The 72,089-nt window shown below is 38.4% G+C and overlaps 2 long non-coding RNA genes across 4 annotated transcripts; both read right to left on the bottom strand.

The window, feature by feature from the left end:
• Positions 1-50,970: 50,970 nt before the first annotated feature.
• LOC122995980 lies at positions 50,971-58,073 on the bottom strand. 3 transcript variants are annotated; one of them, XR_006406908.1, is made up of 3 exons: positions 57,846-58,073; positions 52,511-52,687; positions 50,971-51,188 (listed from the first exon to the last, which is right to left on the bottom strand). It is a non-coding gene; the product is annotated as an uncharacterized LOC122995980 (long non-coding RNA). The 3 variants fall into 3 exon arrangements; XR_006406906.1 differs by lacking the exon at positions 57,846-58,073 and adding an exon at positions 54,036-54,366; XR_006406907.1 differs by lacking the exon at positions 57,846-58,073 and adding an exon at positions 53,810-53,893.
• A 6,680-nt stretch (positions 58,074-64,753) lies between these two features.
• On the bottom strand, positions 64,754-65,945 carry LOC122996068. The gene is made up of 3 exons (XR_006406926.1): positions 65,710-65,945; positions 65,053-65,216; positions 64,754-64,953 (listed from the first exon to the last, which is right to left on the bottom strand). It is a non-coding gene; the product is annotated as an uncharacterized LOC122996068 (long non-coding RNA).
• Positions 65,946-72,089: the final 6,144 nt, after the last annotated feature.

Raw genomic sequence — 72,089 nt, 5'->3', positions numbered from 1 at the left:
TCCATCTACCAATCACGCATAGTCCCTAATGAGGCCCCTGGGAAGCTGTCCAGAGCTTGTGGTTCTCCAAAACTGCTCCTGTTCCAACTCTATTTCAAAGCTGATGCCTTCAAGGCTGCACCGCCTTTGAACTGCCATGGTTGGTTACCAGCAGTCCAGCTTTGTCATTGTCCTCACTGACATTAACACCATCAGATTTGGCCTATATACCCTGATGATGTTTGAAATGTTGCACACTGATTTGTTCACAGACACACATTTGCACAAACTGAGAAACTGCCCAGATAGGCATGCTAATACTCACACACAGACAGCTTTGAGCCACATGCATGATGTAGATTTTGTGTGTACAAGCTGTTCCTTTTTCATTTTTCCCTCATTTTGTTCCCATTTGTCTGTATTCTCCTCATGAGTGGCACTAGAGGAGAATCAGCAGTGGCTTAAAACAGAGAGACCACACAGAGAGAAAAATAATGTCTCCAGTTTTAACAAAATGCCTGCAAATGGGCAACACAATGGATGACTAGCGGGGAAGCGGGAAGAGAAAGCAGCAAAGTAAATGAAAAAATGAAGGAGAGAGAGGCTGCCAAATAGAGAGATAGAAAAAGAGAGAACACCAACATGTAGAGATTTACAGTAGGTTATGTTAAAGAATGTCACTTCCCCTCAGGGAATCTCTTGTTCCTTTTGGTTCACCAACCATGCTTTTTCTTGCACATCCTGTCCTGTGTTGTTTTCTGAAAATCCTCCCTGCTGGGAATACTTCAGGTGAAATGGGTCAACTGCGATGAGCCATTTACAGATGATGTTCCAGACTGAGGCACTTAACATGGAGTAGATGCTTGAAGTGGAGTGTAAAGAGATAAAATCAGTTCTCAAGTTTACGTAGTGTTTTGTTTTCGCAGAGTTCATGGAGATGAGATGTTCAACGATCATAAGCATGCACTCTGAGAGCCACCTGCATGGAGAGAACGCTTAAAAGAGAGAGATTCATAATACTAAAAGACAGTGTAGTAGGAAAACCCTGCTTAAATGGCTAAATTGAAAATTATCCTTGCTGGCCTCAGACCAAATCTCCCCAAGAGCCCATCACATCTGTTTCCTCTCACAGCTTCTCCTCTCAATAAAGAAAAACATTTCTGAACCATTTAGTCACCCGCTTAAAAAGAATAAAACAGATCAAGTGAAAAAAAGAGCATAATGGAATCAGAGATAAAGAGGCCAAGTACGGAGAGTCCTGCCAGGACGTGAGAGGATTTAACACTATGATAAGGTTGTATTGATCAGACGCCTTTCAGTCTGTATACCTTTCAGAGCCAACAACAGCCTTTCTTAATCTTTTGATTCCTCCAGTTTTCATTCAATCCTTTCATCTCTCCAACCATCCATCCTGGACATCCGCACAGATTCAGTCAGAATATCAGAATCGCTCATGTTTGTCTTAAACTCTCCTTTCTTCTGTCAGTGCAACTATCTTTGCAGTATGTTTATTGATTATTTTCTGTATCTGTTATATTTGATAGATGTCAGCTTAGATTGTTCCTGACAGTCCACCACTCCTCACAGTTGCCTCAGTCATGCACAAAATGGACAACACATTCGCTGCCCAAACACTTCAGATGTCTGGCTGCAGACTCCTCAGGTGAAATCAGTGCCAGTCCCATGACTTGTTAAATTCAAGTGGTCACATGAGGCTGTGGTTGACTATTCATGAACTCTTGTAGAGTCATACCTGCCAAAATGAAACATAGCAGTAAACATGTGTCATATTTGTACATAATGCCCTTTGCCTGACTGCAACATAAAGAAATAAAGAGAAAAGTTTTTGAGACTTCAGACAAACTCACCAGATAGACTGTTAGACCCGTTAGATTGCCTGGATAAAACAAAGCATTAAAAACACCACCTTTATAATTATCTATTATCCCTACAACACTTTTCAGCTAACTGATATAATTATAAGTAACTGATCATGTTGAGTCATAAGTTTCTACATGAATTAATACACCAAGTGACCACTTAATTACGTCCCCTTGTAGTTATAAACAGCTCAGTCATGATGCAGTCACTCATGCAGACACTGTTGAGAGTATCGCTTACAGTACATCACAACAGACAAGATATGTGACTTAATTAACTGAACATGGTATTATAATTTCTGCTCTGAAAAGTGCCAGTCTCCCTGGATTTTCCAGGCACCAAAGTGTCTTTAGCCTCCCGAGGATGACAATAAACAAAAACAACAGCAGTCAGTGGTAGTCTTGTGGATGAAAATGTCTGAAGAATGACAGAAAAGGATGAGGTACATCTGTCAGATAGCTGCGATTCCTGTTGAACGTTTCCTGCTACGCTTTTGATTCCAAGCCTCAAAAAATTCAGGATGGCCTGCAGGCTAAAGAGGGTCCTATCTGCAGACCAAGGGTGACACTCATTATTATGGACACCCAAAAAGACTGTCATAACCCTTACTGCCACGTAGCAGCACAGCAGAAATGCTATTTAAGCACCATCATCAGTTTCCATCGAGAGAGGAAAGAGTAAAAGATGTTGAGAAAAAGACTGAGACTCAAGAAAGAAATAAAGAAGTCAGAGAGAGAAAAGTCTGTAAAAGCAGTCCATTATGTTAGAAGAAAGGGGTAAAAGGGGTCAGATGACAGATTGGAGAGACAAAGAGAGGAGATTGATTGAGAACGGATGAAACAAGTGGATAGAAACTAAGTGAAAATGAGACTGATAGTGACCAGAGGGAAAAGGAAAAGAGGAGAAAATGAGAGACGGTTACTAATCATGAAAAAAAGATGAATTAATAATGTCATTGTTAAATGATGAAAAACAGCTGACCATTCTTGTAACTGATGATAATAGCGGAGTTATGTAAAGTAAAATGTAGGATCTTTTAACCTCAGATTCCAGTTTGCAAGCATAGTCATCTAGATATAGTACAACTGAAATCATCACTGAGTCAGCATAGTGTCAGGATTTCTACAATCATTCTGAGACATTCAGTAATCTGTGAGCAATTACATTTAGAAAGTAACCTTCTCAACCTTGTGTGTGTGTATGTGTAACAGATGGATCATGAGTGAACATGTGTGACAGAGAAGGGACAGAGATAGTGGTTGGTGAGTGCTCTGCTGGGCAGTGATAATGGTTGTGCAATTGTTTGCCGATTACAGCCTTGTTTGTTTGTGCTGACATCATCTGCAGATAATTCATCACCGGACGCTCTGCCAGGGCATTTCTGTTTGTCAGTAGCAATATCCAGTGTGCACTTTTATTACCACAAACGTGTCAATATACATAACACTTTGGACAAATGTTCCCTCTGTGTAAGCTCATGAGCCTCATTGTTTTGTCTTTTCATTTTAAACACAAAATCCAACCAAAGAAATCAACTTTTTTTTTTCCAGAGGACATTGATCAGATTTTAGTATCATTCTGATCCTTTTTTCACTTTCTTTCTTGTATGTTGTCTGTCATGGAAAATATATCAAAAAAATCTAAATGGAAAAGATAAATTCATTCTGATCTTTCTTGGGGTCAGTTTAAACAAACTATGAAACACATTTGCTCTATCTGAAATCCTTTCAACACTTCTTCTTGACTGTTGAGTTTAGTTGTTTTATTGATTGATATCACAGTGTTCTGCTGTATGTGTGGTCTGTATTTTCCTTTACTGCTGGCTGAATGGTGCCAACACTTCCTGCTGCTTCGGGCTGCTCGCTGGTTGCTTTCTGATCAAAAGCCACTCTATTTTTTTTCACTGTAAAGAATCACCTGGTCATAGGCCCCCATTAATCACCCATGTTAGCCTGCAGGGGACAGGAGTCACATCCACATGTGAATATTTGAAATTAGCATAAGGAATTGGCAATACCAAGCTGTATAATTGAAATTTCCATCTGCATGTAAACTGCTGCTGCTATTACTCCTAGTTTTGATTTTTTTTCAATCCCCCATTTTTAATTCTACCAGTATATTTGCCCTCTGCATCAATGCTGTGTTGATATTTACTATCTTTTACACATGTTTTATGTATTATTGATGTGTGTCTCAAACATATACAGGTACAAATGTATTGTACTGTACATATATAGATGGATAGAGTAGAAAGAAGAGATGGATCAATAGATGAATAATCAATGCATGGGGCAAAGCTAAAGTAGTAATGGAGAAATAGTAGCTGCAGGATTGATTGACAGGTCTGTGGAATGGATTGTTTACATATATGCAAAAGATACAAGTTGATATACACAGAAACAACAACAAACAAATTTGATAGAGAGGTGCAAAAACCTTCAAAGGGGCTTAATTAGGGCACTCTCTACCTTACTCAATTAAAAATAAGTAAAAAACATTAAAAAGGTGGGAAAGAAAGAGAAAACAAAATATAACATTGCACACAATAGCAGACATTATACAAGAACACAGTTATTAAAGTAAAATAAATAAAATTACTTGTTACTAGTGGGCTGTTTACGAAGATAATCCATGGGGATAACATTGTGGTAAGAGAAATAAACCTTTCACGGCTTTCTTAAATTGTTGCAGTTTAAAATGAGATAGCAGAGCATTCCATATGATTGAAGCTCTTTAAATTAAACCAAACTGTAATTGGGATGTTCGACAGACAGAAGGCCTGAGTTTACAAGTATTATGAATAGACCAATGAATGGTTGTGAATAGACTTGGATACAAGCTAACTGAAACAATTATAGCCAAAAAAGTAATGCAGAAGTAATACTCAATACAATAACTGTGTATCATGCCTTAATAACATGTATGTCAAACTCTTGTGATATTTTAGAAATGCTACAATCTCTACTTTGAATTTTTCTCCTCTAACACGTATTAATATGCAGGCTAATTAAAGGAAAGTGGTGAATATAAACAGTAACAGTGTGAGCACTGATGGCCTGGCATTCAGTGTGAGCCGAGCGAGACAGACCAGAGTTGGCGGTTTCTCAGAAAAAGGCCATTAATTTGCATCACGATGAATGTTAATGAGAGCAGTCTGGATACGGTGGTTTGCAAGCGATGATTTGCACAAGTATTATTAATGAATGTTAACAGAGGCTGGTGAAGAAAAAACTCTAAAATGGAAACTTTTTGAACATTTGGAGAGCAGGCTTGATTAATAATCAGTAGGATTGGCCTTCAAAAGGAAAGTTTCACTGAGCCTGCATCAGCATAGTTACTCTGAAGTGTTTCAAACTTCACAAGTCCCCATTGTTACAATTAGTTTTAGTGCATGTGAGGACAGGACACTGCTGGTCTATGTCAGACATTAAAGGATTAGAGTGTGTCTATGGTGGCCGCAAACTCACGAAAATGCGAAAGGCCCTCTCTAGAGCCAATGTTTGGTTTGTCTGTTCTGGGCTACTGTACAAACATGGCAGTGCAACATGGTGGGCTCCGTGGAAGAGGACCCAATCCATCTGTAGATATAAAGGGCTCATTCAAAGCTAATGAAAACACAACAATTCTTAGTTTCAGGTGATTATACACTAATGAAAACTTACTTATATTATATTCCATTTCAGCCAAGTCTGTTCTGCTTGATGCCACTAAATTCTACACACTGCACCTTTAAGTGGTCATTTTCCTTCATGTTAAAACCATCTAGAGCATCTCACCATATAAAAACATTACCAACTCTCCTTCTATATGTATTTTTCATTCTTCTTCATGCTTTTTATTTACTCTGTTCTCCACCTCCTCTACCACTAGTAGTAGAGTCTTACACATTCAAAATTAAATGAGAATAAAAGCCAGTACCACACATGTCCTCAGATATTGTGGCAATCAGCCAAAGTACCTCTTGTATACTTGTCTACTGTGTCAGCTTACTGTGCCTTTAGAATAGACATTTAGATTTACAGTACAGGCCCTAAACTATAGGGGGAGGAAGAGTGAAGGAAATCAATAAACAGAAAGAACGAGGGATAGTAGGAGCAAGATCGGGAGAGAAATGTGCTGCTAGAAATGGAAACTGCTGTCACTGCGTAGTGTCACTCTCTGAAGGGAAATGTAACACCTGCTTGTAGGGTAGAGAGGCATTTTCACTCAGCATCGACACAAAACAAAACAACCTTGAGTGCAGAAACACTCACTGAGACATACGGTCCTTAAATACAGGGGTGAGGAAATGCTGGCATAAAAGAAGTGGCTGGTTTAAGAAGCTAAACAGTCAAACACATCATTTCATGCTGTCTTTTGAGGAACTAATCATGCTGCATCAAGAGAAAGATGGTGAAGAATAGAGAGAGAAGGGATGGAGGGGAGAAGAAATGCTTCATTCTTATTTATTATGCCAACCTTGCCAATATAGCTTGAACCAACAATCTGCTTAGGAATACACACCTCTTGCATTCTGAATATGCTGAATTTTTATTGGACAGCTGACGTCTTTGTCCAGAACTCATTCCCAGTGCCAAGGACAGTTTAATCAATATCTGACCAACCAAGCTTCTTCTCACAGCGACAAACCAGACAGCTGAGATGTAAAGCAGGCTCCTGCAGGTTCAGACTCCTGACTTGACCAGCATCTGTCACACTGAAGTGTCCTTGGGCAAGACGCTGAATCACTGCCAACTTTAATTGCTGTTCTTCTGACCTCTTCACGGACGAGGGCATGTGAAAAAAAAAAGAAGAATCTTCTTGTAGGGATAAACACATTATCACATTGTTATTACATTTAACCTGAGATGACATCAGGTTGTGCTCCAGCACTGGGAGCTGTACTGTTAACGATGAAAAGAAGACTGACTTTGTGGACCCAAAGAGCATTTGTCTGAGTTTTTGAACTAAAATAAAATCCATTTTAAAGCAGCAATATCAGCTCTGAACCAGAAAATAGACTCATATGCCCAGAAAATCACTGATTCTCTATGGTGCTACACATCGGTCTGATGCTCAAGGCAGGAACAAACTCTTTCTTTCTCTCTCTCACTTTGTTTTTGCCATGGCAGACTGAACACTCAGTCATATAATCTGAACTTTCCTTGGGATTGTAGTGATAGCATATGAGGGGTTGAGATCCATTTGTAATTCATTTTTGAATTGTGAAAGTACAGCAGTTAAGTATGCGATCAAAGCAACCAGTGCTCTGATTGTAAAACACAGTGCACAATTTGAGGCTTAAGCAGTGCAGACATTGTGGCTTACACAGAAAGGCTTGTGGCTTACATTTTATCCTTGTGGCATTATGTTGTTATTGCACCCTTTTACAAAGACCTTATGTACTATAGTGTAATCCAGGGTTTCTCATCCAGTGGACAGGGATGTGAAGAGGGGAAAAAAACAATGGCATACAGTATTATTGATATGAAGCATCCGAAAGCCAGGCCCAGCCAATGTCAGAACTGCAGGATTCCTTGCAGGTTGGGTTAACATGGGTTTTTAAAGGGGACATAACTTTGCTTTTTGTGATTTTCTGTCATTTACTTTCTGTTCTGATGTCGAATTATATTTTATTTTAAACATGGTTTGCACTGTTACTTATCAGATTGTTCACACATGCCCACAAATGGCCTTTGTTGCCTTGTTCCCGAGTTAAAGATGTTTAGAAAAGGAAATAAATTATACACTTATTTTAAAAAATCTTTTACAAAAGGTAACATTTGGTGCTCAGCCACATCTGAACTGTGTTTTTATTTAAGTATTTAATGTCCACTGGAGGACAGTGTGATACGCTGATGTTAAATCTGTAATTCATTTTATTTTTGCCAATAGGTGTTATGTGAAATCTCCAAAAAGTACATAAAGAAAGAAACACAAGTAACTGCTTAAAAAAAAAAAAAAACCTGCAGCTGAAACACTCATTGCCTGCAGGTGGGGCAAGTGTTAAAACAGCAGCTTTTACTTTCTTTGCCTATAGGTGGCAACATTTGTAGGTGTAACCTGCTGTTACCTCCCTATTGATAAGTGGTGCCTTTGGCATGTATAGAAATAAGCTGACAACGACTGAACAGCTCCCTCATGTGGAGACTCTGCAGCCTGATAAGAATTAATGAATGAAACTTACTGAGTTACAGCCTGGTACTGTGAGCTGCTTCACATTCAAAAATGAATCTAAAATGCAGTTATGAAAGAGTTATACTGTATATTCAAGTGCTGCTCTAGATTGTTGTTTAGTATACTTTATCCTGTACATAAGGTTAATGTTGAGTGACACAACATTGTATTGAGCAATTTTACAGATTCAGTGGATATTGATGTTTCAATAATTGGTAGCAAAATTTAAAATGGTCTCAAACACCTATGAGTTACTCCAAGTTTCACAAGGCCCCTGTCTGTCTTTGATCCTTCCTCCATTTGCATTCAAAAGGCATTGAGTCTTACTTTTTTTCAAGTGAAATTAACTTTCATCCGAGTTCTGACACAGTATCTCCATGTAGCTGGAGGTTTTATGCAAAATGCTGAGAGAAATTGGTGATTGGATAGAAGTAGATGAGATGAGGCAGGTTGATGGAAGGTGGACACATGTAAAAGGTTTATTGCAGCACTTCACCAGCCTTGATATTAAAGGGCATAACAGTGCACATATTTCCTTCAGTATTTCAGTATTGTGGATCCCCTCCACACAGGTATCAAGACATACAAAAATACTCTGCTTAGAACGACAACGTGTGTCTGATATGGTGTTTCCAAAAAAAAAGTGTATTTACCATGTTAACATCCTTAAAATGACATCTAATTCTTTTCTCTCATTAAAAATGTCAGAATCTATAAATATGCAAATATTTATCTCATTTCAGAAGTTTTCCTTCTGGACACAAGATGTCTCTTAGTTCACTGAAAAGTCCATACTCAGTGTTTGTGCATTGGAGGCTTCAAGTTTCCACATCACATTTGTGGAAAATGAATATCTGCAAACAGCCTTCTAGTGTCAAACTCTACACACACATCATTCTGCACAGTGAAACCCAAACATCCAAGTGAGGGAACAAAAAGAAATTAAAGCTGCAAGCAGCGATGATCGGGCCCTCGCACACTTGCGTGCATCGCCGCATGGCGCAGTCGAAGGGCTTCTGTCACTCACATGTAGATGTGTTCTGACCCGGGCTGTTTTCCGACAGTGCAAGAAGGAAATAAACATCACTTCCTTTGTCCACTATTTTGCCTGCTACTTGGGCTGCTTCCCTGAAATTTCATAGGGGGCGCTATGGAGCCAGTTTGCATTACTGATTGAATATTGTCATGTAGACATGTTCAGGCTGGGACTCTTATCAAAAATGGAAAGTTTGGGGCAGATTGGAGCATTTACACTAAAGTTATAGCAATTTCCTCTGGAATGGCGAAACATCAAAACTCAACGCCACGCCACAGCCACACGCTTCAACGATAACTAAATCTTTTAATAACTTTTGATCATAAATTAGTCTAGATGACACACACTGATTTTGAAGTCATTATGATGAATTCTGTAGGAGGAGTTCATTACAATATAAAACATGTGAAATTGCCAAAATTGACCACTAAATTCAAAATGGCCGACTTCCTGTTGGGTTTCAGCTATGGGTCCAAGAGACTTGTTTGTGCGCCCTGGCATGATACGTGTGTACCGATTTTCATACATGTAGGTTTAACATGGCGTGGGGGCTGCTTTGTTGAAATATTGTAGGGAGCGCTGTAGAGCCATTCTGCCACACTTATGCCAGCCACCAATACGATATTATAGACTATAAGACCTGCCATGTGTGTGCAAAGTTTTGTGAGTTTTCAAGCATGTCTTGGCCCTTAAAAACAGCTTTGTATTTTGTGGCGAACAATGTGTTGTCATGGCAATGGCTTTTGATGAAAACTCAAAGGCTTCAGGAGTTATCATCATCAAGGTCTTACACCTTGGCTTACCAAATTTTATGTGTTTTTATGTGTTTTTATGACTAACCTGCTAGGAGTAGTTTGCAAAAAGTGGCACTTAAAACTTCCTGTTGCCAGTAGGTGGTGCTATGACTGTCACTAAATATGGGCCTTTACATGTGTTCAGGCCGGGACTCTTAACAAGCATATGAAATTTGGAAAAGATCAGACCATGTGGAGTCAAGTTATAAGGCTTTGAAATTTCATGGCGAGACATCGAAATTCACTGCATTGTCATGGCAACACCTTTCAACAAAAAGTCACCAACTTCAGACAATACAAACTCCAAGGTCTTGAGGCTATTCTGAGTATATTTGAGGTGGATCCAATCACCGGGCTACCCACAGGGCGTCAAAGCGTAAAACATGTTACTTCCTGTTGCCAGTAGGTGGCGCTATGACTCAGATCCAATATTGACACATAGATGTGTTCAGCGCTACTCTTTACAAGCACAAAAGGTTTGGGTCTCTTAGAATCATGTATGCCGGAGTTATGGCCGTATCAATTTTCATGGCGAAGGATTGAAATTCACCGCCCGACCACACCCCCTTGGCAATGTCAAAAACTCACCATTTTGATAACTTTTCATCTCCAAGGTCTGTAGATGATACTGACTGAATTTGAAGTCACTGAGGTCAAATCTCTAGGAGGAGTTCATTAAAGTATGCAACCTGGAAATGGCAAAATCAGCGTCAAAATTGCAGATTTGATCCAAAATGGCCGACTTCCTGTTGGACTTAGGGTATGTGTCCAAGAGACTTTTTGGTGCGTCTGGTCATAATACATAAGTATACCGAATTTTGTTCTTTTATGACAATCCGTATCGAGGGGCTCCATTTTCTTAATTTTGTAGGGGGCACTGTCAAGCCATTTTTCCCCGCCTTTTTGCAAGACCCATAAAATGTCAAATTTTTCGCCACTTCTGATGTATGTGCAAAGTTTAACAACTTTTCGTGCACGTTTATGCCTTCAAAAATGAGTTTGTTTCGGAAGAATAATAATAACAGAGAAAAATAATTCCTTCAGATCCAGTGCTCTGGCCCTGAAAAATATTTTTGAGTTGAGGGGGATTACAGATAATAATCTCAGTCAAAACAGATGTTGAAATTAGAGCTCATGTTAGAACTCTTTCCATTCGGTGAGCTTTTCTTCACTTTTTCTTTTTCATTTAGAGCTGTTCTTTGTGTTCTCTGACCATAGTGTACAATCCCCAAACTAATTTGCATTATATCAAGAATTAATGAATGATTTGATCTGTTGTCTAATTCAACTATAACACTGAAACAAACTGCTGCATTAAAAAGATTGTGGAGCCATGCAGGAATAAGACACACAAAACTTTCTATCAGGGCTGTTGACTTGCCAAAATTAGGCAAATAAGACGGGCAGAAAGTTAGAGAAAGAGAATAAATGAAAAAAAAACTTCATGGAAAAATGACTAATGAAGAGAGAGACACTGAAACTTCAATCTTAGCGAGAAAGATGGAAGAGAATAGAGGAGACTGAGGAAGAGAAGGGGAGAGTAGTGAGACACAGGAGCAGGAAGATGCAGACAGCAGAGTTGAGGTGGGAGCCCCCCCCCCCCCCCCAAAAAAAAAAAAACTGACAGAGAGGAGTGATAGATAGAAGAGGTTTATTTGTTTTTGTTGTGCCAACATCATTTATCGCCAGCGAACAGCCTCCCAGTGCTGAGAGGCTGTATGACAGAAATCAATCAGAGGGCAATCGTCCATACACTTCCACTGATGCTCCAACTCATCGATACAGGCATTAGGAGAGGGATGGTGAAGGAGAGATGTGTGTGGAGAGGGAGAGAGAAAGGTGAAAAGTGCTGACAAAAATAAATAGAGGTGGTACAAGATAGTAAAATAAGATTAAAAGAAAGGTATAGAGGGAAGAGTGGAAATTACTTTTTCATTCTTTTATCCCAAATGAATGTTCTGCAAGTGTTAATGCTCATTTCATGCTTGCGTGATCACCAAATATTCCAGTGCTTGTAGTCTTTTCCTGGTTTTGCTTGCAGCTCTGTTCATAAGGATACATAATTATATCTTCTCAGTAAGCCAACATAATGAGGTAAATATCTGAGTCTGTTTGGACTCACTATACAATATTTTAGAAACAAAAGAGTTGAATTATGTTGCATGACTTGTTTACAGACAATTGAACATTACTCTCTTAGCTTTTATCAACTTTGGTGGGGTTTCAGCTGAAATGGGAGAATAGAATTAAAGATGCACTTGGTCATTGATTTGCTGTTGTTCACAGTAAGCGTCTTCCTCCGGGCTGTGTACCATCATTGACAAGCTTGACATGGTTATGTGTAGGTCTATAAATGGTATGGTTAGAGTTAAGTCAGTTGTTGGGGCTTTGTTATGCAAGTAAATTGTTCTCAGTTCTCAGTCTTGTTTTAGACTCCCATTTGAGAGTCTGAAACAAAAAATCTTATCAATTGTAAGCAAACATAAACAGCAGACAAAATATCATGACTTGTATTGATGTTGAGGCATATGGTGTCAGGGTTTTGTTTTGGATGCATGACTATCATAAATATTGACTCATTCATATATTAGAAAACATGTTACATGTTGTTTGTTGCTTCTCAGCTGCTCATTCAAGACAATGAACAGACTTTCGAATAATAGCTGACATGACTAAATTATAGATAGAAGGATACTGTCTGGATTAAAAAAAAGTTTGTGTGTGTGTGTGGTTGATTTATTTAGGGTGCAGAGTTTGTGTGTGTGTTTACTCTATTCTATTGTGAGTGTAGTGTGAGTCAGCCAGGTCTGGCCAACTAACACAAGCTGTGGACGTTCCTGCTGAGATCAATACATCAGAGCCTGGAGCACCTGTCAGGAAGCATTGTGTGTTTGTGTGTGAGTGTGTGTGTATGTGTGTGTTTGTGTGCATGCGTGTTTGTGTTTATTTGTATGTGTAATAGCATGTGACAGTCATTAGACTTCAGTCAGACCTCCTGCCCAACTTCCCGGAAGAGAAACAACATGAGATCACATGAATCGACTGCTGCACATATAAGGCAAAACACACGCAGGCATATACACACACACACACACACACACCACACACACAGCGAGGGTGCGTGTGCTGAGTGATGCTGGCCAGAGGCACAGCCGACAGTCTGACACCTCTGATGACATGAATGGGAACCCCACCTGACACCAGCCTCCCTTTCTCTGCCCAATGGCATACAGATAATAGTTCCAAGGCCAATGTCACTTACTCATTGAGGGATGACCACAGGCGGGCACACACACGCTGTTGGTGTGCACAGTAGTTCTGACACACACACACTTACACCCACACACACACACACACACACACACACACAGACGCACACATGCACACACACACATGCCAGACTACAACATGTATGATGTATGTGGAGGGAAGGAGGCTGCAGTGAGGCACACAAACTGACCTATATCACGCTCTAACTTATGGTGCATCATCTCACATGTTACATGGGTGTGCATGTACACATATATATTCCCATGCATAGTCGCATACACACACACACACACAAACAGACACACACTCCCACACGAACATGCACTCAGCCCTGAAGGAAAGTATGACCTTATTCTCTCTCAGAGCACAAGACGCCACATATACTGGGCGTACATATAGATAATATTTACATTAACATGCACATATAGTACATACTGATAAGTGCAGAAATGCACACATACACTGAAAAAGACTTAGGTGCACAAAAACACAGAAATACACAGATTAAGTGTTCTGTATTTTCTTTTGCTACTTTTATTACTGAATTTGTATTGTAGACACACACAGTCACATTACAAGATGTAGTCTACATCCTACAAAGTCAGTGAGAATATGCTTTGAAGAAAAAAAAAATTATTCAAGACTAAATCACTTCTTAAGGTTGAATCTTTGTTTATCCAGGGAAGTTTTTTCAGGCATAAATACCTGCCTCAAACTTACCTAGTTAAATACAATTTCACCCAGAAGCTTCCCTGTTAATTAAAGTTTCATCTGTTTGTTCCTAGAGCAGTTTAAGGATTAAGGTTCTTGGTCCAGACTCAGGGCAAGTGCTCCTGATTCATTTCCTTGCCCAGTTTCATCCTAAAGGCTGAGGTTTGACCAGCTGCCCTTCAGTCAAAAGCCAATTTCTCCAACCTTTAGACTGCTTTATTTGCATTAAACAATATAAGACATTTCTTCTAGCTTTGCTCCAACACAATATACTGTATGATATATATTGTAGTTATGTACAGCAGTTTGTGAGGTTGTTTGCTGTCATCTCAAGACATGTTTGCCTGCTGTATTCTTGTTAGTTCATCAGTACATTCTTTGTTTCCTGGCTAGTTGGTATTTTAATTTATCAGATAAATGAACCAATATGCAGTATTATTCACTGGGGTTATATTAGTAAGAGGCAGCTGGGCCATTCATTGGTTAAAGAAAGTAATTACGAAAGGAGACATAAAAACACTGCCTTAAGAAGTGCACCATGAATCTGACCCGGAGCCTTCCTTTCTTTTTCCCAATTTTCTTGTCTGTCTCCACTGGGCTGTCAAAAAAAAAAGAAAAATCATTAAAATAATGTAAGCAAACAAGATTAAGAGAAAAAAAGAAAAGAAATAAAAAGAAAATAGGCCTTTTTTTTTCCTGAAGAAAGCTCCGGTTTAAATAATAAAATGAATGATCGCTGAATTCAGTGTAGCTGGTTTGGCTTTGGTTAGACCTCACATAAAGACAATCATGTATGAAGACATTCTCATCAACTCATCTGGCAAACTGTTTTCTCAGTGAGTTGATCGAACAAGCAATCAGTAGGTGACGTGTAGATGAGATGATTTTATGATTTAAATGTCAAAAGGTGCCCATGAATGCTGACATTCATGTGGGCATGATTGACAGTAAGGGGGTACGCCCTCTCTCTAAGCCATCTCCTGTCTGATATGAGCAATGAACCTCAGTTTATTTTATGAGAGTCACTTACTTGTCAATAATAAACAGACCTACGATACCTTGTCTATGATTACGACAATACTGGTGATTGGTCTTTTTTATACAATTTTATAACAGGAGAAAATTGGCCTTTGTTTGAGTCAGAGCACATGCATGCTGTATGTTACCTGCTATACAGCACAGCCACCAATATACTGTGTGAAATCATTGACTTAAAGAACCACAGTGCCTCATTAAGTGGATTGCTCAGGCATGATGCAGGGAAATTCATCACACTCCCTGCAGTTTAAGGTGCAGAGGAACAAGCTTTCAGATGAAAATGTTCACCTGGAGTGATGTATGCAAGCATGTTTGGGGCTGCACAAGATGCATCATTCCTCTCCAGTATAATCAAAATCAGACAGTTTGTGTAGTAGCTTTAGCCTTTAATTATGGCACTTCTATCAGTGTAAAGTTTGAAGCTCCAGAGCACACTGACAAAATACATCATTCATCTACAGTTAGGCAAAATTGGACAAGGGATGTCTGAGATATCAAGTTTATAAATGTTTGGACATTTAATTTAAACAGTGGTTTGTTTATTTCAGAGTTAAATCAGTGGTGTTATTATAGTATTACCTGAGAAGTTATGGATGTATGTAGCCTTTAGGGCCCTTACATTGGACTACGATCAATTTATGTGATTTGGCTTTACAGGAAGATAGAAATTGGTTCAAGCAGACACAAATTGAAGTGGGAAAAAATTAAACTAACATAAACAGTGGCTTAATTTTCACCTCAATTAGCAACCACAGCGTAAATACCAATAAGGAAATGAAAGTCTACACATTAACACATTTTTTTTTCACTTCAATTAGCAGGGGAAATTGGTTTCACTACTAACATGACTTGATGTGCTACGATGCATCACCACTGCATACTGATCCATCCTTTTGGGACCGTAATTACATTATCACTGTATAAGTGAGGATAAAGACAACACTCAGTGACTTATTATACACATCTCAGTTATCAGTGCTTGGTATTTTAAAGTCTCTGGTGTCCTCAATTGAATTATTTGCCAGCCAATTTGTCATGAAGCTAAAGGTTTGACGGAACATCCAACTGGTCAAAATGATAAATCAGATCCCTCCCTGGTAGTCTTTAGTGTTAGTAAGGCTAATAGCCATTTACAATACCTGAAAATTAAAACAGCACATCACTGTCAGGACTTACAGTGTGAGGAGCGTAAATGGAGGTGGATATAATTACTTAATGCCAAGGTGTAATCAGAACGTCATATATCAAGTGTACACACACACACACACACACACACACACACACACACTGAGGCTCTCTAAGAAATGACGTTTGTTACTAGGCTTCACCCATCCCATCGTGTTAATTTTATTTGGACAGGCAAATTGGCTACTGGCAGATTTAACAATTCACCGGAGTCCGGGGCCATTTTTCAAAACACCAATTACGAGTCTGCATCTCATCGATCACAGGGCCCCCTATTCACTCTGGGTGACATAGATTAACTCATGTGTCCCTAAACAGAGGTTGGAAAAAGACGCTATTGCACCCATCATGGGGTTACATTCTCTATACTGAAATGGTTACATCTTTTTATCTGAGGCTGATACATTTCTAATTGTGTGTGTACCTTCAAAATTACGCTATTGTAGCATAATACTGTGTTTTCTGTCTTTGTCTAAAACCTGTATATGTGCATAGAAGTGTGTTTATGTACGTTTGTTGAAGGTTTGTAAGTGCCAGTGGTGATTAAAGAGATCCAGAGCTGGTACGGGTGACAAAGACTGCTCCATTTCCATCACTGCTCTTGACGGGTGATGCGTTTTTTCACAAAGGAAACAGTGCATATGTGCATGTGTGTGTGCATGTGTATATATTTAGTTCTGTACTGAATGTTTGTCCTCCTGCCATTTAGACTGACAGTGGGGAGGTTAAAGTCAGTGTCAAAGCTGTCCAAGAATACTTCTTCACATAAACAACTTACAATATGTCTTAGCCATTTATGAGTAGTACTTAGAGGAACAAATATTGGTCCGATGAATTGATTTCTCATCTGCTGTCTCTCACTATAAACAAGCTAAATATGCTGCTGAGGACAAAAGGATATAAAAGCAGTGGGACATTTATTTTAAGCAGAGTTATTTATAGTTTCCTACTACCTGTTTGAAGTGAAACACTCAGCAGCAAATGAAAAGAAATGTTGGTACAATTGAACATGATGAATAGCAGATGCATGAAAAGCTGAAGCCTGTGTGTGCTTTTGTGTGGCGTTGCAGCAGGTGAGAGGCGGGGCTTGAAATCAGAAGTGGGGGAGGTGCACACAAGTGTTTGTGTGCGTGTTTGTGTTTGCCTCAAGGGTTTTGATCTCTCTCCTCACTAAACAGAGAGGAGTCCATCAGCAACAGATACCTTTTCAATTATTCAGGAGGTTAGCATGAAAAATAAATGGCTGTTTCCTGCAGTGAGAGGTGTGGTGCTCCTCTGGTTCCTCCCAGCCTTCCAGCCCTATTGTACGCTCATACAGATGTTAGGCTGGGGAATTGATTCCTTTCAGCGATTGCTGTGGTTCACTGCTTCTGTCATGTTATTGGTTGAGACCACAACTACTGGGCAGCTGCCTCAGTCTCATCAACACTGAGATACTCTGCAACTTTGTTTTTTGACATAAACTCCAAACTAGGGAAAACTCTAGGTCAGGTGAATCTGCTGTGCTATACAGTTTACTGATTGTATGTTTGAGAGAAAAGAAGCTCAACAGAAACTCTCCTCTGACCTGTACCACTTCAATTCAAAGCACTGCTGCACAGAATTTGAAAACAGTTTACACTCAGGAAGGTTCAAGGAGAGAAAACATTGCAAAGTCTGCTTTTTTTTAAATACTGCTAACCAAAATCAATTTGTTTGCCAAGTCAGCACTTATTTGATGATTTGCAAGTCAAGAAACATTGAATGGTCTAAACCTAGGTTAATTATTACATCTAGGTTACATCTAGGTTAATTACTATTGTTTCAATAGCATTTTAATGACTACATGTAATGACCTGTAATAGATCGAAATATAGTCATTCATGGTGCTGAAACAACCTGGACATCTTTTGATCTGCAGATCACTAAATCAGTGATTACTGGGTAGTTTTACATTAAATTTCCATCCAATTTAATATGTAAGTGATTTTCAGTGTTTGATATTGTGTATGGGTCCTGGGTATTATAGGCCTTGCTAAGTTTGCGGTTAAAGAGATAAATAAGTTGGCTGGTGAACGGGACAGCAGACTTCAGAGAAAGCTGCATTTAATTGACAGACTTCAGTTTGCTACATTGTTTGTCTGTACCAATATTGCTATCATTTCTCCTTGGGCAGTTAAAAATTGTCTTTGCTAGGTTAAAAATTTGTATTGCATTCATACTGCAGTGGCTCCTAGCTCATGATGTCAAACTACAATTGTCTTCAGTGTTTCACAGTAAATACATTTACAGCATATAAATCTGTACCTTCATTGTGATTTTAGCTCTTCCACTTGTTTCATGAGACAGGGTGGATCCATGAGAATAGTTCTCTAAACAATACAGGCTTATCAGACAGTCAGCCAGCTCACTTAGACTGGAAGCAAGCCAGTTGTCCCTGATGCCGTGTCACTTTGTTCTAGGTGATGGCCATCTGGCATTAGCTGATTTTTCCTCTTTGTCTGTCTTTGGGGCTTCTTACTTTGTCTTTCTTCTCCTGTCTGACTAATTTCTGCCTCTCTTTGTGTCATTGTCTCATTTTTCTCTTCGTATATTCATGAGGATCAGCCCAGACAAGGTAGAAAAAATAGCTTTGCATAGAATCTAATGTTAGCTCCCTTTCTGGTTCTATCTCTTTCCAGGTGGCCCATCACGTTGGTCCTCCCCTTCATGTGACTGCTGCTGCAAGAACCACAAGGGTGACGGCGAGGGTGAGAGCGGCACTTCCTTCAATGAGCTCTCCACCTCCAGCTCTGAGAGTCAGTCAGAAGCCAGCTCTCCCCAGGGAACGGTCATCTGTGGCCCGGTCAGCCGCCAGTCACACCCCCACACCAATGTCCAAACTCTGGACAGGCCACTGAAAAAGGGCCCCGTCGCCATGCTCCAGCAGTCCGAACAGCGAAGGAAGAGTGACTTGCTGCGCACGCTCACAGCAAGCTCCCGTGACACCAGCACCTGCAAGAAAAGGCCGGCAAAAGAAAAGCTGACGGTGGAGGAGGAGCTGGAAAAGTGCATTCAAGACTTCCGCAAGATCAAGATCCCTGAGAGGTTCCCCGAGAGGAAGTACATGTGGCAGGCCGACCTGCTGAGAAAGTACCGCCTCTGAGCCAGGAAAGAGGACAGAAGGAGCAGACACATGAAGCCAAGGATCAGTTTACATGTTTTTTGATCATGACTTTTGCAACAAAAGGGAGATAACACTTGACTCATTTGAATCCAGTTTCTGGGGGAAACTTCACCTTTATGCCAGTAGGTTGAACGTCTACACAGAAGCTTGAAAGAAGCATAAACAGACTCTTATTGATGTATGTAGTATGTATGTGTGAGTATGTAGTTTAGGCCTACTGTATGTACTGTAAGTATGTGCTGTACCTTGCTGAATGCTTCAGAGCTTTGAATAATTTATCCCAGAGGACCAATCCAAGTGGGTGAAAGACATCCTCTATGAACAGAGCAACCAACCGAGGGCTTGCTAATGGCTACACTGGGGGTTACTGAGGGTTACTGGACTGCACACATTATCATCTGTCATCATTTCACTGAAAAACCATCACAGGAGCCACAAAGACAAACACTGATTCAGTATGCGAATGTGTTTGTGTGCCTGTGTTCTCACCCAGGTGGCCTAGAGGTCACAGATAAATCTGCATCAGGACCCATTAATAATTCATACTGTCCCGACAGCGCTCTCACTATAAATACACCCAGAGCTCTCTGCTTCCAGGGTGGTGTAAACAGCTGGGTTGATTACTTTACTTTAAGGAAACATTTAGGGACTTCTGAGACAGGAGAAGGCATCAAAACTAATTTTCTTTTTCTAATATTGGTTTTATTGCAAACAAGCCTGTCCTCCCAACAAAATAACCCTATAGATCATAAATTCAGTCTCCACGACCTGTAACGACTTATAGTTATGTTTGAGTGACAGACGCCATCTAGTGGCCGTAGTAATTATGACCCAGGGAAGTGACGCAGTTCAAATGACGTCAATATAAGGTGACTTCCTTATTAAGAGGAGGCGGGCTACTTGCATGGCAAAAAATGGCAAAAAGTGGACTTCCCGTTTCAACTGCTGTTCACTTACCATTTCCAACAATGAGTGTCATGTTTTCAACTGGAGTCAGGGCATTTTTTTAAAACTGTAATATGATGTTTACCATTACCATGATGATGAAGGTTGCCTAACTTTAAGGAAGTAGTAACCACATTTCAAGTGATCATTTTAACTCAAACCCTAATCAAGTGGTTTTGTGCCTAAACCTAGCCAGACGTTAACCACAACGTTGTCACACCATATTTTTTTTTTTTTTAACAGTGATTGGTAATGGTTTTGGAAAGTGGTACATTACGATCCAATGGGTAGTTCTGGAGTGCAGGTACAAAGGACCTATGTGATCGTTTAATTTGGAGTACTTGTTGCACTGAATTGCATTGATTTTTGCCATGTTGGCTGGAAGTAGAGCAATACCCAGGGACTGTGTGAAGGATAAATAACAAAGTAAAGGATTTGATTTGATGGTCAAACTATAGGGAAATGCAGAGGTTCAATAAAAAAAAGTCCTGATTTAACACACCTCTACAAACATTTCCATTTACATCATATGCCTTGAGCACAAACTGAACAAAACACTTACTCAAACACACAAAACACACACACACACAATGATTAATCATGAGGTCATTTATGCTCAGTATGACACCTACAGTAAATACAGACAGGATGGGTGAGGATTGCTACAATTGCTCAAGCTCTCAACACAGACTGATGCTTTCTACCCTTACTGTTGACAAGATGATCAATAGATATTGATGACAGGGTCTGGTGATAGCGCTGGTATGTGGTTCTTGTTTACAGTTATTAATGAAGCCACTGTGTTACTGACAAAGACAAGCTGTTCATGTATTCAGTGAAAATTAGCCATTATTCATGTATTAATTTATGTACTCTTTCTGTTCTGTCAGAGTTGATGAGATTTATTGCAATGCGGTTGCAGAAACAAAGATGGCCGACAGCTATTTTAAAGAGCTCAATTCAAGAACACATCAATATCTGCACAAGGTTGATGTAAATTTGATTTCTTGTTGTTCAAGTTGTTTTTTTAAGGTACCATCTGGACACATAGTAAAGGAAACTTCTTTCAGGGTGAAAATTATTTTATTGATCACAGTAAATAGCAAAAGCACACATAAATTCACTGATGTTGGAATCAATCATGAAACATCTTTTTAGTTATGATGATAAACTTGTAAAGATGATAAATACCATTTAGCACGATTATTGTCAGATTAGCTAACTGTTTATTTAAACAGGTAGTGTTATTGACATCACAATCTCTGTTTTAGGAGAGATATATTTAAAAGAGAGCACACACACACACACACACACACAAACATATATATATATATATATATATGTATAAGAATATGTATAAAAGGATTGAACGTATGGTTCAACAGTTTAAACAACAAAAGGAAACAAATACATGAGACTGTCAGAATTAGAGTTCAAGATGTTAAAGGGGACCTATTATTTTCCTTATTTTCAGTCATATATATTATGTTACAATGTTGGATGTTCATATCAAATGTGGCTAAAGTGTCAAATAATGAGGTAAACATATGTAGAAGTAATCCTTTTGACCAAAAAGCACTGGCTTCAGACTGCTCTGAACGCTTCCAATGTTTTCTTTCTACTTTAAGCCTGAGCCGACGTCAGGTTGTTTTGGGGGTAGTCATGCCAAGCTGTGACTTGAGTCAAGCTGGCATGGTATGAGTGTTTTTCCATTACACAGTAAACATTATTTCTAACTGATCCACTGAACAAAGAGCTCCAAATATCTCCATATGTTGCTGTGTTGACCAGTTTTTAGCACCGCTAACAAAGCTCTGCTAATTCTGTGATGAACACGTTTCATTTCTTGTTAATCCTTCACAATAATTAGTTTATTTAGTAATTTATAAGTTTTTAATTTGAAGCAATAAAGCAGGAAATGTTGGGTTTGCATTGGCAGTAACTTAACACGACTCTGATACGGCTGCCCTCGGCAGACTTCTTGAAAGCTGGCCAATCAGAACAGAGTGGACTTATTGGGAAGGGGGCCTTAAAGAGAGAGGAACTATGACTGCCTGTTAAGAGGCAGAGGCTGAACTGAGGGACTGCATGAAGGGCCAGTATAAGATAAATAAGGAGTTTTTTTTATCTGTGAACCATGCAAAGTTCAAAGTCCAGAAATAAAAACATAGAGCTGGAAATGAGCATAATAGGTCCACTTTAAAATCTTTTATTGGTAAAAGGATATCTAATTGTAAGGTTATTCATAATGTAAACCATCTGTGAGGGGCAAATAAAAGGCATGCAGTGTAAAAGTACTGTAGAAGGAAGCATCCGTGCTCTCATCGTGTCCAGTGTATGAGAAAAATTTGTGCAGATTTATTTTAAGTTATAAGAGCTGATAGGACTGATAATCGACTGCTTACAGATGCACGTGTTTGCTGAACACAGCTTCACAACAGACCAAGATATTTGTGAACAGTATGATAAACAGCTATGATGAAAGATGTAGTTTAGTTATGAAAGTTATGGAGTAATTAATGAATTGATGAATCAACATCTATCGATGAAAGTTCAGGATAACTTTCTTGGTAGTTATAATACAAATAGGAGGAAGTGGAAAGAATTTACACAGGAACTTCTTATATATTTGTTATTGCTGCTTATGGATGTGCAGTGGAGTGGGCTCTATAAACAATCAGAACTGTTTTCAAAGCACAAAGTATACAGTTTAATTAAAAGCACAAAAAAATTATGAAATATGCATCATATGAACTTATTCAAAGACACATTTATTTAAAAAATGCCCCTGATATATTAATAGAAATGGAGAACTAAAAATATGTTTTATTATACTTATTTTTCTATCTAAAGGCTTTTAAATTAATAGATGATCAAATGCCCTTATGTTGCCCATGAAATGTATTTCCTGAGAGTAGTAAAAAAATTCCAGTTATATTCAGTGATGCCCATATATCTGCTATGGTTTATTATACTATACAGTAATACAGTTGCAATAGGTGCTAGAAACAAATCAACCAGTCTCCTCATGTCAATACAATGAATATGACTTATTTTTCTACATTGCTAGAATATTACATTTTCATTTTAAAGTCATTTATCTTATCAGTTGAAGTTGGAATATGTTAATCCAGACTACATATCATATGTAAATAAACACCATAAATCATGCCTAACCAGAATAATGTATTATACTCTGTGTATATAACATGCAAATCCATGAGGTGTGGCTGCTCCCCTGTTTCTTAGTGATGCAGTAGACTGACGCTAATGTAATACAGCCATTCTTATTTTATCATGTAGAGTGTTGGGCCATCAGGGATGAGGGAAAATATAATACACATCTATAACATATACTATACTACAACAAATTATACAACGGTTGCTTTTCAAGAAAACAGTGTCATAAACGGACTGTTGGCACATTTGTCATTTGACAGCGCCACAGAGGCAGTCACTGGTGACTAAGACATTTCAGCAATGCTGAATTGAAATCAATAGATCTTAAAATTCATGTTCAGCCCTGGACAAACAACCAGAAAGCAAAAAGAAAAGTTTGTTTATTCAAAACTCAAAAGTTACAAATTGTTCAACTGTAACTCTGGAGCTTTTGATACCATACACTGCAGTCAGAAAGTACATGTTTTTATGGGCTCTATACTCTCATAGAACAGTGGATTTGAAATGAAACAATGACTATGAAGTGAAAGTGCTGACTTTCACCTTTGAACAATGTTTTAGAGATACCAATATTGTGTGAATAGTGTATGCTTTCCCGCCAGATATAGGACAGTCCAGCAGAGCAGTGATTCTAGACATTCAGACAAGTCAATCAAGGAGTTTTAGCCACACACTGAAATGTTCTAGACTGATCAAGTCAGTAATTTTACCTAAATGATACTGATGAACTGATATTGTGTTTCATTGCTGAAGGTCAAAACCCTCCAAAACCAAGAAGTGAAGACAGCTCCAGAGTCTGTTTACAGGTGTTAGGGAGTACTGCTGCATATGTGAAAAAAAGATCTATAAGGCTTTTTTGATAAATTGCCTCAAATGTTGGTTGTGGCTTAAGACTACACCTTTGAAAATTAAACTTGAGGGAAGAGGCTTGAGGCTGCATTTAACACACTTGAATCTCTGACCAAACTGCCTGTTTTGACAAGAAAGAAGAGTGCATGGAATAAAAAAGGCGATATATCTGCATCAATTTTGATATTAAAAAAAAAAAAAATCTGAGTCTGACAATGAGTTCTCTTCTAAGAGCCACATTTCCAACACTGTTCATGTCGTGTGGATGTAAACACCCTCAAGTTAAAGCTGAGCATCACAACTTTAAAGTCACAGTCTCTGTTTTATTTTAAATCTATGTTCTAGATAACAGAGGCAGCACAACAAAACTGCATTGCAATACCAACAGTAGGTTCACACTCCGACTGGTTGTAAATACAAACAGACCAGTGAATATCATCATTAGGTCTGACAGTGGTTTGCCTTTTGCTCTGCTAGGCTTTCTAAGGAAGAGTATGTTAGTGTTTAGATCAAAATATTTTTCCTTTTACCTTTAAAACAGAGTATGTTTGCAGCTGCTGGTACAATTGTTATCTGGTTAAATGATCCAAACACAGCAAACAGTTTGAAAAAACAGCGGTGGGAAAAAAAAAGTTTATGTGAATAGTAACAGTCTGATTGTCAGCTGTAGCTTCTTGAATATTTTTTTGCAAAGTTATTTTTGACATCTGAAATAGTTAGCTTTGTGCTGTTCATTTTCAGTCCAATTTAAGTGAGAAAGCAAGTTGATATTAGGGATCATGTTTGCTTGACTCTGCTTGCCATTTTAAAATATGTGTTGGGTTTGTTTACTTTGAGATGATTCAACAACAAGGTCGATCAGTCACAGACATCTGAGAGCATTTTCAAACACAGATTTGTCATTGGACATGATTAGAAATGCTGTTGAACAGATCCAGAGTGAAGATGAATACCAAGACACCCGGTGGCCTTCTAGAGTAGATTTCAGCTGTTTTTGCACAATGTATAAAGATAATAAAGAAACACTAACAAGAAAGTATTTGAATAAGAGATAAATATGTTAATTATCACCTACATGCACAACACAGCCACAAGTAATGTGTCTGTCATGAGAGAAAGATTTGAACGTTTGTTGTCTTGTAGATGAAGTGGACCAGTTTTCACCGTCAGAGCACATGAGATGATATTCAGTTCTTTGGGCCTGAAATGAGTAACAAATGATGTAAATCTTATTGATAAAGAATGGCTGCAATTTTGTTTCAAGTCAAATGTGATGTATGAAAAGAAAGAGAGACTCTAACGTGATGTTAAGTTTGTCAATTTATGTCAATTGGAGTGCCCAATTACAGTCTGTGATTTTTTTTTTCTAATGAAGTTATGGTCATAACGCCCTGCAAGTGAAGCCTGCGTACATGACTGCAGGCCCAGTTATTTTCCTCCTGCCTTTGATGAGCCTGCGAACCACAAAGGAAATCACATTAGTCTGCTACCACCTTGGTAGACCTGGCACATACTGTTTGAAACAAGAGGGCGTCTGTTTTGATGTATGTTGTTCTGACAAAAAAAAGAAAAAAAGAAAAAGTGGTTCAGAAACATTGTGAGCATGTTGGTATACAAAAACTTATAACAGATTTAACTTAGTCTGTTGTTGTGAAAAAGATTATGTCAAAACTGATATTTAACAGAAAAAAAGAAAACTTGCAAAAAAAAAAAAAAGATAAGCACAAATGTGTTGATTGTGTCTGCTGTTCCTCCACAGGTGTATAACATTATCAAATAAGAAATAAATTCTGCAATGTTACTGAGCTCCTGCAAAACAGAGTGATTCTCATCAGGTGCATATAACTCATGGAATATTTATTTAAACACAAGTCATTCAGAAAATATTAATTGAATACTGTATTGGTAATTATGGGATAAAACCTGTCTATTAAAGTTTTTCTGATCTTTAAATTATTCTTAAATTTACTTATTAAACATAAATTAAATGTGAATTGTCAAGAGGCAAACATCCGTGGTGAGAGTTGCCCTGTATTCCAGGTGTGACGTCCTGTTACTACGTCTGCCTTTAGAGACAGTACAATTCATCAGAGAGTCTTGAGAGTACCAGTCAAAAGTTTGGGCACACTTAATGAGAAAGTATGTCCAAACTTTTGACTGGTACTGTATATAGTACTTTTGAAAATGTATGAGTTCAACCAATAAAGAAGACATTATGTACAGTGACCTATGAGTTGGTTTTATTCTTAATATACCCAAAATATCAAGTGGATTATTATTAAGAAAGTTGGTTTTGTTGGTTTGTTTGGCTTCTCAGTTTATGCTGTGGTGGTTACTAATCTGGGGCACACACATTAAGAAAGACAGTAACAATGTAAAATGACTGATTATTCATTTGAGAGTAATCAATGGATGACTGATCACCTTCACCTCAATTGTTTTTTAAATGCCATCATGCCAATAGTAAATGATTGTTTAGGACTGAATTGGTATACTATATATTCTGGAAAGTGTTTATGTTCATTGGGTGATAACAGTATTTGGCACTGGCTGTAGAACAGCAGTTTTTGTGTTTATAGTAGGTTATAATATAATAACAGGGATTCCTGCAACTGCATCCATCAGGGATTTACTTGAAACCAGATGTGCGCACATTTCATTAAATTGGCCCCATGCCGTGTTTGTGCCAAAAACACATTAAAATGTTTTAGTTTCAGAGTGTGTGCTTATTTCATGAGATATAATATTAATATTGACATTGATGATGACATTTGGTACGATCTACTGGCACATTTTGATTATTTATTTTCTGTTTTGTTGAGCTGTATCCAAAATCTAAAGTATTATATTTACTGTACTAACAGTGCCATATTTACATACTATAATATAGTACTACATTAATTCTCCACTACTTTATTTAGAGTGTCTGAGTTCTGACTATGAAATTTATGCGCTGCCTCAAAAAAACAATATCTAAATGTCAAGGGAAGTTGTACAATCTGACAAAAAACAGAGGTATAACTATGCACTGAGAGGCTAATGGGGAAATGGGAGGCAGCTGTGCAACTGGGTGAATAAATCAGGTGATTTGCAGAAACAGGAAAGCTCAACATGCTGTGTACGGTCAAGTGAGCGAGGTAAGGTTGCAAATGACAGGTGAGTTGAGTGCACAAAACCAAAAGCAATGTCATCTAAGTGGACTGCACTTATATGGCGCCTTTCTAGTCTTCTGATAACTCAAAGCGCTTTACAATACATGTCAGCATTCATCCATTCACATGCTGATGGCAGAGGCTGCCATACAAGGTGCCAACCTGCTCATCAGGATCTAATCTAATGCACATTCACACGCTACTGGCACATCCATCGGGACCAATTTGGGCTTCTGTATCTTGCCAAAGGACACTTTGACATGCAGACTGGAGTACCTCAAACCGCCAATCTTGTGAATAGTGGACAACCCGCTCTGCCTCCTAAGCCGCAGCCCCCCAAAATCTACGATAGACTTACACACTACAAAGTACACTGGTTGTTCCTAATCACCCTAGTACAGTTAGTACAATTAATGCACAAAAAAATTAATGTACTTTAATCATGACTTTCTTCTTATCAGTGAATGACGCAGACACACACTGTTATAAAAATCCATAATTAACCATAAAAAACTTGTCTTCCACCCACTCAAAGTGCTCTGACAAAACTTCAAGACAATTAAATCATCTATTTAGCAACGGCATATGGAGGGAATTCTGCTATTTCTGTCAGACCAGCTTCTCCCCTGATAATACAGTTAATTATACTGATTTCAAAGTCACAATCAGGAAGCGAAAGTCTGGTTGTGAGGGAAGAATGCATGTTTCATGTCCCTCTTTGTGGCTGCCAGCTCTCCGTGGAAGGGAAGAGGAGTGAGAGTGTGCATGAAAGGCTTAAAATAGCATCAGTGGGATCAGCTATCTTTTCAAGATCAGGCGATGGGGGCTGCATGTGGCTCTTAGAGCTGGCCGGAGCTAGTAATGAAAAGACTGGTAAAACAAGAAATGAGTGGATGAGGGTTGTGGATGGAAGTTCAAGGGAAAGGTGATAAAGAGTGTTGGAAAAGGCAAAGGTATCAAATTAGGATGACAGGTGATAAAATGGAGGACATGCGGATCAGGGAAAGGTTGGAGCATGGAGAAGGGAAGTGGGCTGGGTAGATGGAAGGAGTGAAGACTGGAAAGAAAAGGGAAGGAATAAAAGATAAGTCACATAAATTATGGATGAGTAAAGACACTTGTAGACAAAGAAGGTGCAAAAAGACAACAAGACGCAGGTGTAGGAGGGAGGAAAGGGAGGGGGAGTGAAGGAGGAAAGTAAGGAGCAAAAGAAAAGCAGGAATGGGAGAGAGTGGGTGCTGAGAAGGATATTAAAGATTAAGAGGTGGGAGAAAAAAAAGAGGGAAGGAAGCGCATGGAGCCTGTGATGGCTGTCAGCATCCATCTCCAAGATAAGAGCTCCAGCTACATGATCTGTTTTCCAGCATTACGGATGAAAGTGAGCGCTCCTGCACTCCAATCAGATCAGCCGAGTGTATCGCCATTGTTGCCACTAGCCGGGATGATTTTCTCAGCAACACAGCTGAATGATGCTCACTGCCAGGCATTGTGGAGCAAACAATGGTACAAGCCTTTGTGCACAATAGGCTGATCCAGCCTCAGCTGTGTCCTGGAGCCACTATCGCATTGAAAAGATTAGTAAAAGGACATTTAATGCATTATCTCTTTTTCTTTGTGAACTGAACCGAGCCAAACGTTACTTTGGGGTCCTACTGTGCAATGAAAGTCACACAATAAGCAACAAGCTTGTTAATATACGATGTAGCAGGAATGTCGGTAATGGGAACAGTGGCAATTATAACACAGGGATCTTTGAGAATAATTTAAAAACTGCTGAGTTATTTATCCATCTTTTCAGTATTGGACATCAGGAACAACTGAACAAGAAATTATCTTGAACTCATCTGTCAGTTTGTATCTTTTAAGTGTCTCTTCATAAGGTTAAAGTCCAACTGAAATTAAATTAAATTGAATTTTTTTTTCTGCTATAGCATCTACCCAGTAAATCACTTATCTGGCATTCTCCTTTGAAAAAAGTCAGGAACCAAAAGGGAGACATTTATCTTTTTCATGTTCTGGTTTTATAATAGTACCCCGTATCTTTGTGTTAATCATTCAGAATGCAGTTGATTATATTGATGCCATTGATCCATGTAGAAGGACACCTTGTCTTCATACAGCCAATCAAATTGTTTCTTTTGACATTGTATTTTTATAAAGCAGTAATTTCATGACACCATTATTTAATTTATTTATTTATGGTTTATTTGATAGGGACAGATACAATGTATATAGACAAACTGAGAACAGCTATCCGATGTAAGTACCATGGTGTTTATAGCGGATGCTGATTTCCAACACCTGTCCCTATATGAGCTTTTGTGAATATCTGAGATTAAAACAGTGAGGTAAGAAGAAAGGTAAACTGAGTACAGCAAGATACAATAAAACACAAGGTAAAAGGAAGGTAAAGTAAGTACAATAAGACACAATAAAACACACATTTAGTAATAACATAGCTAGAGAAAACTAGACATGAGAACAAGTTTATTGCTGAATTAATAATTTGGTTGCTCTCTTAAAAGTGGTGAAGTTTGCAGCAAATTTCAAGTGATCAGGTATCGAATTCCAGGACTTTGCTCCTTTCACAGAAAAAACTGTCTGAGCAAAAGATGTTTTGCAGAATGAAACTTTACAGTTGCCATTTGAAGTTGATCTGGTGGATCTGCTTCAGCTCTGTACTTTCTTAATATATTACAGAAAAGCAGAGGAGCAAATCCTTTTAAATATTCAAACACTAGCTTTACATAATGAAAATCAATAAAGTTTGCAAATTTTAAAATCTTGTATTTATTTAACATGCTGCAAAGGTGGTACCTTATTTGCTTTCTGTCAAAGATTTCAAGGTCCAATTGCATAAACACTCCATGGATTTGATTACGGACTGGTTGGCCTGGGACCAGGTATGACAGATGTGAGATTATCATTGAATTTAGGAACAGCAAGGTACAGTCAAATGTCAAGCAATTTCTTATCATCTTGAAACAGCAAAGGTTAGCTTTAATCATTTTTCAAATCTTTTTAGCATGACTTTTAAAATTTAATTGAGAATCTAAAATTATCCCTAAATACCTCTGTTACTTGTTTAATGGGCTCACATATAATTCTAACATTCAAGGATTCTGTTGCAGGTAGCTTTTTGATGAAAACAGAAAGACTTTGTTGTCTTAGTGATTAGTGTCAAACAGGTGGCATCAAGCCAAGCTGATACTTTTTCTAAGATTTTGGTTAGCTTATCTGCCATAGCATCACGTTTTGCCAGATACATGGACGGCTGTATCGTCAGCATACATCTGAAGACCTATACCAGGGCATATTTCAGGTTAGTCATGTATATGCAAAGTGAAAAGGATGGGACCCAAGACAGTTCCTTGGGGGATTCCTGTTCCAATTTTGCAAAAAAAAAACAGAGTTGATGTTATTAATAACAACAGACTGTTCACAACTCTTTAAATATGAGTCAAACCATGATAATGACTGTTTTGACACATTGAACATTGAGAGTTTTGAAATTAAGATGTGATTTATGGTATCAAATGCCCTTTTTAAATCCAGGAACACTGTGCCTACTACATTTCCTTTATCAAGTGACTATTTTATGTTTTCTAATAGTAAACACGTAGCTGACTCTGTGGAATGGTCACGTCTGACTGAACTGCAGAGGGTGGACATAATGGTTAGCCTCAAAGTAATGAAGCAGTTGTTCCAGGACAACCTTCTCCAGCACTTTAGACAGGACTAGAGGAAGAGTAATTGGTCTGTAGTTGCTAATCTCTTCAGCATCCCTGGATTTTAAATTACCAAGCCATTTTTCCATCCATCTGGGAATTGCCCAGTTTTGATGGAAACATTAATAAGATTAGTAAGGGACTGAAACAGAATGCCACTGTATTTTTTTAGGAATACAGCATCAAGGTCATATATCCTTAGAGAAAGTGGTGTTGAAATCGTTAATAGCTTTAAAGACAACTGATTGGTCAACTTCTCTGATCTCAAATGAGTTGACATCATCTTCATCAAAAACTATAACTTTCCTATTAGAATTAATATGGGGAAAGTTTGTGGCTAGATCTTTAACAGATTGAATGAAAAAGTCATTGAATTTGTTAGCAATTTGTACATGATCAGAGATAATGTCTTCCCTTGACTTTAAATTCATATTTGCGGATGACATTGGCCTTTGGTTTTATTAAACTATTTAGTTGTTTGCAGATTATCACCATTTCCTTTAGCCTCTGATATGACTTTAATGTAATAATTTGCTTTTGAAATGTGCAGTTCCTTAACTAACCAATTTCTCAGCCCTTTGAATAATTGCAAGTCAGTGTCATATTGAGTTTTGAGGAAGGTCTTTAGGGCATAATCTCTTTGCTTCATTAACTGATGTGCATTGTCACTTAGCCATGGGAGCTGTATTTTTCTCTGTGGCTTTTTGTGTTGTTTAATGAACTTGTCAAAAATACTACCAATACTGGACATCAATTCAATACAGCATTCATTTATTTGGTTGTGTTATAGAACCTCATCTCAGCTAACTCTTGTTAATTCATTCTCAAACAAAGTCAGATCCTTACAGGGAATCTCAAGTTTTACTGCTTTGTGATTGTTGTTAAAATACCCAACTAGATGTTTCTTTGTAAGTTTTCTTGCAGTTAGTATCATGTTATGATCAGACAAACCACTAACTAAATTATATGATTTTGTGACTCAATCAGGTTTGTTTGTAAATATTAAATCTATTAGTGTTTGAGTATTCCTGGTTAGGCAAGTAGGCCTGCCACTCATCTGATGGAAATCAAATATCAGTGTCAAATCTTGATTTTTTTCTACAATGTTTGTCCAACCAGTTTGCGTTTGAAGCTTTTAAACAATTCTTCTAGATTTTTATAGAATGTTACAGCACAATCTGAGGGAAGGTTATGCATTATCAGAATATTAAATTCCATACATGGGGACAGTAAAACATTTATATATAATCATTCATTTGATATATTATTACATAGTAAAACCTCTTAAGACTTAAATGAGTCTTTGATATATATCAGCACACCCCCTCCTCTACCCACCGCTCTATCATTTCTAAAACACTTATATCCATCAATCATACTGGTTAAAATTTTATCTTGCAACCATGTTTCACCAAGACTAAATTGAGATTGGAGCTGGTTAGCAGAGTTCTGATCCCATCACATTTGGGCGCTTCTAATGTTTAAGTGCCTCCAAAAAATGCCTTTACGTTTTACAGTTTGATCCCAAACTACTTTGGCATGGTTAACAGATTGAAAAAATAAGTTCTGTCTTTGTTTAGTCTATGCATGTGCTTGAAATGTTCTTACATTAGCGAAGGCTTTCTTTGGTAGCTTACGGTAGGCACTGTCAGCTGTAAGGACTGTGGTGTTCTGGCAAGCTGTCTGGCATCCACTGCCTTTACTCCAAACACTAGTTTGCAGTCACATACCAGCCCAGCCTCTGCCACCCCCTCCACACTGAGCCGGACCCAGTCATCTCGAGGATGATCCGTCAGGTCGCTTGTAAGCCGTCTATTCAGCGCACCAGTTCTGGAGCATACACATTCCTGCAGATTGTGGTAATGCAACTACAAAGTATATATATGACGTCCATTGGTTTCATGCCATTGGTGATGGAAATATACCAAGAAACATTGCAATGTACTCACAAAAAGTGGGGAAGAAGAAGGCTGCTAGCTTATATAAGCATGGTTACATAAGCAAAGCAGGTTTCCAAATATTTAATACATTTGTTGCAAATGCTTCAAGAAAGAAAATTTATTCGGTATATTTGTTAAGCCCTAATGATACACACAATAAATTTTGGTTAGAAACACTAAATATACTGTGTTTGTTTACAGGAAAATTCCACAGGGAACCATTAATATGCCTTTTATGTCTACTGCGGGACAAAGGTTTATTATTGTATGTTTCATTATCTCTGGTTTCCATATTGCCTTAACTGATTTGAGACATCTGATAACAAATCCAACCAGAAAACACTGTCTTGTAAATATTCATAAGTAATACTTTCATTTCTGATTAACTATAAACTGCAAAATGTAGCCCTTTGTTTTCTGTACATTTATAGCTGAAGGCAGGGATAATTTCATAAAGCATTTCCACAGCTTTTTGAAATTGGGCATGTTCTTTCATCTGCTAGTTTCCTCTCCTCCCCCATTTCCACTTGTCTCATATTAGGACATGTCTCAGAGGCGAGCACAGGACAGAGCTGAACAGAATAAACAGATAACGCCAACATATCACAGCTGGCCAACCCGAATTCTTGTTTCAGCTCCATGAGTTGGACTTCATTTCATTTTTAGTTGACACACTGCTTATACATCTGTAAAATACTTTGAAGTAGTGATGGGATGGAAAGTGTAAATTTTGAAGGAGGCAAATGAATTGTAAGATTGAATATGATAGACATACACATTAAAAATAAACCATAAAGCGTCTTGAAGTTAATGTCAACATTTCATCTTAGTTAATTTAGTTATTTCAGTTAAAGACAGAATAAAGAAATGTAATAATAATAATGATAATAATAATAATAATAATAATAATAATAATAATAATAATAATAATAATAATAATAATAATAATAATAATAATATAATGTATAATGTATAAATGTAGTGGATTTTTAAATTATTGTTTTTGCTTTAAGTTTTAATGAATAATCTAAATGCACATTTAATTAATCAGTGTGTTATTTTATTATAATTAAACACTGAAAATGTCATGTAATTATTCCAGTGGTAAACTCCAGATTGCATAATGTGTCAGACAGCTGTAGAATAATGGGTTACTTTAAAAAAATAAAAAATAAAATATCTGAAGCATTAATTTAGTGACATAAGTAACATTGACATCATACTTCCTGAGGTTGATGACCATTTGCATTTGATTTAAATTATTTACCTGCACTGCCAATACTTTTCACTTGTCTGATAACTGAGGTTCAGGCCATCAGGATCATTTCTCACTTTAGCACCTCTTTGTACAGTGTGGTCATAAATGCGCACAGCCTCTCTCTCAGTTTGGGGATGCAGTTATCATTTCAGCTGCTGTGATGCTGCAGCCAACTATGATACAGGCAGCTGTGGGAAACAAATCATCAGTACATCAGCACTGATGTTTATTCAAAATCTCAGATATATTCAGTGACACCTGAACAATGTTATTGTAAGATTCAGACATTAATTTAACATGTTTCAGACCTGCCTGAATCACATTAATAGCTGTAGACATTTCAGTAGATTATGTTATAAATGCAAAATACTAGAGGAGTAAAAGAGGCAAAATACATGAAAGTTGGATTGTGATTGTGCAGAGCTCTGTGTGTGCACACCTCTGTTAATTTAAGACATGCAATTAGAGGCTTTTGTGTTCTCTGCATTGTTCATTATGGACCAGTCTGTGCGCTGAAATGTGAAGAAAAGCCTGAAACACTGGAAACAGCTCCAATTACTCAATCAGACACAAAACAAGGGTAAATTGCACTCAGCTGCAAAACTTTATGGGTGTGTTTGCACCTCCATATCATTAGCAAAAAATCTTTTGTGAATAGGATCTTACAACGGGGCAGATAGTGGCTGCAAATGCTGCACAATTGATAGTGCTATTAGCAGGCACGATCCATTCTTTGTGGTTTTGGTCTTCAGTGTGCGAATTATAGGGTGAGATGTGAAAATGTTTAAGCATCTGTGCTGCTAGTGTTGTGTAAATGGAAGGATGACTTTTTGTCTTTAGTGTGGTGAATGTGGAAATTAAAGAACAGATGGACTTATTTCTTCATCATTACAATATAGAGGAAGGACACTGCCGAATCTGCCAAGGACACGCATATGTGTGCATATGCAGGTGTGTGCACATCCTCTGATCATATGAAAACAAATGTTGCTTTGTTCTCTGCTGTGAAATTATTTCAGTGTCAACATATTGAAAAACAAACAAACAAACAAACAAATGTTTTAGGGTGTATGGCTTACAAACATACAGCACAGAGGCTTATGGAAAGCTGATTGCACACCATTATATGATACTCTAAGCTTTTGTTGTTATCACTTAATTTCATAAAGCTTTGTCAGCAGTGTAATGTTGGTATTCAGGTTTTGACTCATTATTTGAATGCTTTCTTGAAAAGTGAGAAGATGAGAAGACACCAATATATTACATCTTAAAAGTGGGATCTGATGCGTTTTATCACTTGAGAGGCAGGGTAAAGTTGAAAAATAATCCTCTGTGAGAGTACACGATCATTTTTCCACTCACACTCCAAACTAGTGGGCTCTATTTATGTCTCATTGTTGACGTGGTATATTTTTAGATAAGTTGACTCATACATTTTTGGCTGCCTCTGCTATCAACAGACCGTGTATCTTTGCTGCTGATACCGGATCAACAAAGCTAATCAACTCATGACAGCTCAATCAGGAGAACGTGCCATTAGCGCTGTTTGAAAGCCTTGGATATTGGACTGTATTGTTATTCCACAGAATGTGTTCCAGAAGCATCTATTATCCCAAGACAGAACGCCAAATTTCACAAGTGCCAAAACAAAATTAAAAAACAAAAATCACTTGCCATGTTTGCAGTAGATACATTTCCAGCATCTCATTAGTTTGAACTATTTAAAGAAATCCTCAAAAGCAGTTTATATACACAAACACACGCATATATATACAGTATATTCTATGTACATTCATATACCCACACACACAAACACACACACACATACACATTGTCAGCCTGTATGCATCACAGTGAAGAGGGGGGAGGTAGTAGTGTGAGATATTAATATTGCACCATGTTGTAATATTTAACGTGTTAATTAAAGTGCCCTGTGGGAATAGAATTTAACATGCTTCATCGACTTGGTGCAAAATCACCTTTAAATCTAAAGTCAGCAAGGTCTGTGCATACAACAATTTGGTTTGTGTTTATGTGTGTGTGCAACCGTGACTGTGTATGTGTATTGTTGTATGATAAATTTAGTGTTACTTTTACATTTTATGATCAAGCCCTGTTAGCTACGCTGCAAGGCTTTGACTATTTATGTAACACTCTGTCAGATTAATAGAGGATGCTCATTAATACAAGCACTGTAATTAATTGTGCTATGCATGGCATGGCTGGAAAACAAATACAGTATTACACGGATAAGTAAAGTCTCGTCTTGCATAATAAATCACGTTAGATCTGTACTGTCGAAGCCCCATGTTTTCTTTACTCTTACCTTCAGTGTGTACTGTATGTTCCCTTCAAAATGCATATGATTTCACATTATTTCACAAAATAGTCTACTCAATACTGCTGTCAAAACAACACACTACACCACACATAAAACAATGAAGAATATATCGCACACCCAACTTAAGTCTGTAAAGGTTGTCCATTCAAATGTCCAGATTTGAGTTTGCATTTGGCAGCCTGCAGATTAATTTGTTCCCTAGTAGACCTGATGAGCTGAGAGAAAGTGGCTTCTTCTCAAGGTGGTGTTTTTGGTTGCAGTGATTTCTGGGAGATTTTGATCCCACCTCTTACTGCACTTGGGTTCTGATTTTGAGTGACCATTAGAGGCCAAGTACAAGAATGTCAGTACCAGCTGTTTTGCTTTAGTTTATCTGCATTACAACATATATGGTTTACAGCACATTATCTTGTAAAGTTTGGTCAACTGATCTCTTGCTGAATTTGTTTTACATTAATCTAAGTGAGTAACGCCTGGGACACACAACCTGCATGAGCAGTGTGTGTGCATCGCGGAACCTCTTACTTTTCATTTCAGCACCCATGTTAACAGATTACAGCAGCCACACAGCCCGCATGAGCCAAGCTTCTCATGTGCAGCTGCTGCAGCACATCATCTAGAGATTCAGGGTCTTGCCTATTTTTTCTGCGTGACGCACGTGGTTCTCAGCAAAAATAGGCAGAGAAAATGATCTGTTGACAGTCATATTGACATCATACCAGCAACATTACACCTTTCACTGTGGTTTCAATGTCTATATGTGTAGAATATGTCACAGACATGAAGTGTCACCACTGCAGGTCAGCCTACACGGTGCATACTGGGGCAGGGAGCCTCTCTGGTAGAGAACTCCAGCACAGAGAGTTGGTGACACACAGAGCTTCTTTTCTCAACTCCTGTCGCTTTCTGTGATATTAGTTCAAACCAGGGCTCCTTCCTGTTGTTTCACCTGCTTCCAGACAGAGATTTGGTGTTATTTTCCTTATTTGTCAGTTTCCCTCCTGACAGTTTGGACAAGTGTGTTTGGCTCATTTGGGGAACTTGATGTCGTCTGGAGGGATTGTCTTCACTTGGAGCGGTGACAGCAGGGGTTTAACTGGCGGAATGATTAATATAATGAATTTAAAAAAAAAACCCTCCTTTGTGAGGAGTGTATGTGGCTGACACAGAAGTAGCCCCAACCAGACCCCACCATGCCCATCAGAGAGAAAGCTGCTTTCACCTTACATATAATTTATTTATTTTTAACAATGGAGCACACGCTTCTTAATCTTTTTCTGACTAAACTAAATATAAATGAAATTTATAATTAAATGATATGAAACATTCTATTATTGATGGCCATTATCAAAGCCAAACTCTATGTAGAAAGATAGAGCTGGCAGTATCAGTGCAGCAGAAGCACCGCAGCAGCAGCACTGTCTGTGTGGACACTGCAAGCATGTGAGATGCAGCAGTTCAGTGATGCACACGCACCGCTGAGGTTCATGCAGGCTGTGTGTCCCAGGCGTAAGAAAAATATTATTGTACAGCTGTGAGAATCTTTCTGTTTACCAAAGTCTTCGCTCTACATAGGATGCCCAAACGAGCTACCAGTTATATAAACCCCTTAGTTATTGTCACACTTAAATATATAAAAGACCTGCTCACATGTATTGACCCCACTATTGATAGTAAATGAATTTTCAGTGCATCAAATGATTTAGGGAAATCTTATTGAATCTTATCAACAAGGCCACTCCTTTCACATCTTCTGTTAGAGTTGAAGAAACAACTCTATCATTCTCAGTGCAATGTAAAGAACTGTGTCATCTGCATACATTTGGTTTAAGCACTTAATCAGCCGTGATGGAAGGTCATTATGTGCAGAAAAATAAAGGCCCAAGTATGCTTTCCTGTGGCACACCATATCAACTTGGGGAAAGGTTGGAGACAGGCCATTTTGGAAATGAACATATACTCCTCTCTTACAAGTAAGACTTAAACCACTTAATCTTTATGGAGTCAAGTCCAAGATTTCATAATTTCGCAGTCAGTGGGTGATTATTATTGTTCAACTTTATAGAAATGTGACAAACCTTTCTACTGTAATTTACCTTTTTGTGAAGTTACATCTGAAGAACTAATTTCACTGAGGGCACAAGACCATAAACACTCAATATATAGAGTGGGAACATGGATGTGATCAGTACATTTTATTCAATTTAAACATTTTTTATTGACAGTTGTGAATTCTGACTTGATAGCCGCATTAGGTGGAAGATCAGATGATCACCATATCATAGGAAATCATTTTCTTGTGAGACAACTGATTCTACGCCATGATGTAGGACGAGACCAGCTAACTGACCAAAGGACATTACCTACCTGACTGTGGGCCCTGCTGACACCAGGGCAAATGTGCATCTGTAGTTCAATGTCAATGTCTGTATTTTGTTTAAATGAGGCAGTGCCACCTTCATAACCTGCCATTAAAGTGATAAAAGGAAGTTCTGCTTCCTCTGTGTTTGATCAACACACCGTGGAGACAGCTATTACACTTGAAACACTGAATCTCATGTACAGGTCTTTCTTCTAAATGTTAGCATGTTAACTGCTGACACTGTCTGCATGTTTATCAGCTGTGTTCCATGAATGCATTATGCAGTGTATTGTTCTGCATAACATCTGCTCTGGGAGAACAAGAGGGCAAGGATGAGGGAGTCAGCCTTTCTAAAAACTCAGGTAATATCACATGTACCACAGATCAGATTTTGACTCCCTAGTGTTCCTGGAACTCTTCCAGTGTTACTTACACTAATTGCCTTCAACAAAAAACCGCCTGGGCAGAGTGACAGCAACATCAAATTTAAGTCTAGCCAAAGATTATGAAGTACGAAGCCTGAAAGCCAACATGTTATACTGTTGTAGAAAGAGTCTGACTAGGGAGATCTGGAAAAAGCCTGTTCTTCATGTGGATATCTGTTAACTGCTGCCAAGGAGGCCACTGGTGTTTTGAACGGTAGAGAACACTGCCTGTCAGCATGGCAGTCCAGTTATTATTGTGTATGAAGCTAGAAAGCTGAGTGTGGTCTATGGAGAGCATGAGGGGCTAGTGGTAGGTTGGCAAGGTGAGCGCTGTTGAAATTAAGAGACGCTCAACTCCTGAAGCATCAAGCCAGGGTCAGCAGCTCAGGGCAGACAGGTGCAAGCAGACAAATGAGTTACTTTTTCATGCGTGGAGCTCATTAGTCAAGCTGGTTCCCTAACCTGTAATACAGTGGTATCAAGTCCAAAATTAATGTCAGCTCAAATCTGTTCAAATTATACTCACAGCATGAGTGTACGTTTTTCTATATCATGATTTTAATTATGATTGCATTACGATTTTTGAAAGAGAGAGGTAACCAAGAAGAGGGCGAGGGAGATGGGTTATGAAAGCACGTACTGTAAAGTAACTTTTACTCAAACTAGTGTTCAAGAGCTATACTTTTCCACTTTTTACATCTGTACTTTTTGAAGAAGTACAAAAACCTTTGCTTTTTAAACCTTTGAACACCAGCTTGTTGCACTTGTTGGTCATGTAATATGTTTGAGCAACATTCTTGTAAGGAAAACTGTTGTATTACTATATTTATTAATTACAGCAACAAAAAAAGACAAATACAAATGATATAACCACAGAGATGGGAACTGCTTTGGATTCAGTTTCTATGTTACTGAAAGTCAATATTAACCAAGTGAATGGAATAATAAGTCTTGCGGCACTCCATGCCTTCATTATGAGCTTGTACATACTGTAGCCAGAGGAACTATGACCCTCATTGTCATGGCAAAGGAGATGCTTTTTTATTTATTTATAGCCTGTACTGTTATTTTCTCCTGGAAGAAGTGCTTAGAATACTAGGTCATTTATCAAGTTACAAAATCACTCTATTAATAAATTAGTTTAAACTGACAAAAAAGTCAGTGTAGTTTAATGCACTAAACTATCTACTGTAAAATTCTACAGCCTGACTGAAACAAACACTAAGATATGTTTGCAAATGGTGACATTGCTGTTTTTCCTGATATGGACAAGAGATCAAGGACAGAGTGCTGCTGTGGCAGGATAACTTGGTAACGGCAGTCAAATCCTTTCATCACCAAAATGGTATTACCAGGCAACAATGAAATAGCCAAACAACAAAAAGTATTTTTCCAGGCAATATTGTGACTGTGAAATGCCCCATAAAGTCATGGGGCCACCCAGACACAGAATACTTGGAACTGAAAATGGAAAAAGTTTGATTTGGTTAGAAATAAAAGTGCTTTAAGAGTTGTAGTGTGGAAATTGAAACTGTTTGAATTGTTAAGTTTTACACAGTTTGACTAAAATTCGATCAAACAGACATACTGCTTAAGAGTTTTCTGTCTTTTGGTGATTTCAGACCAAGACTGAACCTCATTTTTTTTGACATTACAAATGGTGTGTTTTGATTAGAAAATAAATAAGACTGGACTGCCACAGTGCCACACAGTTCAGACCTCAGCTTCACCGATTAAGTTCATTCCATTCAGTGATTACACTGAGGAGACTAGCAGAAAAAAATGGATGCATTTTATTCTGGCAAAGCAACCCCAGGCGCCTCCAACATGTGATGCTTTCTTGCTGCCTCTGGGTGACAAATCGGACATAATAGCTCTAACTACTAGGATACTGTGGCAGAGCTCTAGCTTTCATCCATCCAATTAAATTGGCTCAGTCATTACAGGAATGAGATGTACTAGAGGTTAGATGCATCTGCACAAAATCCAGCCAATCACATTTAATGTATTCAGTGATTAGGTCTGTACCCTCAAGAGACAGGAACGGATGGGACAGGCATTTCTGATGACAGGGCTTCATTTTTACAGGAGAAATATTCTAACAAGGCCCAACCCCATGATCTCCATCTGAATGCTTGGGTCGCAGCGGTGACATCATTGTCACAGCTCTGACTCAATTTCTGGCCATCACAGAGGAAGTTCCAATCTTTCTGCTCCAGCAAAGCTACTCCTTTCAACTATTGTTAGAGACTAATGCACCATGCCACACAGAGAATAACCTTCTCTTATAAAGCTTGCTATAAATAGCCTTTCACTTAATCTATCCAAGATTTCATAGATTTATTTCAGATAGATCTGCTTTCAACCAGCCGAATTACGTCAAACATGGTGAAAGGCAGTGCACACACACACTCAAAGCAAATGAGCACTATGCTGGAGTCCACACATTAGTCCAAACCTGCTTGAAGGTAAGCTAGGATGAGTGGTTTGCAAAATCATTGTCTTAGTGTCTGGTTTATTACTCCTTGGCTCTTATCTTCTTAGTTTTGTCCATCTCTTTGTTCTGTTATGATAACATTATACTCACCAAAGTATTTACTGACATGTGGGAAGTGGAATTGGTACAACATGGTACGTTACATGCCTCTTTTGATAAAATGACTGCTTTGGCCAATCACATGACATTTTTGAAAACCTGGTCGCCATTTCTTGACTTTGCTTATGCATCATATCTGGTTCCCCTCGCCCTAAACATTTTTTTTTAGATTGAATTTTATCTTTTCATTTTTTTTCTCCTTTGCATTTGATGGTGTTGGTAGTTAAATATGATACTGTTGTCAATACAATCATTGCTAATATTATTATAATTGTGGCTGCTACCATCCTCATCATGACTTAATTATTCACTGGTATCTATTTTCTTGCCTATGTTGAATTATTTAGGGCTCAACAGTGCACTTTTTAAAATGCTGCTATTCTATCACTATTACTTTTCTACTCTCCTTAATGGTGTTTCAGTTGTAATATTTCATGAATACTCACATCCAAATACATGAACACACAAAAGTAAGTAGATTATTTTCATGCCATTCATGTGTCTGAAAAACTTTTACTGTGTATTCGCCCTGTAAGCAACACTTTGTGCCATCTTGGAACACAGTATCTTTTAACATTCATGGTTTACAATGGATAGTTTGGGTAATATTTTCACTGTTTGCCTTTGATTTTTCCTCCAAATAACTTTGACTAACCTCAGGTTTGATTAAAAACTGTCTTCTGTCTGACTGCATGTGCTTTTTTCCCCCATTCCCATATCTCATTAATTATATTACAACACCGTTCTTAAAGAAATGACAACCAAAACTGTGAAAGTAAGACCCAAGTTGTAATAAACTTGAATTTATGGAATCTAAACATAAATCATAGCAGTGCATTTAAGTACTTGTGGACTGGAAGGACAGCCATTGAATTCGTCACATTTTTCACTGGGGCTCATGTAATATTGAAACTTTAATAGGCTTCTTGACTCTGATATGACATTGGTGTGTCTAATTTTTTGCAACATCATGTCAGACCATTTTAAAATGCACAACATGGACATTCATAAATGAAAACACTGAACCATTTGTTTCTGTAATAATGGCTTACAGTTTTAACAAAGATTTCAGGTTCAGATCCCCATATATCCCCGTACCTGCCATGGGAAAGTAGGACATATTTTTGCTTTGTTGTACAGAAAATGGAACACAAAAAGATGAACGGTGGAGAGTATGGCGTTTGGCAGTGGGTGACAAATACATTATTGCTTTGCGCACAGCAGCAAACAATCCAAGTGCTGCTTTGGAGAGTGAGCTGTCACAGTCCCCGCACCCAGACAGCATCACACCATAAATATCAATAAAAGAGAGAAAGCAAGATGTCCTTAGGGAGACTGCAGCGAGGTACATGAATTAGAAATGTCACCAATAAGTTTGGGAAAAGGGGAGCAGGCCTACAGCATGGTTCTCAATTCATTCCTGCACAAAACAAATTTTACCTTGAGGGAGATAACATCACATGATAGGAGGCTGTGGAATCCTGTCAGCTGTAATGGGAACAATTGGATAATCATCTATCAAGAGCCAATACAAAAAAATAAAATAAAATAAAATAAAATAAACTGATGTAATAGAGTAGTAGAGTTCTTTTATGCCACCCTTGTAGAAAGCAAGGGATTTGTATATTATATGATTCAGGCCACTAATGATTAGCAAATTATTATCTTATTATTTTAATTATGTAATGGGACAGAGTGCACAGTAAACTCGGCAGCCACACATTTCTCTGTTCTGTATTTCTCTGTTTTGTGTCTTCAGGTTAGGCTAACCCATTGTTGCTAACGTTGGAGCTAACCCCTTTCACTTTTCCAGCATTTGGGGAAACAACAGACATGACTTTTTAGCATTTATTAACTAACACACTGTAGTCTGTACTGTACATCTACTGCCAGACTGGCAACTTACTACTAACCTTTTCCTCTGCCCCGCTCGCATCCACCGTCACTTCTCTGCCCCTCGCTCTTTCCCACACACTACACAAACATACTCCTTAATGGAGCCACGTGACCAGTGGTTTCCAAGGCAACGACAGAGGTTGACTCACGTACTGGAACAGCGCTGCACAGAGACTCCCAAGCGCTGACGATTTCAAATGAAAATCAAATATTAAAATTTTTTTTTTGGCCCTGCGGGGGTTCTCGTTGTGTCATTATGGAGAAACACTGATTCAGTAGACGTTCAGTACGTCCAATAAACGTTGAGTATAGTTGGACCCAGCAGTCTCCATTAGATTGGGCGAGTTCAAAGTTGTGAAAACAACAGGGGTGTTTTGAATACACCCTCGTTTTCACAGATAATTTGTTAGTCTGTACCTCTCGCGGCAGGAAATAATGGATTACTCCTTGAAAGCTATTGATGTAGCATTTTTCTCCTTATGAAAATAACACGGAGATTATTCGACCAATGAGAATTTAGTCCGACGAGAGCATATTGACCAACTAATCGACCAGTCAACCAGCAGACTACAGCCCTACTTTTCAGCCCTACAGTAAGTATGTAATATTGAAGACTATGTGATACAGCTGAAAGCTAGTTAGTGGCCCTTGAGTTGGAATTGTTTGATCGAATAAGTATATACATCCAAAATATGAGAGACCTGTGCAGAATGTAATTAGATTAAGGTTGAAATTGTTGAAATTTCACAAAATTGTGTAAAACTGTTATACTGTTAATTAGATAAAACATACTAAATGCTCAGTTACTGTTAAGAAAATATATTGTTTGTAAAGAAGTTGTATAGCACCCAGGTACACTGTAAATACAATACAGTGCAGTTGTGAAATTAAATTTGATCATCATCTTTGATATTATGTGTAAGTACTGTTCGTTATAGCTTTTACCAGTACACTAGACTTGATGTTTCAGGCTTTCATATCAAAATTTACAGTGTATATTTGTGCAGAAATCCACTTAAAATGTTATAGAAACCCACAAAGTTATACATCTCAGTTAATGTCAGTATGCCCACCTTGCTTTTCCACATCTCTAATGGGCAAAAATGCATCTATGCTCTCATGTTTGAACTCTGAGGTCATATCAATTAGTTGTGTTATTTCCTTGGAGGCATGAAATAAAGAGGCTTTGTGAGCCACACCTGGCAAGACAGATGTCTCGATGAGGGCTACCTGGATGCCTTATGCCCTTCTAGTGACTTCACCTCTGAGACACACTCATAACTGAGACAGAGCGGTGAGTCCACTGGTGATTTGTCAGATGCTGTATCACCGTATCACTGAAACTTTAACCTGGTGGGCTGTTGAGCTGAAATTATTATTATTTCATTTGCTGTGCAGTAGCTTTGTTTCCTTTCTGATAAAACATCTAAAATCAAACATAATTATTACAGTGTTATTGTAAACTGAAATACCAATATATAGCAGACCTATGTAACATTTTGCCTTCTGACCTATTTCTCCCATTTCTCGGTAGCTGCTCATTTATTAGCTATTCACAGTAGAAAAGATTGCCACAGACCTACTGATCTTTGCACTATCTCTGTGGTGAACTCCTGGGCTTTTTACTCGCTTTCCATACGATCCATCCTCTTGTTAACTAGTCATTTATTAAGCTCAATGTTGTCTCCCCTTGGGAAAGTAAATCAAACACTTCTTGACCTGCAGGTAATTTTGGCTCGATGGGCTCCACTCCTAAAAGGAATTGTGCAGTCATAACAAAGATGGTGGCCATACAACCATTTATTAGGCTCTATTGTCTCCCACAGAGACAAGACAAGATGATATTTGGTAACAGGCAATGCACATATAGTAGATGACATATTTACTTGAAAACACCTTACTAAGTGTTCAAAGCTATTCAGATATCCCATTTAGTTTGCTGTTAATATGCAGCAGTCACATTCACTCATTTCAACTGATGTGTAGCAGCCAGTTTCTGGCACCAATTGGTGCGTAATTATCTATTTTAGCTGCCCCAGATAGGCGAAGAGTGCACCAGCACCAGCCATCTGGCTGTGTGAGAACTCAAGTCTCTACTGGCAGAGATACAAATGTGTTTTCACCCTCCCTGTTCAAACACCCACCATATAAACCTCCGCTGTTCTTGTTTTACAGATTGTGCATTTGTCACGGTCACTTGGACGCTGTCTCAGTGATTTGGTGTGTTCCTTTATTCCAGCTGCCAGTCAAATGGCCAGCCTGGCTTGTTTAACTCCTCCTGGCCTGACAAGCATTTGTAGAGCATCACTGTAATTTTCAGATAAATGATGACTTCTTTCAAATCTCCACAATGCTCACAGAGGAGGTTCTTTGTTAAACATAACAGGGAATTTAAATGCAGGAAAAATATGGTGTAGCATTATGTACCAGTACTCTGTCATGTTATTAGGAATTGAGAATTATGCAGTTGTCCATGCATGTGGTTAGGTAACTCCATGTATAATATAGGTTTTCCATGTTAACCTTAAAAACAAAAGCATCCAACCTTTTTTTCCAGAGTCATGAAAACTGGTTGTTGCTGCGTTCCTTCAAGTGTAGCTATGGGAATAAGCCAATTACGCCAAACAACAGCCACACTGACTTTAAGTGACCTTGTAATAAAGCCCACTGCATAGCATTTGCACATGCAAGCAATACATCACCACCAAATAAAGCAATATCATTATGTGTAATGGAAAAAAAAAATGACAATGTTCTGCACCGGCTTGATCTTAGCGATGTATGCATAGGTCAAAGCTATCTTTAGTTGAGACTGAAGGCCTATTGCAGTTGTTATCTGTGTGAAACAGGGCCAGATGGGGCCTAACCTTGGCTCATTCCCCGCTGGGCATTCATCTTAGCTCTAATTAGCTGCTTTTAGAAGCTTGCTAGGCTAGTTATATCGCTCTGCACACAGACACCTCTGACTAAGAAATCTCAACAGTTTTGGTACTGATGACATTCACTGATTAAACAGAATGTTAATGGCTTTGATTGACATTTATTACACTGCTTAAAGTAATAATTTTAAGAGATTTTCATTTAAATAAATGTCTGTTAAATCACTATCTATCGCTGAATGAGGTAACATGATGATTGAGCCTATAGCCCACCGATGAAAGCCTTTGCATTCATAGTATTATGAACTGGGCGTCGGTGGCAACATTCCTGGGAAAAATCACAAGCAGCGTACAGTAAGTGATGTGTTTTCCATCACCGAGCAGTGGTTGGTCTGCCAGAGAGGGTAGGTGGAGCTAATGAAACAGACTTACTCTTCAACTCACTTGTGTGTGAAGTGGTGTACCGTTTTTTCCAGTCTCTGATATCACACAGACGACACTGTTTGGATCCTTGGGAAGTGGGAAGTCCAAAAATACACCTGCAATTATCAATTATCTCCGTTAGGTTCTCCAAAGAGAACAAAATGGAGATCTTTGAGATTTTTACTTTAAATGCCATGATTTATTATTAAATATAATGAAAGTGAATATTCATACTGTGGCCTCACACCTAGAGTTAGTTGACAATGTGACATACTGTAATGTAATGCAATACACAAACCTTTAGCCAGACAAGAACGATTATATTTTTTTATGGTTTTAAAATTCTCGCTTTCTACAACATTTGTACATGGGAACTACAGTATGGTTAGGGAAAGATTGTGGGTACAATTTTTAAAAAAGCCAACGACAATGATGGGAAATGCAGTCTCCAGCACAAGAGTCTGAAATGCTACACACTTGTTCACCATCCCAACCTCCACACACTTTCTGTACTTCCTGCCTTGCTATGTGAAGGCACACCACTTCCTGCATTGGCACTAAACGTTGGCATTGGATGTAAATTTTAAGGTTCAGAATCATCGTAATTCTGAGAGATACTGGGCTGCAATACAACAGCCAAGCAATAAATCCTATAAAGCTCATATTGTTCAGAATGGCTAGTGAGGTGCTGATTTTATCTTTTTGTATCTTTTCTGTAATTTTGTCAGTGGACAGCAGTCTGTACAGAACAATATACCGATTCAATAATGTCTTGAATGCAAGAGCAGTGTGTGCATATCTCCTTTTTTTCAAGATATTGAGCTCCTTCCTCGATGATACTAACCTGACACACCAGCTGGTTTGTTACACAGAACTGTCTGAGAAGTCGTCCTTGGAAACTGGAAAAGGGCAGTCAAAGATGCTCTATAGCAACTCACTTTCAAAAAATACTTAGATGAACCATCTGTCTATCACGGGCTATCACGTCTTACCTTGCAAGGCCGCTGGATTTGTGAGATTGCAGGATCATACGAGAATCCTCACAGGATGCTGATTGGTCTTAACCACCGGAGGTTTGGACACAACTGCAAACCTGCATAACTTGAAGCCTGACAAGATGGATTCTTGCATGATCTCATGATGTTGTGATCTTGCGAATCTAGCTGTCTCGCAAGATAACTCTGATACACCTGTAAAAGAATTACTTGAGGTACTTGAAGTCTTTCTCCTTACCTGTCGGTGGACAATGGACAAAAATAAGAAACACCTTCAATACAATTCCATCACAATCTACAGCATCAAAAAGTGCCACTGAGTTGACCTCTTTGACACAGTGTTTCACAAAATTTTCACAAATGACTTACTCCAAGGCTGCTGTGTTGGAAGCAGTAGATTGTAAATTGGCTGTACTGAAAGGATTAGATTGGACAAATGCAACTAATAAAGTAACTTTTCAGTTACCAGGAATAGCATTGAAAGACTAAAGAGGTAAAACGGGCTTAAAAATTGCTCTATTGTTAGAACACTGATTCACTCATACAGTTCCTAAGGAGGTATGAAGGAAACTGAATTAGAAGTCAGAAAAGAAAATCCTGGACTCACTGACTTGTAAAAAGATTGTCATTTCACTGCACAAGCTGAAGTGGTAACACTGGAGCAATGTTTTGTTTTTTTCACGGCAATATCTGAAACATTACTCTTCCACTGACTGAGTAGATATGATGAATCATTCCACACTGTTGAGCACTGGCAAAGCAGCTTTACATTATCATGTCATCTGGGTGAAAGTATTTGTAGGTGAAAATATTCAAACGTGTAGCGTGGAAAAGAGACTCATTCACATCTTTTCAGTATCATTTATAGATTCAGTGTGGCCTTTTCACTCAGAATCACTTGAAAGCCAAAAGCACAAACTATTTTAATTAGGCTACAGCCACCAGCGGCAGCAGTATTGATTGTCATTTCCGCAGTTGATGATGGATTATGGATCTGATAGATTTTAGCCCTTGGATAGGCAAGACATGACAAGGTATTCTGTTAACACAGAGAAATCCATTCTAACATTCAATTGGACACCCTCCCACCTTTTTCTTCCTACCTCATTCTGCGCGAAAGTGCTGCCACCTTAGCAATCTGCAATCTGGTGTGAAGTTAATGGACTTGACCTCTGACCGTATGTCTTTATGTGGGAGAGAGTTTTAGTTAAGTTTAAGTAAATGACCATCTGCATGTGTTTGAATTTTCAGGTGTGTACAATATGTGAATGTGTGTAGACATTAAAATTTCCTTGGTACAACAGGAAACATAACACAGAAAATGTCCTGGCAATTAAAATATGCAGAACAACCTGTGTGCGACAGGTAGGGAGAAGGGAAAAGAGTGCCTCTCATTTAATCTGTCCAGGATTCAGAATAGAACAGCACAATGCCCGGCTCGCAGCTGTCCTGAAAGGAGTAGAAACCAGTCATTTTCTGTCATTTTTAATGAGGGTAGATTGGGCATTGATCCATAACCTATAATAACGGGGGAGATTCAGTACGTCACTAAGGGAATATGATGTATCTGGGTCAATGCTACAGTGCAGTGCGTTTCTGATTGCTCTACAGATATAGAACAGTGAATGCATGGGTAAAAGTGTGAAAGTGTATATAGTTTCATTTCAGAAAAAAAACAAAACAAAGCAAAAAAACTGATGTTGACTTCATGGTAGTGAGGAATTTAATTTGAGTTATTTATTACTGAACCTATGCTCTCAATTTATTTTATTTCCTCATATAATTTTATTTCTTAAATATATTTTTGTCCAATATCACCTAATGCAATTTTCTAACTTCTGAGTGTGCATTTTCTTAATGAAACCTACAGTATATTTTGCTGCATACATGGCATGCAAGGTGTCATACAGTATATTGTCTTTGTGCCATAAGGTATGTGTCATTGTATGCTGTTGTTACAGTAAAATTAACATTTTTCATACTTTTTTCACAAATTTGTCACTACAATAAATGTTCCCTGTACTTCATATTCAAGTCTTATCTAATTTAATTTCTTTGGAAAAACAAAATTGTTGCTTCAGATACACATGAATAATTGTCTAGACAAAACCTGTGGAGTCGTAATCCTCACCTGACTGGGGAACCAAATTCCAACATACATTAAAAGTTTATACTACGACTTTCCTTCAATTAACCTTTCAGCGTTATTAAAGGTGGATCTAAAGGTGAGGGTTAGGGTTAGGGTCACTGCAATGGTTGTTTCGTATTCGGCTTTTTTACGATGCTGTGGTTGGCTTAACTGCACTGCAATGAAGATTAGTTAAAATACATGAAATAAATACTGCATTTTAGGAGAAAATAACTTAATGCTAGTGAAACTATCTGTCCATACAGCAAGATAATTTTACTTGAAGAAGTAAAAATTAAGAAATCTTAAAATAAGTTTGTTCCAGTCTAGAAATAAGTAGGCTAAGTAGGTTTTTAGATCAAATTACTTGAGATCAGACTTCAGCACAGTAATGAAATACACTGAATATTAACAAATAATTCTTAATTCAGTTTTTTGCATTCTTAATTGTAGCACACTGAAAAAATGGAAGCCAAGGAAATAGGTAATAAATCACTAATTTAAGTGGAAATTACTTAATACTAGTGGAGTATGATTACACTGTTACTAGAACAACTTGGCTCATCTTGAAATAGGTAGGCCTAAACCCACATTTAATTTAAAACTAGTCTTTAATCTCAGGGCATACATCTTAAAACAGGAAACTGATTATACTGAAATCACCACCAGGGCTGCAAGTGAAATTTCCGTCAACATTTATTGAATTGAAATTAGTCAGGAAAGAACTTACACACCAGTAACAGTCTTATTGTGCAAACACCCATTGTGAGAGAAAGGACATTATAAGATCATCAGCAGCATTGTGCCAACAGCCAGGAGGAGGTTATAGATTCTACCAGGAGGACTAGACTGGTGATGGGCCATCTCTGGAGAAACATATCGGGGTCCTCAGATGCCTGGGAGCCATAAAGTAGAGACAAAAAGCAGAGCAAAATTAAACCTCAGGCATATCAAGTTAATTTCAGTTTAACTGATACTGACTGAAACTCACTTCAAGAACACGGAACAGTGCCTCACTTGCTGATCCTAGCTTTTTGGGTGGGGAAGTTGGGGAAGGAAACGTTGAAGGTAGTGCCTTCAATAAAGCAATGGTTTGTCCAGTTTAAAACAATATGGATACATCAAATGCATTGTGCTTGTTTGTGTTAGGAAATTTGACTGTGACATTAGGTGTTGTGTAATTGAAAACAAAGCACAAAAGCAAAAAATACTTTCATGCAGCGCCCAAGGTAGTGTAATCATGAAAAAACTATGCTATTGTGAACGACAGTGTATGTGTGTAGTGTGTATATCCCTGAAACAGCATGCATCTTAATGTCACCTTGGGAAATTGTACATAATCTGGTGCAACTTGAAAAATTGGCCTGACTGTTTCACTTAGATAGAGGCCATGGGATCACCAAATCAAATGTTTCTCCTTCTAAGGGATATTGAATGTGCACAGCAAAATGAAAGAGTAAAATAAAAACGATTGCAGTTATTGGATCAGCAAACTGAAGGTTTGGCTGGATAGTGTGGCAACAGCAGTCTGGGTTAATCTATAATATCCCTGACAATGTTGCTGAGGGCATATAAAAAGTACTTGTCAGTTGTACAAGGGAAAAACAAGACAATAAGGGTCATAGTGTAGTGGTGGTGTTTAAACCCTCTAGTGACCACTACTACCTTGAAAATACCTTTAGTTGTAATTCAGGCAAAAAAGATGTGTTTAACTTGCACTAATAATTGAGCATAATAATTGATCATAATTAATTGCAGCCATGTGATTAAAGGGGAATGCCACCCATTTTAAGAATTCACATATGTTCTTCCTGTGCTCAAAGAAAGTTCAGTCAGTATTTGTGAACATGCATCACTAAGTCAATGCAAGAAATCAGAGAAAGAACCCTCCAATCAGTGAAGTAATTGGGATGCAAATGCTGGGGCTGCTCCATAGACAATGAATGGGGCTCTGACGTTATGAGGCCATAAAATGTTTGTGTTAGCTCTTACATCGTAATGAGGTTTATATTCTAGCATTGCTAGAAGTTATGAACCATAATTAAAACCTCATATTGGTGCAAGAGCTCATAGCAACATTTTATGGCCTCATAAATTCCCCTTTAACATATTATGCACTGTCCAAAATATATAAGCATAATAGCACACACGATGCAATTACTCCAGGGCTGCAAAATAAAGTTATAGGAACTATTAAATTAGAGAACAGGCAACATACCTTTCTAATTAGGAAATGTTGATGGAGCCTGGGGGCTTTACTGCTGGTGCTTGACTGGAGATCACTGCGAGTGGAGCAGTTCTGTACGCTCTGACGTTCTTCCCAAAACTGTCTTGTAGAAAATGTAGGAGTAGGCAAGCAACAAGGGAGTCATGAGGGTTATAAGGAGGTGGATGTCTGAAAAGAAATCAGAAAGCACAAGTGATTCAATGTATTTCTGTGAATGCGTAAAATATATTGTTAATACAAATTTAAATTCATGTACAAGTCTAAATTTTGTGAATTGAGTTTGCCCACTCTTAAAAAATTACAGTGTGCTGCTGATGCTAATTACCTGATAATAGCATTATAGAGTAACTGTTAGTAACTGGAAACTGGCAGGTAAGTTACTAATAAATTCAAATCACACAACATATACATGGGTAGTCCCAGAGGCAAAGTTGTAGAGTATTTTCAGTTGCAAAGTAGTTTGAATTTTCATGCTGATCTGACCTAAGGTTTGGGATGTGGTTAGTCTAGGACTTATTCTATCTTAAAGAGAAAGCCACAGAAACACATCTCATCAGAGATTTCCTCAACTAAATTCTGTTGAGAGATCAACTGATTATCAAAATGCTGAAAAATTTACAGAAATGTCTAAAAAATGAGAAAATATACTGTATCATGTCTGAATATCACAGAAGTAACATCAGAGATCTAATGTCAGAGATCTAATGTCAGAGATCTAATGTCAGAGATCTAACATAGAAAATGGAGGAAAAAGGGGGAACACACACCAATGTCAAAGAGGAGCTGACCATGGCCAGTATTACAGTGAATAAGCCATTGTATAAAAACGTAGAATGTGAACACAACATGAATCTGAAATACCAAGTGAAACGACAACAATTAATAAACTAAGATAAACCAAGCTGATGTCAGACACTGGCGACAGGTGAGGAAATGATCCACCTGATTTCTGGCATTAGGCTAGCTTCTGGTGTGGCTCTGAGCATGTCAGACACCTCAGTGTAGCCACTTTGGCCCAAACTAAACATGCGCCATCAAGCACGATTCTACCAACAACACTGCAATAATGACCAGAGGATGCTTGGATGATGGCAGGACACACAAGGACTCATAACGTATGCTATGACCAATACCAGGCAGTTTTGATCAAAGCCTGCATCTAAAGTGTGTGCCACAGACCTCAAAGTTTAACAAAATTTATCGAAATGTCCACAACTGAAATACCTCTTCAAGTTGCTAACCAAATGTTACAATTACCACACACAAAAAGAGAAAAATCATAATACTCACAGCAGAGCAATTTTATGTAGGCTACATTATTTGATCATATCATTATAACATTAGTCATGTCAGTAAAAGTAGTTAGCTAAAGTTAATCATGCTAGCCTAGCTAACGTTTGACAGAGAGCATTTGATAGAAAACTCATTGGAAAAATGTGGCACATAACATTAACATAATTTACTAACGTTACTTTTAGGGTGATAAACCAAAATAACGTTAAATTGAAATACTTACAAGCAGTTGTCTCCATGAAGTCCACAGCTATGCAAATTCAAGTTATTTTCCTTTAGTGTTCATTTATCTTAAAATCGTCTTTCCAGTTCAATCATCTTCAAAAAACTAAATAACCATTGGTCTGATATTTCCAAAGCATCACAACCTCAGAAATTAAGAAATATTGTTCTTTGTCCAGTATTGTTTTTGCCATTTTTACTTTAAAATTATAGGCTATACAAAAAAGAAAGAGAAAGTTGTACATACCCCTCACTTAAAGAGACCAGATAATAGGGGAAAGAGAGGTTCCTTAAAAGCAGAGAGAAGGGGGTACTGAGTTGCTGGCAGCCCCTACCAACACTAGGTAGGGGTCCTAACTGTATCCTGTCCTCACCTACCTCAAGAGTCAATGTTATGCATATATACCATCAGTTATTTCTAGTCCATACCTTAAGGGGAGGGTGTTATGTTGACTATCAGTCCATTGTGCAATGTACAAATTATATGATAATCATTAAAAGAGATGTAAACAATTTAAGCCTTACTGTTCTTGTTTGAATTGTAAGTTTCTTTGTAACTTTACCAACTGGGAAAATAACTTGTGTTAACCACAGAGCTTTTTGTCTTGACATACTACTGCTTAAAATAAGGATTCTAGCCTTGAAGAGGATGTTTTACAGACATGTCCCTTGTATCTAGTTAAAAATAACTCAGAGACAAAGTTGCTTATCAAGACAAGGCAAGTGACATTTACTTGAAGTCAAAGGAAGTCAACTTCCTTAGAAAGCACAAGATAATCCATTCATATTAAAAACAAGAAAAACTAGATTTTGAATCTAAATATAAGATTATTACACTTGGTTAGATTTGCAGTTAGAGCCGCTGTGCTTAAATCCCCCTTCTTACACACATCACCAGTTGGTCAGATTACCCACTGATGCTGGTCTGAAGTGAGTTTTGCAGTTTCTTTACAACAACCGAGGTTAAAGAAATGGGATGAGATTGTTTGGATGTTCTCACGGGCATCGAATACTTATTATCTTCAGTCCTTTTGATGGTGTGGGATGTTCGAACAGTGGGATACTCCTATAAAATGGCTGTACATCACAAAGAAAAAACAGACAGAGAGAGAGACTCCAAATGTCAGTTAGCTAAAGCACCAAGCCTATATTCAGACATGGGAAACAGATGGAGAGAGGTTTCAGCAGTCTTATCAGATACAGTGGGAGAGCCAGACCAAAGATGACAAGGTTACTGACAACACCTTCACAGCCTTTTAAACGCCTCTACAGAACTCTTCATGCAATCTAACATGTTTCTGGCTGAAAATGAACAAAGAGATTGAGTGAGAATGTGAGAGAGATAAAGATAACATCATCTACTGTTCATGTGATGAGGTCTTATACATTTTTACACTCTCCTCTTATTGCCTTAATAAGAGGTTCAGGATAGCTTGGTCTCTGATTCTTTTCTGAACCACATTAAGAATCTACAGTCTTGTGTACACAGGGGGGATGTAATCTAAGTAAGGGATAATGTACAGTGAGTGGGTCATTATTGTGAAATGTAATAATACAATTTAATTTATGAACAGATAATGCACTCTGAACGGGTACAAACAGTAACTTTGTATAGTGCAAACAGGAACTGCTGGTAGCCAAAATGTCATGACTTTCAGTTTTGCAGGCTTTCCAAATACAGTAAAAAAATAGCAGTTTTAGGTTTGATATTCCCATGTTTGGTGAGTTTAATTCTCAATAGCTTTTCATCAGTTTTCAGATTTGTTTTGCAGTGCAGGCTAATGCTGCACTGCAACTGATGTTGCATAGTATCATTTCACGTAATGATCCAATATCGGAGCCTGACACCTTGACAGTAGATGACTGAGGAAAATGACTAGCTCAAGTCAGGGGCCATCAGCAAGCAAAGCGCATGTGAAATGGCCAAGAGAGCTTTTGTGATTTTTGTCAATAGCTTTCTCGTTTTTGTCAAAGACACTTCACTTCAATTTTATTTTCTTCTGGATCACCTTGCATGGAAACCTTGCATTCCAGTTAAACCATTACAGGGCATTTATTTAAACTCAGTTTAGACTATACAGTTATGCTTACTATTTGATTAATTTAATATCATGCTAATTGTATATTTTGTGTGAAGATTAACTAATATGTATATATATACCCACACACACACACACACACACACACACACGCACACACACACACATATATGTCATATATATATATATATATATATATATATATATATATATATATATATATACATATATATATATATATATATATATATATAAATATATATCAGTGGCGGCTGGTGACTCAAATGTTAAAAAGTAGATGTCAAAGTCTGCAATGAATGATCGTGTAGTCATTCATTTGAGAAACATTTGTGCTGCACAGTACTTGGTTCTACTGCATCACTTACTTACAGGGGCATAATGCATACTCATAAAGTTGGCATTGACAGTACCTTGAACCACAGCAGTGCCCGTGATCCCTCTCTCTAACCTCCTGACCAATTTGAACTCCCAATCCACGAAACCACTGCAATTTACATAATTACAGGAACTCATCTGACCTGGAGAAAATGGTGTATCATCACACTGTCAGGAAATGATTTCCATCTGAAATACCAATAACAGGAGAAGGCAAGAGGAATAATAACAAATTATACAAGCCCCTTGTAACTAATTGGATAGAATTCAAGCTGACAATTGTCTGTACCGATGTATAGTGGATGGAAAAAAAAGTGATCTCTGGGACATAAAGTGCAGGAACATCACAATGATGGCTGCTTATCATAAGATATGCCATAGATTGCCACTTTTTATTGGAATGTTTAATTAACAGGAAAATCAAGACTGTCCTCGCCACAAAAAGAGAGCAGTTTTTGTTAAAAAGCTTAAAGCAACCTTCAGCAGTGGTGGGATTTTGAAGGAGACAGACACAGATGCAGCATATACAATTTTCCTCATGTGCTCTGTCGGCGACCCCAAATTTTTGTTTTATACAATATGCAAATTAATAAAAAAAAACTAAAATAATAATAATCTGATTTTTTTGTTTTAGATGACATTAAGGAAATTAAGGGTAAGAGTGTCCATTCTTGATTAAAAGCCCTGTTTTTGTTGTCTACTCTTCTCTCTTTAGAGCGGCAGAGCCCTGAAGCTCAACCCTGCCCCTGCACAAAGTGGAGCGGCTTATTGAGCACTGGTGTATTCGAAGTTTATTAATATTAAATGTATCGCATGTCCAAAGTGCACCAAATTCATTACTGCACTCCCTTTGTTCCCCTGCCAGACACCCGCCAAGTGTGGAGTTGATCCAATGAATGGTTCAAGAGATATGCTAAGGACATACAGACAGAGATTCCTTCCTTTAGTAGATAGATGTTTTGTGCATGAATGCTAGGTGTAGGGGAGACCGGGAGCAACTGTAACAATTAGTGGTTTTGATGTCATTACTCAAAAACCTCTTAAACTATTTGGATATAATTTTTATGTAGGTAACTTCATCTGTGTTACAGTCATCAAATGTTTTACAAGCAATGTTAGATTGTAACTGCATATGGGGGCAGGTGTAACAATACATAATACCTTCATATACATACCAAGGACCACAATAAACTCCCAAGAATATAGATAAAGTTAAAACAATTTAATATTCATTGAAACATTAATTCCAGTTTAACTTAAACAGTATAATTAATCATGATTATACAAATATAAAATCTATTTCTAATGAATAAGCAAAATTTTATCTATTTCACATCGTATCTTCAGTTGTATAAGGCTTAATGTCTTTGAATTACCTGTGTAAGAAATATGCTGGACAAATAAAGTTTCCTTCCTTTGACTCCTCCATGCTAATACTTCTGGCAGCACACAAGTGTAGATTTTCCAATGAAAGAGTCTTGTTGCATCTAAGGCTATGAGATCTTAGGCAGACATCCAGCTGGAGACATCAGTGAGCCAAACAAAGCCGTGCACTGAAATTTGAGTGTAGAATTCTGCTCAACAGTCAGACCAGCACTGGTTAAATCCAGCTGTTATCCTTGTGATCGGGCAGTGCCATGTTAGCAATGGCACTGAGTCCCTGAGGTTGCTGCGACTAATGACTCTGGTTCAAAAGGAGCAACACTTTCATGTCTCCTTTGATTAGTCAGGTTTGCCGTGACTCAGAGCTAGAAAACACTTTGGAAACAGACAGAGTGTAATGGATTTGTGACCTGGATTGTAATGTCGTTTTGCTTTGGCTTGAAAAAATGTCTGCAAAGATTCTTCAAAGTCACACCGGATTGCTCGAGAGATATGTGGCCATCCCAGCACGAGTAAGCATTTTGTCTCTGGTGGAAATACTGATCACATCTGTTTTCTCATCCTTTCTTCCAGCATTATTTTTGAAACTTCATTCCCCAATGATCACGTTTTGGCATCCCAATAAGCTTCCCAACATGAATTATTAGATTATTTTATTTTTTTGGGACCGGCCTCTCTCACTTACTCTCTCTTTCCTGCCTCGTTCTCGACACTCAATTTCTCTCACACCTTCCAGTGCTCTACAATATCAATTACACTATCACACTCCATTGGGGGGGGGGGGGGGGGAGTTTGTATACACCATTTATTTGTGTCTCTTCAAATAAATCCATAATTTCTCTTCCAGAGAAAGTGATCTGCCAAAGTCAATGCTCAACCCCTTGGGAGAGAAGCACAGATGAACAGAATACTAAAACTGACCAGGTTTGTGTTACATTGTGTGTTGACCAAACCCTGCACTCACAGTGCCATCACAGTGCACAATAGGTGTTGCATGAGCAGTTTTGTAGTGTAGCTGGATGCATTTGTGTTAAAAAAGTTAATATGAGTGCAAAGGTACTTTACTGATCCCAAACACAGAAACAAGGCTGAAAAAGTGACTTTTAAAGGCAGAAATTTCAGCAGTTCATGTGTACTCAAGTGCTCATTGAGTCGACAACATCAGAAACCAACAGAAAAATAACTATTTGGTTTGGAAATTTAAAAAGCTTACTGATTTCTCTCATTAGTGCCCTGCTCAAGGGTAACATAAGTGAAGTACTTAAGGGAGAAAGTGCATTATTTATTCTGTTTCTCTTGAAACCTCTACTGCCAAAGGTAGAGGTCTGTGTCTGCCTGTTCGTCTGTCTCTATTACCATCAGGACCAAAGGTCCATAAATGCAGAGCATCAGCCTCATGCTATATATGAGTTGAATACTGTTGTGGATTAATGTCTGCACTGTTAATCCACACGTCAGTCGCACATTAGCATATTGCTATGTGTTCATTTGAGAAATAAGACAAATCTCTTCAGCAAACATAAAGCAAGTACATATTCTAAAAACATGGCAAGACATGCAGCAGGTTCAAAGAATGTAGCCTTATACTCATTTGAGGTGACTGGGAGGTTGTATGTAAAATGGAAGAAATTATATATCATAAAGCAAAAAGCGCAGAATAGACTTGCAGACTGAGGCTCAATTGGTTGAACAGACAATTCATATGGAGCTCAATTTCATTTGGGGTCACTTATGTTAAGAATGACTATAATTGTGGTAAGATTTTTGTACTGTTATTCAAAGCCTCGTGCAGCTTTGGATAACAGCACCATAATTATGTGCTATTTAATGCTGTGGATGAAGTAGAATAATAGAATCAATCAAAAATTCTTCATATATTGTATAAATAATTACAGTTACCAAACCAACTTCTAACAGACATGCAGTCTGTTTATAATTTCAAATGTTATCAGTGTCATGCAGAAATTAATTTACATAATTTATTGAAGAGTGAAACTCCACAGTATTCAAATAAATTGATTGTTCCACATGATGCTGCCAATTTTGTCCCTTATAAGTGTGAAAATAGTATAGAATATTCAGCTTGGTCATGTTACATTTTAGCCTGATCGGATTCATTTCTGCTGAGCACTTACAGTTCACATACAGAACTATAGCCATGATTGGGTAACTTCTCTTTTCTGTCCCTCATGTGTTGAAATAATCGCTCATCATCATCATCAAGACCTCTTAGAATTTAAAAGTTCATCAATTATTTTTACACAAGATTACTCCTTTTTAGAATTATTGCCACCTTGATAAGGACAAAGTAGGTACTATAATAACTCAAGGCCTTACATAGTCTTTAATTTTCTTATAAGTACATGACAGCGTATTCATTCAATACTACTGGAGAATGGAATTTCACAGAGAATAAATGGAGATTGAATTATTCGTTATTACATTTTATCCCAAGATTACCTGAACTAGCAGAACAAATACAATATTTAATAGTGTCCGATTCATTCTCCTCTGGGTGCTGATATTGCACTGATATTAGAGACTACATAATGTGTTAGATTCAGGCTACACCACTATAATTGGCTCTCCTTGTAATGAAAATGCCAAAGGGATAAAAAAGTCTCAAAGGAAAACAGGAGAGTTAACTTTTAGCATTAATGTATTTGTGCCATTATTCAGTATGTGTATGTGTGTGTGTGTGTGTGTGTGTGTGTGTGTGTGTGTGTGTATCTGATTCCTCCTGATCTAACTCATAATGGCCATTTGGAGATATATGAAGCCCAAATGCTGTTTCTTTGACCTCTTGACTCAAGATGCATTTGTCTCACAGCACTTTTTTGGCAATTATCTTGACCACTGGAGTGCTGTTCATGACTTTCTCACTTTATTTTATATCTCCTGTGTTGACTCGTTTCCTTGGCCATATGTCCCTCTGTTTTTCTCTACTTTGTTTTCTGTCTCCTTTGTGTATAGATTTTCATCTTGTGCCCTCCTTTTGCACATGTCCAGACTCCAAAGATGGCCACAGTTAATCACAGAGCTGACTATGTTGTTTCATTCTCTCTATGTCTCATTTCCCCTTATCTTAATTTTGTATATATGCAGTGATGTACAGTAGCTGAGTGTGGTTTTTCTACAAGTGTTGCACCTAAGTGTTGACTTATGTCAGTGTCAAGATAAAGTACTCACACACTAAATTATATCCCAAGTGTGTACACATTGAGAAAATACAAATAGGGAAATCTCATATTTAAATGCAGTCAGCTTAGGAAGGTATTCTAGAAACTTCAATAATTCAGTTCTGTCAAAAAACAGGAAAAAGACTGGCTCGAGTGTTTGAAGTAAACCACCAAGGTCATAAAAAAAAAGAATCTGTTCCATTTAGAAATGCAAAAAAAAGAAATTGAGCAGTTCACATAAAGCCTCAGACTAAAGCAGATGGTTCTCTTCCTCTTTCCAGCTGCTTGGTATGACACTGAAAAAGTAAATGGAAACAACCACATAAAATCATAAAAAGCTGCAACTATGTTATATTGTGTTTCTACCTAGGTGAGCTAACCTCATAGCAAGATGGTTTCAAGGCTCATAGTGTCTTTTTTTGTGTGTCGTGCCAAAATGCCCAACATGGCAGGAAATTAAGTGAGCTGCATCCAGGTTTTTTTGTGACAGTCTCAAAAAGACATACAAAAAACGTTTTAGATTTTTTACATGCAATGTCATCTACAGTAGGCATATCTATAGTGAAATAAAGAAACAATTGGCTTTGGAACTAGATGTTTGCCGCAGGACAACTTCCACTCTAAAGGAAATGTGTATACATGTGCACGACTATAGAAGGAAAAAAACTGCTAACCTTTCATTATGCCCCAATTCACTTCAACTACTTTCTTTTGTCACCTTCTTCGAGCAGCAAAGAGCTGCAGTGAAGACAAAGACTTCACACTAATCGGTCACTACGTTTGAATGATACTATTGGCTCATAGGGTTGTCAACAGAAATGGGTGAACCAACAGACATAGAGAGAGAGAAAGAAAGACTGAGACAAGAATGATGATGGTCAGAGCGCAATATGGTGAGAACACAGGGAACTACAGACCCTGTTAATTGTGCTTAATTGCCTTGAAGATTATGTTTATAGATTTTTTGCTGCTATTAAATATGGAGGGAGCCAGCCGCTTTCATTGTCAACGCTGAAGCCAATATTATTGTCTTCTGAGAGCAGGAACAGACAGTTCTTTTGAAAAAGGTACAGGGACAGATTTTAAAATTGTGCTAAATGGATGACATGCGTGCACTCTGATGATAACAGTAATCTTGCAGGTGTGCTACAGAGGTGTATAAGTGGCCATAACAGCCCACATACTAATGTGCTAGTTGGAGATTAAACACTGACTAGTCTGACTTCCCAGATGTACACCGTGGGTATAAGCCTGCCATTGGCGTGCTATTTCAGGCGGCATTCTCCTCCCCTTGTGTCTTACAGTTTTCAAAATCCCTGTCGATGCAGGAAACAACAACAATAACCTCCGAGCTAGCAACCTACATGCTGGAAATAGCAAGTTATGTTTGTCTTTTTTATCAGTAAAAGTTGTATCACAAAGTCAACATACATCTTTTCGTGTTTTATGTGACATTTTCTTTTGCAGGGATTTAGCCATTTTAATGCGAGGACTCAAGTTCCTCTTGATACTATTTTTTGCAAGGGCACTGTCGCTGCATCCTGGGCTTAGTGCTGCCCAAGACAATTGTGACTGGTTTAAAGAAATACAAACAAGCCAGAGCATTTTTTTTCCTCTGTAGCAGATTTGATACTGTGTGCAGCCAGACCCTACTCCAGCTTTGGCACATCACTGTAGGCCTGGCTATGCGAGAGTAAGCACTGACAATGTGAACCTTCCTGTGGATCACCAGCAAAAAACAGAACTTTTTCAGGGATCAGATCAAGTTAAATCACAGACGACTTTCAGTTTAGAAAGCAGTGGGGATATTTGGCAAAAACATGTTCCCTATTGTTTCTTATGGCTTACCATTCAGGTTCTAACAGACCTTCTGATCTAAAACTTATTCTCCAGTTGAATGGATGACAAATACTACAAGCCCTTTTCACAGAAGATTTTGAAATGTCATAGTAGAAAAGCACAGGTGTAAATGATAAAACTAATGATGGCTGAACTCCATTTAGCTGCTCTATTCAAGTGTGTGGAGTACTTGAATAGAGCAGAGCTATTGTTAATTTTATTAGTAAGACCTGTGCTTTTCATTCTATCGTAATTCAAAATGTCCATGAAAATGTCATCTTTTTTCGTGGAACTCCCTCAAGTTTTTGCAAGTTCTAGTCTATTTCTATATATTCTGTGTATTTTGCATTATGGGCAACTAGTTTTGCCATACTGTACCATGACTTCTCATTTTTCTGACTTGGAGGCAGCCATCAGCTTCTATTCAAAATCAACTTGTAGAAACTAGAAACTTTTTTGCCTTAGTTAATATATCACATCATGTGTTTTTTAAAATGTTTAAGTATGCGTGACTGGACCTAGTCTAGTAAACTGACTAAAACACAAGAAAGATACTAAATACTGTGTTTGGTCATTTAACATTTTCTAAATATTTAACATTTTGTGGGTGGAAAGAACTATGGAAGACTATCTTCTTAACCTCTCACTCAGATTTTTTACCTGGAGATCTAAAAACTCCTGGGGACCCTTGAACTTTCGGAACTATTAATTATGCAAGTCTGATATGTATAAAATTGCTGTTTGTATTTTTTTCACATCTATAAACCTCTTATTTCATTTGAACACAGGGTGCACAGTAGTGAGGGAACAATTTTAGAACTGGAAGAAAACTGAAGAATTCTTTCACAAAGGACTTTTTTGTATCCTCGCTACAGTATGTAATATACTACATAACCTCTCCCTCGTTCCTCCTCTCTCTCTCTCTCTCTCTATCTTTACTACACCCCATCAAATCCCTCATAAGCTTTGATCAAAGAAAGACCTCAGCCCATATATTTGACAGCTGGCATACATAGTGAATTACCATCAGCTCACACAAGTTGTCATTTCCCTAACAGTCTACACAAATTCAGCTCGACTTTGACACGATTTTGTCGTCGCTGACAAATTTCCAGCATCAGGCCCAATTATGAACATTGGGAACAATGAACTGGTGTTATAGTGTGACATAATTGAAGAATGACACAATAACTCCGATGAAAAGTCTGAATTTTTTGTATTTTCCTGCCTAGTTTGACATCTCCTATGATGTGTTACTTTACGTTGACCAATAGGATGAGAGAGTCCTCTCTGATGCACATATGTTAACACCAGCACAGAAAGTCAAAGTCAAATGCAGCTCAGCTTGGCCAGACAGCTGCTGGACAGTTTTGACTGTCGGTGTTTATATATGTGCGCCAGAGCGCGCTTCAGTCATAGTGATTTTCAAACCACCTAAAATTAAAACATATCTTTGTATCTTCATTTACCAGAGCATACATTTCCCAAAACCCAATCATTTTCTGTAAACAAGACCTTCTGTTTACATACAGCAAACCTGGTAGCTAGCTGCATTTATGTAATGTTCTTGACATGTTAATGCATTCCTTATTGTCCTCTTTATGACACCCAGGAACTGGTCCACAATTGATTTTTCTTTCTTTTCTTTTCGGAACACAAGACTGCTGGTATCACACATAGTGCTTCTGTAGCCATAATTGACAATTTCTTGACCCTCCTCCCTGATAACCTATGAACTTGTGCAAGATCGCGAACGATGATTGGTCGGGGTTGCCAGTCTTCTAACCAAGACACAGCAAGAATTTATAGCACTATGATTGCTTAATGTTACAGGACAACTAAACAGGTGAACCCAAGTACGAATACAGACAGGCCAAAGACAGGATTGGAGTGAAAACAGTATTTATTTTCAGGACTGCAGGGTTGAGGTAGCCAAGTGAGGCCCAGGGAATGGTTCAGAGTAGAGCAAGGCAGAGACCCCAAAGGTAAAGTATGGAGCTTGGTGGGTCCAGGTTAGGAGAACAGAGTAGACAAGATGAGATGAGGTCTAGGAGACAGGGGCCGGAGGGCAAAGCACACAGAACTGCAGGGGAGAGGGAAATAGGTTCAGGCTATGCACAAAGCAACGGGTAGCTAGCAAAAGGCTGCAGTATGAACAAATGGCTGGAAGTGTAGTACTGACTGAACAGAGGCTACAATCTGGTGGATGTGGCAGAGCTGAGAATGTATAGGCGGGGTTGATTGCAGGATTAGGTGCAGCTGGCGGGGCTCTGCTCTGACTCCAGCACACCTGTCTCCACTCAGACAATCACAGACACCCACTCACACAGGGAGAAGAGGGAGCCACTGGGAAGTGACATTTAGAAAGAAACATAATTTGAAGTGGAGGGAGTGTCAGGGGAGACAGCAGGAGCAGATGTAACACCTAATCTGACACAGAGACCATCGAGAAAGACAAAAATATCGTGTAGTCTGATCCCGGCATAATTTATTACCAAGCTATAATCCCAGAAGGCAATTGAATTGAGACTGATGTCTTGTTAATGGTCATTCAGATATCACTCTCTGTTAAGGACTGCTAAGGGGGGATATCCACCCTGCAGACCCAATCAGATACACAGGTGGAGGGTTTATGATCCTGTTTGAGGGGAACACCTGCTGGCTTGAGGACAGTTTATAAAACCTGTCACCTAAAAAAAGATTAGACCACTAAATGCAAAGTCATTATCAAGAAATTGTATTCCTGGAGATGTAGCAATGCAATCCTTAATTGCCTAAGGGAAACCATATAGTTATATATCTTAAAATAAAACTTTGAGCATTTAACCGGAACACTTACTGTAACCCAGAAATCCAAGTGGACCTATTTCAAAGCCTCCTTTGGTAAAGCAGCTGCTCTGAGCTGTGGTCAGAACGTTGTTGGTGCCTTTTATGGCAGCAGCAGTAGCATGGAGAAACCTGTGGAGAAAGCCATCAGGCTGAAACTCAGGAGCAAAAGAAGTCTTGACATATCAGACAGCTACCTGCAGACCAGAGGGACCCCAGCTTGTGTGGTTGCAGAAGCAAAAGCCTGTGTGTGGGAGCATTTTGGAGACTGTGGACAAAAGAATTTCAGTTTGCATCAAAAAGTTTCTTGAAACCATCAGCTCACTTAAGATGGGGAGGTAGGGAAGTCTAGTATCATAAAGGGTGGGGAATAAAGGAATCAGGTGGTGGAAAAAAGACTGAGGATCTCCTGACCCTGATTGCCATTCTCTGTGTGGAGATGCAGCCAATAGGCTGTATGAAAGCTTTGCCCACATTTTTGACAGCGAGTTAAGCATAGGAATGTATTTGGCTCTGACAAGACCAAGTATGCCAAGTCTTGTTATTTAATCTGTAAGCAGTTTGCACTGCCAAAGTGTCTACTTTGGCGGCGTTAGTATTTTTGCACTTTATTGCTCTTTGCTGATGCCATAGTCTTGTTGGTATGCACGCAAACAGTTTGCATTCAAGTGTGGTTGGGATGAGGATCAGCACCTCCAACTGTGAGACCATAGGGAATATAGTGGAATGCCCCCTTTGGGTTGGGAGAAAGTGGTTGGTCCAGGTGAAGGTTTTCAAGCATATACAGGTCTTGTTCTTGTCAGGGTATGTAGTATGGAGTGTGAGATCAACAGACACATTAGTGCTGCATCCACAGTCACTGTACCCTTATCTGTTCCATTCTTAAATGGAGGGAACATCCATTCCTCTTCATAATGACAGTACAATGTAGCGACAGTATTAAGAAACAGAGTGTCATCTGGGCAGGATGAGGAATAGGATGAGGAACTCTGAGTTTATAGAGCTAGTGCTCTTTCACATTGAAAGGAGCCAGGTGAGGTGGTTCAGGCATCTAATCAGGACTATTTTGTGCTTGCAACTGGGATACCTGGGAAAGACCCACTGGAGGAACTGCAGTACATTTCCAATCTAGACAGCACATGCATCAAGAGGGTGAATCTGAAGGATGTGTTGGGGTAAATCTTTACCTGAAATGAAAGAGATAAACAACAGCTGGACCAAAATTTGGTAAACAATGCTGAATTGAAAAAAAACATTATTGACAACATACAGGCCATGCTTGTGTATAACTAATGTATGCATTGTACTACATAAATTCAGAGAATCCGAGATGTACAGTATTTTTTTCTTTTTCATCGTGGGTTGTTTATTTAGGGAAGTGTCGTTATTAATGTTTCATTTATTTAGACCCACAACTCCGTTACCATATCTCATCTGGATTACCAAGTACATATTTCAAGCTTTCATCACATTCAGTTTCAGCCTGTCTTCACAAGAAAATAGGTCGTAATTTCAGGCCACGTATAAAACTCGTTTCAAGTGATCATTTTAACCCAAATCATGATCTTTCCTAAGCCCTAACCAAGTGGTTTTTGTGCGTAAATCTAACCAGACCTCAACCACAGCGTTGTCACATTATAAAACATAATTATTTTTTAACAGAGATTGGTAAGCAGTATATTATGATCCTATGGGTCATTCTGGAGTGCATTAATATGGCTGCTAGATGGCGTAAACGTAACTATAGGTTGTTTTTTGCCGGCTGAATTTTAGACCTATACTATCATTTAATTATTAGGATGTGTTGTTCAGTTTATGACTATTTCAATGGATTGTCCTTCAGTTTCCTAGCTTTTTCCGCCTGAGAATGGCATTTTAGTAGGTGAAATATTTACCTCATCTAAATATGCAAACAGACAGATGTAATGAGAAAAGGTGGTGCTTAATTATGGGCCCATTTAACAAGGAAACAACTAACCACTTATTTTAACTTAAAGGCCCTGCTCATCCCGACAGGGGTTTTCAGTTATTCTGACTGATTAGACCTCTACTCAGGTTGAAGGTATGCAAAACTATGCTGGGTGTACATGAGGTCACCAGATTCACTGAACTAATTAGAATGGTAAAGGTGTAATTTGTCCCACCCCAACAGGTGCAAGATAACTAACAGGAGAGGAAGGGAGATGCCACTCAAACAGTGTGTAGCCTACACACTCTCACAGACTTGAGAAGAGGTCTGGTCAGCCAAAATAAATGAAAACACCTGTGTGGGTAATAGGTGTGCAGGACCTTTACCACCAACAGACAGCACAAACACAACACAACTAGAAGAAAACACAGCTGACCACATACACATTTACAATTTTTGCACATTTCAGCACATATAACACACTCCACAGGACTGATTTACAAAAGATTAATTTGTGCAACTTGATAATAGCAGCCGGCTCTCTGAAATACTAAAGCAAGCGATTGGTTTCTTCATCAGCAAGTGAAAGAGGGACAGTAGTTCAGTCATGCTGTGGTCACAAAGCAATTTGGCTATTGGAGAGAGCTTAAAGCTGAAACAACCGATTATCTGCAAGAGAACACTTGACTCCCTCTGCCGAGTTATTCTCATGGGCGAAAGAGTACAAGCTGTGCCAAGATTTGCACAAAAGCTGTTCTCCATTCTGAAAAGCCACATGGCTTACCTCAAATTATCCTCAAGTTTAATATACCCTTTTCTAATTGACGGTATCAATTAATACAGCTCTGAAAATATAAAGCATTTAGCTCTTGAGGTATTTTACACATTTTGTTTTACAGAAGATAGTCTTTAATTGAAAATACAAAAAAAATCTGGTAATGACAAATTTGGTAATGAAACAAGCCAAGCCACCATGGCAACAGGACTACAACTATTCTTGTAAAAGAGCTGAATACACACATTCATGAAGACAAACTGACATCGGTGCGTAGGAAGGAGTGTGAGATTGCAGCGGGATAAACATGGAGTGAGGTGGGGGTGATTTTGTGGGGATGGTTAGGAAAGGAGAGGGAGCAGGGGGAAAGAGAATGAGCAAGTAAGGGCATCAAGGAGAATAGATAAAAGCAGATTTAAATATGGTCTGATAATGTTGCTGTCTCTTTTTGGTTCACTAAAAAACAATATGAATATGTTTTTGGTGGGACAAGGTAGAAATGTTAGTAAATGGAAAGAGCAGCAGCAGTCCACTCAGTCAGTGAGGTGCACCTACACCTTATTAACCTCTGCCTACGTGTGTGTGATTTGGGAAACACTGTGGGAGGAACCTTGTCAATCTCTGTGCCAGAGAAGCAGGATGTGTGTCAGCGTAGAAAGGCTCTCTCTGTAGACTCTGAAACAAACTGTTGCATATATGTACTGCACTTCTCAAAGGGAACTATTGATTTCTGTTGGACGTATTCCCAAAAGGGGAGCCACGAGTGCATGTGCTTTTTTTATATTGTGTGCATGGCTTTATTGGTGAAAAGGGAACAGATTGATCCTTCTGTTTCTTGTCAGAGGCTAAATGTTACACAGTCTCACGGTTCTAGGATATTACTGTTGGGTTAGGCTAAGTGTAGCATTTTATTTTTTTAAAAGCACAAATTTGACTTCCAAGTCCAAGTGAAAATTCAGACAGGGAATTCTCCTTTTAAAGCTCTTATGCACCCAGTTTGGCAGTAAATAAGTGTCTGAACAGAATACAAATATGGTTGTCTCATATGTAAGTAACATTTAAATCCTTGATTTGTTTTCCATTAGAAAAGATGTTAAAGGAGTTTTGGTGTGCTTGCAACCTGCCTCTCACACAACAGAAGCTCAGTATTAGACAACTATTACTTGTGCAGATTGCAGTCAGTGTCAGTAATTCATCATTGTGAGTTGTCCAATTACAGTTTGCAGTAGTCGTCCTCATTAAACATTTGTGTGTCTTCCATGAAGACTTTGAGAAAATGTTTCACTACCAAAATATGATAGACATCAACTATCCAATAGGATCAGATAGTCAGTCAGCTGATGTAAAAGGCCCAAGGGAAGGGAAGTCCTGAAATTCATTATGTGAAAAAGGCAACGTGACCAAAGAAAGCTATTCTATATTAGAACAGAAAAACAGGTGGAGGAAACACCTGTGTGGCTTAATTAATGGCACGAACTTGAGCACAAAGCTCATTTCAAACTGTGAAGATGCTTTGTCATGCTTCTGTTCCCTTTTCCTGAGATGACTGAGGAGGAACGCTCTCTTTAGGGAAGTGTTGACTTGGTACTCTTGGTCCCCACAATTCCCTCAAGTTGAATTCCAACCAAATGTTATACTGGATTATTTCACTAATTAGGTTCCTTTGGGAGGTGGTTGGTGATCGTTTGCATGAGTGTCAAAGGGCTGGACTTTGACAGCGAAGACTGGGATTCACTTTGAAATTATGGATTCAAGTCTCAGTGACATAGTATGGCAGCGGGGCCTAGTAGAAGAGTTAGTGAGTTTTTTTCCCCGAAACTTATGGCCAGACTGTACACTTAAAAGCTCTTAGACAAAAGGTCCCAGTAGAAAGGAGACTTGGTTGCATGGTCATTTGCAAACTATAATTGTCATAGGTGCCAACATGTTCTGGTTTAATCTTTGTCCTTTGCCAGGACTGTGTCCCCCGTTCTTCCAGAGAGACAGAAGCAGGGGGTTAAGGGACACACAACAGATTGTCAACTTTTTACAAAACAGTGAAGATGAATCAAAGTTGATTGAGGTCGGTTGTTTCATACATGTAAGGCATTATTGTACTTTTATGTGTCATTTTGTGTCCTGTTATTGTTTTGCTTGCTTGCATGTATATGTGTGTGTGTGTGTGTCTGCTTTATGTCTTTGTGTTATAGGTGCAGCTCACTGATGACTGACTGGGGGCACCTGTGTGAAGATGTGAGCTGGGTTTACATAGGTTGCTCCTTCCTCTTCCCGCATTCTCTCTTAACTCCCTGACACAAGAGCCAGTTTTTTGTTTATTCTCTTACTTTATCCTTTTTGTAAATAAATGTATTCATCTAACCCGGTGTCATGTCCCTCCTTATGTTGCAGCTTTCGAGATGGTAATAACATAATGGGGGCTTGTGCAAAGCTCAGCTTGGAATGGGTGAGTTAATCTTTGTACCTGAAAACTTTATTTTCTATTTTGTTTCTGTTAGTTAGAGGGTTCATGCTGATGTTGCCACATGAGGTAGATTTTTTCATTTTAGAGCTTTCCTGGTTAAGTAAGCCTGCAAGTGTTGGTGTGACCATTACCACTTCATTGTTTTTGTGTGGTTACCCTGGGATGCCCCCTGGCGTGCCCGAGAAAACCGATGAAGACTAGTCGCGTTCTAGTTAGATAGAATTGCAGTCTCTTATGTAGAGAGGAAACCAAGTAAGTTCTCGATTAGGTTAGTTAGAAATGTCAACTTCTAATCTAGCAATAGCATGTGGTGGCATTCGCTGGCCTTTGGTCACACACACCATATTCTGTGTGAATGTAGGGAGTCGGAGCCATTTTATTTTGTTATGCGCAGTAATTCCTGTTAAATGCTAGGCTGTAGTTTTGTTCTTCTAGAACATTTGTAACCCTGATTAGTCTGGCAGTTTAAGTAAGAATTGCCAGTGCTCATGCTTTCATTTAGTCTGTGTGAGCTTTGTGTTTGTGTAGTCACATGCTTTTTGCAGGGACTACATTTTGTGTGACCTACTTTCTTCTCAGTGGGGGAAGATTAGTAGCGTTTAGTGCTTGAGTTGCACTGTCTCATGTAAGGGTGGCAGTTTTAATGCTATTTCTATACTGTGTGGCCTGAAATAGTTGTGGAAAATGCTACTGGTATCAGCCGAGTGCTTTGTAAGTTTTTATTGCTTACTTTTGGTTTTGTGTAGGCCTACGGTAATGTTAACTGTGCTTTTGTTTCATAACACTTTAGTTCTGTGTGGTAGTGTTACCTTGTGTTGCACTGGTTTGTTTGTAGTTTGTTAACTGTGCTTAAGTTTGTAGCGCTTGTTCTGTGTGGTAGTGTTACTTTGTCTTGTGCTGGTTTGTAGCAGCCTAGTTAGGAGCTTATTTTGTGATCTGCCTCCAGTAGTACTTTCCTGTGACTTTTGCTGTAAAAGTGTGTTCTACATCAAGTTTTTGTTGTACCAAAGCACAGCTCATGTCCATTGCATAGTATTACCATATTGAAATTACTCCAACTTCTTGTGAGAAAGACGAACTTAGAACTAAGATAGCCACTGTACTCGCTGAGCAGGAAGTTCTGCCCGGGGAGTCTAGCCAGTCTGATGAAGAGTCAGACTTAAGTGAGTCTGTTTAGTTGCTTGGCATGTTTACACATTTTGTTTTACAGAAGATAGTCTTTAATTGAAAATACAAGAAAAATCTGTT

This window comes from Thunnus albacares, chromosome 13 (genome assembly GCF_914725855.1).
Source record: "Thunnus albacares chromosome 13, fThuAlb1.1, whole genome shotgun sequence".
NCBI lineage: Eukaryota > Metazoa > Chordata > Actinopteri > Scombriformes > Scombridae > Thunnus > Thunnus albacares.
Note: the sequence above shows the minus strand (reverse complement) of the source record. Positions and strands in the feature narration are given on the sequence as shown.